The 71,776-nt window shown below is 35.7% G+C and overlaps 3 protein-coding genes across 7 annotated transcripts in view; 2 read left to right on the forward strand and 1 right to left on the reverse strand.

Moving 5' to 3' along the window:
* The first annotated feature begins 5,678 nt into the window (after positions 1-5,678).
* LOC134855326 (polypeptide N-acetylgalactosaminyltransferase 13-like) lies at positions 5,679-30,116 on the forward strand. 3 transcript variants are annotated; one of them, XM_063871832.1, is made up of 5 exons: positions 5,679-5,698; positions 16,942-17,523; positions 20,907-21,071; positions 22,036-22,131; positions 28,403-30,116. In XM_063871832.1, the coding sequence occupies exons 2-5, from the start codon at positions 17,220-17,222 to the stop codon at positions 29,620-29,622; spliced, it is 1,785 nt and encodes a 594-aa protein (XP_063727902.1). In that variant the 5' UTR covers positions 5,679-5,698; positions 16,942-17,219; the 3' UTR covers positions 29,623-30,116. The 3 variants fall into 3 exon arrangements, with proteins under 3 accessions (XP_063727902.1, XP_063727910.1, XP_063727896.1); XM_063871840.1 differs by having other exon boundaries at positions 5,680-5,698; positions 17,129-17,523; XM_063871826.1 differs by lacking the exon at positions 5,679-5,698 and adding an exon at positions 8,571-8,780.
* A 12,642-nt stretch (positions 30,117-42,758) lies between these two features.
* On the reverse strand, positions 42,759-48,046 carry LOC134840175 (short transient receptor potential channel 4-like). Of its 3 annotated transcripts, none has more exons than XM_063855908.1 (3): positions 47,951-48,046; positions 47,152-47,510; positions 42,759-46,660 (listed from the first exon to the last, which is right to left on the reverse strand). In XM_063855908.1, exon 3 carries the CDS (start codon positions 46,622-46,624, stop codon positions 43,025-43,027), a length of 3,600 nt encoding a protein of 1,199 aa, XP_063711978.1. In that variant the 5' UTR covers positions 46,625-46,660; positions 47,152-47,510; positions 47,951-48,046; the 3' UTR covers positions 42,759-43,024. The 3 variants fall into 3 exon arrangements, with proteins under 3 accessions (XP_063711978.1, XP_063711962.1, XP_063711969.1); XM_063855892.1 differs by having other exon boundaries at positions 46,835-47,510; XM_063855899.1 differs by lacking the exon at positions 47,951-48,046 and having other exon boundaries at positions 46,835-47,518.
* Positions 48,047-56,698: 8,652 nt separating this feature from the next.
* The window catches only part of LOC134840228 (uncharacterized), a 98,509-nt gene continuing 83,431 nt past the window's right edge, over positions 56,699-71,776 (forward strand). Inside the window, exons 1-7 of the mRNA XM_063855968.1 lie at positions 56,699-56,940; positions 57,399-57,683; positions 58,259-58,390; positions 59,944-60,090; positions 61,001-61,168; positions 61,961-62,056; positions 62,278-62,440. Coding sequence (XP_063712038.1) covers positions 56,841-56,940; positions 57,399-57,683; positions 58,259-58,390; positions 59,944-60,090; positions 61,001-61,168; positions 61,961-62,056; positions 62,278-62,440 — 1,091 coding nt within the window. The 5' untranslated portion in view covers positions 56,699-56,840. The remainder of the gene's footprint in view (positions 56,941-57,398; positions 57,684-58,258; positions 58,391-59,943; positions 60,091-61,000; positions 61,169-61,960; positions 62,057-62,277; positions 62,441-71,776) is intronic.

Raw genomic sequence — 71,776 nt, forward strand, 5'->3', positions numbered from 1 at the left:
TCTATTGTGGGCTCTGAAAATTAGCGAAGATATGGTTTTCTCAAGCGTTATCTGTGATTGATGCTACTCTTTGCGAAGTGCAACTTCACCTCGGCGTTTAATTTTAGCTTGAAAATATTCATCAGGTCAAATGGATTCAGGTTAACGAACTGTTATCAGTTGATGTCTGCCTGCAAGCAATGTGGGTTGTTAGCCATCGAGAATAGTAAAGGTATTACAGTTGGAATTTTAGTTACGTGAGTTGTCGTCGATTTTTTTGCTACGAGTTGAGAACTTTCAGTGAAATTTAAAATTTATCTACTTATCTATACATTTAACTGGCTTTTCACATGACACATTCTTAAGAAGTCTCTGTTGAAATTTGATCTTGAATTGAATTTAAAAACACTGCGGCGGACCTGTGTAAGAGTTCTCCCAGAGGCTGCAAATTTGGTCACAAATAGCGATGGCTCAAATCCTTTTAGCCTACGACATATGTAAATTTGATATTTCGCGGTTTGACTTGATTTTAAAGTCCAGTTCATTTCCTTTGTTTAAAGGAAGGCAAACTCCCCTATCGAACAGCAAAAGCGTAAAGGTCACGGAAAAAGGTGATCGACTTTTAGTTTCGAAAGTGGGTTTTAAATTTCAGATTTCTAAGCGCAATAAAAACTAACCTATTTGTCCAGTTTTCTCAAACTGGGTCAATTTTATCTAAATTGTTCTTGAAATTCAAAGATCTCATAGTCTATATATTGTTTGCTTGGAAATTATTAAGTTGCTGTTTTAAGAGAAAAACTAGTCAGTTTTTGTTTCCTTGCTTTTTTCCAACTGTCAGTTGGCCGTGTTTTAGCGAAAGCGAGGAATATCCGACCTGACTTTCAATTGTTCTGGTACTGATTATAGGTTGACCACAAAAAACGACCTGTTGTTAAACTTGGAAGAGCAAGAGCCTGGTAATTGGTTAAGAGACTTTTTTATTCGACAACTTTTCTGACAAATGTTTGAGAAAATGACCTTGCTCTGTTATTGCGCTTGCGATTAGCAAGCTTTGTCAAATCGGAATATAGACTATTTCAAGTTATAAACTGTCAGTAAAGTATTATTAAATCACTGAACAGCACGTGCACGCCATTCACGTGCTTACATGCTCAAATTTTTCAAAATTTTATTCAAACTATTGAACTACTGCTATTACAAATATTTTTAGTTATATTAGTACTCGATATTGAATTTTTTTTTTGGAAAAAATCAATTATCGGTCCATCATGTGTCTGCTTTATCGGCTTAGTTTTTATCGGCTTAGTTTTGGATTCTGCGTTTAATTCAGCTTATTCAGATTTGAGTTGTTCTTACTAAAATTGTAATTAGTATTGATTTTTACTTGTGATTTTTAAAATTGTTAGACCTGATTTGGTTTTTTTTCTGCTCAATTTTTTCGCTTAATGTTTGTATTTGTTTCAATTGTTTGCTGCCGATAAATTACCCAGATAGTCGCCCCATATTGCGTCATTTGTACGGTGACACTGGATTTTAATGCGTGTGCTTCAGAGTGGAACGGTGCAAAAATTTTGACAGCAATTTCCTTTTCTGCTCTACGGTAGCGTACTGAAGTATCATCAGCTGGCTTACCGCTTAGTACAATTTGCCTGAAGGCTTTTTAATAATGGCAATTGTGTTGCGAGACATGTTTTCGTTAAATTGATATTCATTCGTCAAGACAACAATAAAGTTTTGTTAGAAGCAGTTTTTAATTGAAATATTTTTTGCTAGCATGATTTTGTTCTCTTTTCTGTCTGCAGCTTGACATAACTCTATTTGCGATGCACTGCTTCACGTCTGTCTAAAACGTTTGGTATTCTCATACAGGTCTCAGTTAGGCGTCAGGAAAAAGCAACTGCTTGAGGTGCCAAAATCCGCTTTGTCTGTACTTGGGACTTTCAAATTTCCTTGGTTTGGCGCAATCGCAATTCTTGTCGGCTTTGTTTTCGTTTTCTTCTTAAAATGATCAATTTAATTATTCTTCAATTTTATATTAAGGTTCGTAATTTTTGTTTAATGTCGTATTCTTGTATAGGTCTTGCTGATTTCTTTGTTTTTTTTTCAGGAAAAAGTCTAAAAATTGTTCACTCTCAATTTTGATTTTTCGCGGTTTGACTGGTGATTTCTTTTTAAGTTCAGTGCATTTCTAATGATAAAAGTAAGGCAAAGTTCCTATCGAAATTGAAAAGGTCACGAAAATTGTGATCGACTTTTAGTTTCGGAAGTAGGTTTTAAATTTCAGATTTCTCTTCGCAATAGAAAATTATCAAAAAGCGTCAATCATAAATTGTTCTTGAATTCAAAGATCTTAGGTCATATAGTTTTTGCTTGGAGTTTAATAAGTTGAAGTTTTAAGAGAGAAACAAGTCAGTTTTTCTGTTTCCTTGCATGCAATACTCTTTTCCAACTGTCAGTTGGCTGTGTTTTAGCAAAAGCGAGGAATATCCGACCTGAATTATTTTTTAAGAGTCGATAAACTAGTTTTTAAGGGTTTGTCTTAAAATTTGTTCATGTTTATTTTTTCGTGGTTTGACTTTTGACTTCTTTTCTAGTTCAGTTCATTTCCTTTGTTACAATGAAATAACTCCAATATCAAACAGCCAAAGTTTGAAAATCACGAACAACGTGATGTTCTTCGAAAAGGATTTCCCAGCGAAATAAAAATTTTACCTATTGTTCCAGTTTTCTCAAATTGGGTTAATTTCAAAAAAAGTTTTCCTCACAAACTGTTCTACAAATTCATAGACCTTCAAGGCCATCTATTTCTTTCTTCAAAATTCAAAAGTTGAAAGCTTTTGAAAAAAAAAACAGTTGTTTTTTAGTTCCCTTGCGTTCAGTACTCTTTTCCAACTGTCAGTTGTTTGTTTTTGAAGATAGTCACTGTATCGATAATCGTAAAGATTTTTTTGGGTTGATTTGGTTTCTGTCTTCTCATTACTTTTCATTTTTTGGCCGAAAGTTTCTCTGTTAGAAACGCCTTGTTCTGGGTATAATTTGCTCTCAGTTTCCAGGAAATTGGAACACCGCAGTAAATATATATTTTTTCATATGTAGTTGTTCCTTATGTGTCACAAGTTTTTTTGCGAAGCTCCGGTGCTAGTGATGAAATTATGTGCATCTGGTAAAATAATTTTAATAGTCTAATTGCAGAAAAAAATTTAAACCTAGCCAACAGACAATTGGAAAAATACAAGGAACTCACTAAATCTGGAAAAAAAGCAGAATATTATACCTTTTAAAAGAAAAATCACTATCTATCTATTTATTATATATTTAAATGCGGGCTTTGCTATCTCGCCGTGTTTAACGTAATTTTTTGCATGTATAACGAAAGAATTTTTCAAGTTTAAGTTATCTCGTATATTGCAATCCTTTTAGTTGCAAATCTTGCGTCGAAATGCGACTGAATTTCACGAAATGAAATTTACCAACCCTATAGCTGGGTGCTTCAGTTTCGAAGATATGACGTTTCTACGGTTTTCTTGTAAATTTGAATGTACAAAATTTTGAAAATTTGAATTTACCTTAGCATGTAATAGAGCGCTGTCAGGGTGCACTCAGAAATCGCAGAGTTATGCCATTTTTGTATGAGTTGTCAAGAATTCCAAGCACCGGAGGTACGCTACACGCTAGTTCTCTTTGACAAAAACAATTTTTATGTCGACCGTGGGGTAAATATAAGTAACCCACTGTTTTTGTTTCGCTGCCAAATCTAAAAGTGAAAACAAAGTCAAAGTTTTTGCACTATTTGTTTGTTCTTTATTAGCTACTTCAAGTAAAGTAAAAATTCAAGTACAAAAATTTCGAAAAAAAAATCACAACTTAGCTTAATAAGTGTCTCCACTTCATTCATTGATTAAAAAACTTTTCAGCGGCGACTTTGGAACCAATTGTAAGATTATTCATTTTTTGGGTGAAGTACATACCGATTTTCATTTCTCGATAGTTCATGAATTACAATCGGCTTCCCCGTAATAAAAACCAGCTCCCTGGACATGAAATTTCAATCTAAAGATTATAAGGCGCTTGTGCTACCGACTGAGATAGCCAGGATATCATGCCCGAAGGAGTCAAGATTTGTTGCTCTAGGAAAAAGAACAAACTTAGTTGGATCGTAATGATAATCAATGCGTTTTGAATTGAAATAATAGTCTGAAATGAGCGAGAAAATAAATCAATAATTTGTCCTTATCGCTAAATGGGTGTCATTGTTTTTTTTTCTATCAAGGCTTGATAGAAGCAACTCGTCTAGCACCCATTGCTTGCAACCGATATTTTTGGCGCAAAGTTGAGTGGTCAACTGCGTGCGTAATAAACCAGACCGCCACGATATTTTATTTTTTTAAATATGATTATATTTTTTTGGCTTTCTTGCTTTTGGTTTAGGTTTTATGAGGATAGTTGTCAATTTTTTCAAAAGCGAGTTGTTATACTGTTTTGATGCATTTTGGTTGACTGATAAGGTTCATTAGAGCCCGCCAATTTTTCCATGATTGATTTTTTTAACTTCTAATTTGCTCAATTGGCTTGAAAACTTTTTTTGAAATGTTCTAATGTACTCAGACTTTGTTGAAATTCTTTTTGCATCCGTGCTCTGCGTAATGTTGAAAAAAGAGACAAATAGTCTGTAAGCAGTTGGCTTACAGAAATTGCTCGAACCTGGAACTATCAAAATCCATTCGATGTCAAAGTTCTTTTTTTTCAGCGAAAACATGTGTTTGAGAATACTGATTTTTTATTAGTTTTATCTGAAAGGCTTACATATAAATTACTGCCTTGAAAGCTTAAAGTTATAATTTGGCTTTTTATACAGTTTTTTAATTTCTTCGATTGATAGAACTTTTTAGCAGCAAACTGGGGTTGAAATTCGTGTGACTGGGATTTAAATCACGATCAGACCTTGTTATTTCGATACGCAATAATTACGCTTGAGATTAGCCTGTGGTTTCGAATCTGGCTAGGGCCTCTTTTTCAAACGTTAAATATTTCGTTTTCAACAAAATTTTAGGCTTTTTATTCGTCGGTTTAGTTGTCACATCTTAGAATTGTTTTTTGATGCATACATTTTTCATTGAATTTTGTCAAGTGTTTTGGTTTGCTCTGCTTTTCTGTATGCCAGCTTGCAACGCTTTTGTATTTTATATAGTAATTGGTGCGAAGCTCCGCTTTGAATCTATGGCGCTCTACGTTAGATTTTTCCTGGGAAGATTTGAATAGACCGGCTATCGTTTGTCTGCTTATTTTGGTCGACTTAATTTCCAATTAAAAAATTTTTTAACATTGAAATTAGTTCTGTTACTTGTAAGTTTACGATCTGACAATTATACTCAGCGGCAATTTAGACGACAATACTTGGGTAGACAACCGTTTGTTTAAATAAAAACCTTCTCAAAAACTGGGAACTTCGTTTTAGTTTTTGTAATTCTCCAAGTAAGAAAAATATATTTAAAAATATAAAAGCTACAAAATCTACAATTTAGGTCGACCAAGCCGGTATAATACAAGAACGAACCATTTAAGTGATATAAATGTATTTCTGTTTCTTGTTTTTTTTTCGGTATCTATGCAATGTCCAATTTGTGAAATTCTTTCTGGTTTAAAATGAGTCGTAGGACTTCCGTTAATCTGCTCAAGTTTTGTCGGCTGAATTGCCGCATCTTGGACTCACTTTGTGCTGGTAAGCAGCTTCCATTGCAAGTGGAAATGTTTTTTTGTTGCTTCAGGGGGGAATCAGAACTTTTTCATCCGTTTTTTCGGCTCAGCTGGTGTCTGCTTAAAGATTGTCGACTCTGTTTCTGCTTCGTTAGTTTTGTTCCGTTGCTAAGTTAAAAGTAAGATATCTTGCTGGGTTTGTTTGTCTGTCTTTGAATCCTGTTTGACAAAAACGGCCATCATGAAAATTTCTGGGATTGGGTTTTTGAGACGATTTGGAAAACTTTTTGACTTTTGCAAAATTTTAAGTTTTTCTGAAAAATCATGCTACCCATTTTCAAAAAGGGATGACAATGGAAAGACCGCCTATACGTTTTTGTGCCTTGCTAATCTCATTTTCCTTTACCCCTCTGTCCACAGACTCCGAATAAGTCTGTGGGGTCGATTATTTGACCCATATTTTTCTTCGTGTTCTCAGAAACTGCCCTTAAAATCTGAGATTTTGGTTGCAATGAATAGATCGATTTTGAAAAGCTACCTTGCATAAGCAGCTAAGTGTAATTTTGTTATATTTACGTTTATCACGCTTGGAATAGTCAAATTTTTGATTTTTTGACCGTTTTTTGAAACTTTTTGACTCAACTCGAAAAACCGAGCGAAATTAAGTGATCAATCGAGAAACCCGGTCCTAGGAATCTTCTTTTCTTTGGCGGCATCGACCTGATTTTTACAGAAAAAAAAGTTGGAAAAACTTGAATTTCTGAAATTCATAACTTTTTTCTGCAAAAAATCAAGGTTGTGGCGGCTAAAGAAAAGAAGGTCCCAAAACCAGATAAGAAATTCAAGTTTTTCTGATTTTTGACCGTTTGTTTGAAACTTATTGAATTTTTTTTATCCAACTTCTGTTTGATTAAAACAAGTATAATGAAAACGTATGGGATTGGGTTTTTTTTAATTATTTATTTTTTTGAGACGCTTTGGAAAGTTTTTTCACTTTTTCAAAAATTTAGTTTTTCTCGAAGACTACTCTACCGATGTTAAGAAAAGTGGTACCAATGGAAGTTCCGCCCACTCCCATGTGTGCCTGCATAATCCCCAGTCTCTCTTTTTTAACCTTACCCCACTTTCTACAGCCTTCGAAAAAGTGTGTGGGGAGAATTTTTGGCCCGACTTTTTACATCTTCTGGAAAACTACTCTCCCAAATTTGAGATTTTGGGTTCAACGGATAGAACAGGTTTTGAGAAGCTCACCTGCATAAGCGGCTACACCCAATTTTTTTTACACAAAGTTATGGCCCTCAGAAAAGTCAAATTTTTGATTTTTTTGGCAGTTTTTAGAAACTTTTTGACTTTTCTCAAAAACTATCCTCCCAAATCTGAGATTTTATTTTCAATCAAAGGGATGGCTTGTGAGAAGCTGCACTGCATAAGCGGTTACGCACATTTTTTTACACAAAAAAATAATGACCCTCGGAAAGGTCGAATTTTCGATCTTTCGCCCTTTTTTGAAACATTATACTTTTCTCGAAAGCTAACCTCCCCAGTCTGCAATTTTCAATAATCACTAAGGTTTTGGGTTAAGTTCTTTTTTTGAATTTACCCATTCCGTACCGCATCATTATAACAAATTTAAAAAGTATCAAACACGTAACTCTAGCTTTTGTTTGAATTCGTCAAAATATTTGGTTCGTCATTTTTCTTTTTTTTTCCGACTTAAGTTTCTTTTATTTGTACTGTAGCTCATGTTTTGCGAAGCTCCGCTTCACCTTTGTGTTAACGTTCAAATTAGAATTATCAACTCCAATCTGATGTAATTTCGTTTTTTTTGTTTGATTGTTTACTCGGTTAAAAGTTCTTTCGGTTGTTACTTAATCGGATTTGTGGTATCATATTGCATCATTGGATGAGCGAATTATGTTTTATTGCGTGTGAATCTTTGAGGTGGTAATTTAATTTGTGTTCAAAGTTGTTTATGGACACATTTTCTTGGCTATTTTTTTGTTGACAACAGGTGGCAATTTTTTTGATTTGCCTTGTTTTTTTAAAATGAAGTGAACTTTATTCTAGACAGAGATGAGATATGAAATTTTTAGAACAACTATCTTTTCTCGACATATTGAAAAAAAAATTGACTCAACGGCTTCCATTTTTTTCTGATGTGGAGGGTCGCGGTGTAAAAACTTTAAAGCTCCAAGTTTTTAGAACTTTTTTTTTTCATTTTCAGCGAATTGGTCGTCTGCCTAAGAAGTGACGTCTTAAATTTTACCACAACTAAAATACTCGGGTTTTCTTCCAGACTCACATTATTTTTAAACAAAAAATACGTTGAAAATGATTTTTTTTTCTGTTACTGCAGCAAATTTTAGTATAAAAACGCGAGTTTTAATTAACTTTTCTTCAACTAAATCGACAGTTTTTAAGGAACTATTTAGTTAACTAATTTTTTTTTTACTTAACTAAAATCCGGGGCCTGCTGATCTAGACAGTGAATTTAATACCGAGCTAAACAAGCAAAATGAAGGCATTTTGGCGGTAAACGAATTATTGTTTCTCAACTTGCTTGCCCTAGCTTGATCTAACTAGAATAAGCTTGATCTAACTAGAATAAGACTAACTGCTGTACAAATTGTGATTCAATATGTTTTTTTAAAGATACGACTGTGTTCCTTAAATTTAACATTAGTCGAAATTAAAAAAAAATGTGAGAAATTATTGACTGAGTTGTCGGCGCGTCTAATCTTCTACTCGCCAGCTTGTGGTATGTGTCACATGTGTTGTGTCGCATGTGCTGTTAAACTCCACTTTATCTCTTCGTTCTTGTTAAACCTATCAAAAATAGTTTTATTTGTTTCAATTGAAAGCTTGTTTGCTTAGAATGCGTCAACATCAAATTATCTTTCGCAATTATTGTAGAATGTTTTCAAATATTGTGGAAAAATTATCAAAAAGCAATGAGTCAGGCCTTGGATCTCTACTTCTGCCATTAGCAAGACTGTTACAGCCGGCTTCTAGGCCCATATTTTCTCTCTAGAACCTTTGTATACAATTTGGTGTTACTACAGTGCAACACCATTCGCGAGGAAGTAAATTTATTTTTCAAAAACCATGTAAGTACATAGCGTTAAGACATGTCAGAAGTTTTTCAATAATAAAATACAATCAAAGTAATATTACTAAAAATTCTTTTCGTTTTATTGTTTTATGCAGTTTTATTGTTTTATCGCTTCATCGGCGTTTTTTTTGAAAATTATTTGAACCAAGTTAATTGAGTGACTCTTTCTTTGCTAGATCGAGCAGTCTTTAATGTAAAGTTTTCTTCTCAAAGTTGCTCATGGAGGTGTTACCTTCCTTGTTTCGGTCAAAAAGCTGTCTGTCCACTTTCTCAAAGTATTCAATTTCGTCATTCGTCTTTTCCGCTGAATAAAAGGTACTGAAAGAATCTTGATTGGTTTTAAAAGTTTCTGGCAAAAAAGCGATTTTGTTTTTGAAGATGTGATAGTCAAATCTGATTTATTGCGCCGGATGGAAAATGAGCTACATATTTTTGTTTTCTGTTGTTGTTTCGCTTTCGCACACTTCACGAAACAACTCTGGCGCAGGGTGTTTTTCTGCCCGATTTTGAAAACTTCAAAGAAAAATCTTAGTGTCATGTGTGGTATCATATTAACCCTCTTCTGCATGTGAAAAGTTTTGGTGGTTGTGATCTCAAGTCGTACTGAAAACTGATGCCTGAAAAGTTTTTCACTAACTGAGTAATTTTTTTTCGGCAGAGCGGTTGAGTTGACTTCTTGGAGTTTGTATGTTCCCAATCCAATTCGTCTGCCCACTTGAAACAAAGGCCAGTTTTTGTTGCTGTCCCTTTCAATTGAAACATTTTGGTCGAAAATTTCGATAAGTTTTCTGTTCGGCTGATAATCATTTTGGTTCGAATTCACATAAATAGTTTTTCGTGAGCCAAAAATCATAATACTGCAGATATTGACCGTTTGGTCGGTCATTCCACAAAACAAGAACATCGGAAAAAGTATAAGTTGCGTTTAAAAGCACAATGTTACTTAAGCGTAAAAAACTCGAGGAAAGAGTTCTAGCCAGTACAATAAATTTTGATATGATTTTGTTTGCATGCTAACTCGCAATTAACCAATTCAAACAACTAAATCGACAGTTTTTAAGGAACTATTTAGTTAACTAAATTGTTTTTTACTTAACTAAAATTCGGGGCCTGCTGATCTAGACAGTGAACTTAATACCGAGCTAAACAAGCAAAATGAAGGCATTTTGGCGGTAAACGAATAATTGTTTCACAACTTGCTTGCCCTAAAATCTAACGAGAATAAGACTAACTGCTGAAACAAATTGTGATTCAATATTCGGCCAAAAAACTTTCTTCTAATTGAGTGCCTTGCTCTTGCTTTATTTGCTTTTCTTTCTCACATAGTTGTCTATTAAACTCATTGTCTGGATCAGAACCGTCAACTTGTCATTCACCCTATTCTCAGGATGGAGGGACCAAATGATGGAAATTTTTTGTACCAATCGGAATAGTTAGTCGCTCCCGTTCGTCAAAATTAGCAGAAACTGAATTAGGGCAAGTTTTGCTGTACAATGCGTGCAGGTATCGAAAAAATGTATTGTTTTGTTTTTCAAATTTTGTTACCAATCAGAATTTTTAGTCGCTCCCGTTAAGTCAACATTAGCAGAAACTGAATAAGGGCAAGTTTTGCTGTATAATTCGTGCAGGTATCGAAAAAATGTATTGTTTTGTTTTTCAAATTTTGTTACCAATCAGAATTATTAGTCGCTCCCGTTAAGTCAACATTAGCAGAAACTGAATAAGGGCAAGTTTTGCTGTACAATTCCTGTTGGTATCGAAAAAATGGGATCTACTTAACAATTGTCCCCCTTTCAAGAAAGATGGGGGGGGGGGTAATTGTTAAGTAGATTAAGTTGTTGAATTTTTGGCTAATCAGATTGCAGCAGAATTCGAATTTTAAATGCAACGCTCTAGTGCTTAATTACTGCTTTTATTTATAGGGGTGGCAATTCTTTAGTAGATACCAAAGGGAGGGCGATTGTTAAATAGATCCAAAAAATGTAATGTTTTGTTTTTCAAATTTTGTTACCAATCAGAATCGTTAGTCGCTCCCGTTAAGTCAAAATTAGGAGAAACTGAATGAGGGCAAGTTTTGCTGTAGAATTCGTGCAAGTATTGAAAAGAATTATTTTGTTTTTCAAATTTTTAAAATGGGTTTTCTTTAATTAATAAGCTTTCCAAGATCTGACACTATTTGAAAATTCATGTTTCTGCTGATTTTTTATTAGTCAATTTGAGTTTTTATGGCCTGATTTTATTTGCTTAAAATAAGATTTTCGCGATTTCTTGAATACCCAATTCTGATTGGCTGAAAATAATTGAAAATGAATTTCCATCATTCGGTCCCTCCATCATGAGGGACGCCACCAAGGGAGTGTACTGCAAATAAATAAAGAGGCAAATCGGTGCAGCTCGATGTTTTTTGTAGTGCTTCGACTAATTTAACTAATCAATAAAAGCCTTTAATCGAAGGATTGTTAATTGCGTCATCCGCGCGTGTTGTTTTTTTTTTGTCTTTCATTTTGTCGCTCAGACGGATTAATAGATCCTGCGGTTTGTTACGTAGTTGTAACAATATGCAAAAGAGGGTTAAAAGGAGTGGAAATATATCCATGTCAAGTTCAACTGTTTTTAATTCACCATTGAAAATTAGAATATTTTTCGGGTCATTTAGAGACCCTGTCCTGATTCAAGATCCATTATTATAGTTAATTCTTACTTTGACGAGCAGTCTTATTTTGATGGGCAGTCTTACTTTAACATATCGCCACCTCTTTCATTCAAAAAGGAAAAACTTTCAGATGCGAAAAGTTCAGTTGAACGGGGAATTTTTTCTTCATATTTTGGGCATCGTTGGTTGAAATTGTTTATATTAGTTTCACGAAATTTCAACTTCTAACTTAGTTTTAATTTAGTATTTTTAAAACCGAGTTCTTTGCAAAAGCCAGCTAGCGAGCGTAGTGTTAGTTATCTTACGAATCCGAGTTCTTTCTAAACCGAATCGTACCAAAAATGCTCACTTTGCTGGCTCTTTCGCTGCATTGTTTTGGCAATTTAATAGCATTTCGATGCGCTTTATTGGTGGCTAGAAATTATTTATTACAATTGCCTTTAGTGGAGAAATAAGGGTGCTAGCCTTGTAACTTCGAGGTCGGCTGTTCAATTCCGGTAGATGGCATTTTTTCCCGACGCTTTTGTTGATGGTTTGGAATCTCGTATGAAAATATAAATCATGCAAATATTTTTGCTTTTCAGACTATTTTACACTGTAAGCTTTTTTTATAGTATATGGTTCGATGTGTTTAGGAAAGTAGCTACGCGTAAGGAAGTGTTTGTATTTTGTAAAGAATAACTGAATTTTTGCAAGGAGGGGTGTGGGTACCTCACCTAATTATAGTTTAAACTTTTTTAAGTAACTTTAGCTTAAATGTCTACTTTTTCGTACTTGAGTTTTTTTTTAGCGCCACTGTGTTCGGAACATTCTGTGCTACTTCAAGCTTTCTCAGTTTTTTTATTTGGAGCATATTTTTTTTACGACGGATAACGTAAAATTGACACTTTTTTACTCTAGCGAACTTTAGTGAGCGTTAGTGTTATACTACTACTATTCTTTTTTCTAACCTAAGTCATGGTTTTGGTGCCACTTTTGGGGCAACTCTACGGCTTTTTGGTACAATTTGCTTTTTTTGCTTTGGCATTTGAATAGTAATAAGTTAAGACAAATAATACATTTAAATTCATCAAATGAGCCGAAGAAAGCTTTTTGTCTCAAAACACATAACAATCATAAAAACTCGATTTCAGAAATTTTCTAACTCAATATATCTTGCAATTTTTGAAAAACATAATTTATACTATTTGTGGCTTTGTGCTTTGCAGTTTGTTACATTACAAAATAAGTGTGGATGTTTGCAGTTTCTTATATTCCAAATTATTACTTGCAAAATTGTGTCTTTTTGTATAAGGTGCTACTTTTGCTGTATCGAATAGGCAATTTGTTAGCATATGTAGCTGCTTTATTTTTGACTAGTGTTTGCAGATTGTTAAGAGTACGTGGCCGAGAAGGAGAGGCATGAGACTCCAATTCTCGAAGTTGCAGGTTCGAAGCGCATACATAGCAAAGTTTTATTAATTCGAGGCTTATTTCACGATATAAAGCTGTTTTTTTTTGTCGTGTGCTTGCTTGTGCTTGCAAAGCGCAGCTTCGCCTCTGTGTGAAACTCTGCATTGGGTATCGAAACTTGTTTTGGTTTCTCTAGGAAAGAAGCTATATGTAAGGAAGTGTTTGTATTTTTATTCAGAGCATAACAACTGTGTTCTTGCTCTTTATACTAATTTGCACCGCAAAGTCGATCAAAGAATGGTGGTTGATATGTTACAATAGTTGGTAATTTTGAGTACAGGGCATGAATTAAATTTGAGAACTTTAATGCATAATATACTCATTGCATTTTCAATCAATTGTACTGCCATTAAGATAGTTTTTGTAAAAACATTATTCTGCAAAATAAAATGCTATTCAAAAATTCAAATTTTACTTTTCTTTCGCCAAAAAATTTGGTTTTTGAATAGCATTTTATTTTGCATAGTATAACAAAAAAAGATCCAGCTATTGAAATTGAACCTACCACCTATTGTAATATATCACCGAATGGTGTGGTATATTTTGAACAATTTTACCTTAAGTTTGAAGCCTTAAATCAATACTCTTTTGTTCGTGTTTTTCTTGATCACCTCTGTGGTCGGAACTTTATGTGCTACTTGCACAGTAGTGTTCTTTTCGGAGCCGAATATTATTTTTGCGTTTTCCCAGTACATTGACTCGTGAGTTATGACATTAAAAAATCGAAATCCGCCGTGAGTTCATTTGTGAAACAGAGAAATAGGAGTTCTCATTTTGTATGTTGGAGTTAACCCAAGAGCAACCAGAATTGATCCAGAATGTTAATCAAAATAAAATTTTTAATAGCACTAAGAAAAACCCCAGCAGGCACAGGAATTTGTAATTTGTTTGTTCTTCAACTATACATCAGATAAATTAGATGTGACTTCTATGATCTCTCTGCTTTTCTTTCGAAACACTCAGCTTTTTCTCGCCAATTGCAATCCTGTCTGAATCATGATTCTCCCAAAGAAGCCATTGCTCGCCTAAAATGATCGCAAGAAATAGTTATCATACACCAATTGGCTAAACGCGAAGCGCCATCGAAGGAGTGGCAGTTAAGTTCTAAATTATATATATTGTACATCAATCAAATCGAAATTGATGAATTCCAAGTCACTTGTTTGTTAGTTTTGTTTTCGACTAGGTAATGCTCTCCCTCAATCAACGGGTGCAGAGAGCCCAAAGAAGGTTGTTGGTGTCCGATGAAAATAAATTTTTGTGCCTTGCTTATAGTTTATAAATTTGAAGCTTGATATCAGTTCATTACTTTTTTTGTAATTGAGTTTTTGGTAAGCGCCACTGGAGTCGGAACATACTGTGTTACTTGATTTTGAGGCCGAAAACCAGTTACTTTTGGAGCCCAATAATAGTTTTCCATTTTTTGCTGTATTTTAACCCGTTATGACATTCAATACTGGAAACTCATCGTGAGCTCATTGATATTAAGATTCAAATTATGGTTAATTTTCGAAACCTACCCAGAGACTGTTGATAAAGAGTCAATGAAGGCAAGGAAACAAAAAAATATGCTGAATTTTTGAGAGAGAGAGAGAGAGAGAGAGAGAGTTAAAAAACTGGTTGTAGATGGAACAAGTGTACATAATTATTAAATACGTGAATAAAAAAAATGTTTCATCGGTCACTGAATACATAGAATTATATAAGACTCCACTTAAGAAGTAAGGGGGAAGTTGGGTGTTAGCAGAGTCTACCCTTTATATTAGAATTTATTCTCTAGTGTGCATTTTTAATTAATTTGTTTGATAGCGTACAGGTTTTTTTTTTCATGGAGATGATTTTTTGAATTACCAAGTTAAAATTTTTTATTGATGTAAATAGAAATGACCTACGAAGAAATTAGGTTTTAAACAATCCTGGCAGGAGAATGAGCCGATGCGATGATTAAAGCGGAAATTAGAATTCGGAAACTGCAGGAAGTTAAATGCTCTAATTCTGTTTTGGCTTAATCTGTATTTAATTATATCTCTAGCAGTGGGAATTCTGTTTTTCCCTCACATATGTGACAGATTCTCTTATGTTTATGTTCATGACAAATTGTATACCCCATTTTATTTGCTTTTCCAGCTTGTCTAGATTTTCTTCAGTACAACCACTCAAAAGCATGCATGGATAGTGTAAATGGCTTAATTCAAGGGTATTGAGTAAAAGGTTTCTGGTTCGTAGAGGAATTTCATCTCTTATGCATTTTATTGTTTAGATTGCACTAGCCATCTTCTGTAACATTTTGTTAATTTCTTTTTTAAAGTTAAGTATGCATCCATGTTAGCACCGAGAAACGACGGATTCAGATAATTTGACTTGGTAAATTCCTACATACAGCTTGCAGTTTCCTGTGAGTTTCTTTTGTGATGGAGCAGAGACTTGTTTGTTAAAAAAGTGAACTTTCGAATAAAATAAATCCTATTGAACGTGGTTCCTGATTCATCGTCTGAGTTTTTCAGTTTTCCACATTTGAAGCGAGTTTTGATTGCCAGTATGATTTATGTTAATGTTGACCAGATTTTATCTCTTTTTAACAATTCTCATTCTCATCTAAGGGTTATGCAATCGGGTACTAGACATTTTATCCGTAAATAACTTTGTTCGGAATAGTCATATTTGTAGGAATGGTGAATTTCAAGACGGGCTCAATTTCTGTTATAAACACTTGGAGTAATTTTTGGACATTCTTGAAAACAATTATCTTCAAAAAATGTTGAATTTCATTCTGATTTGTTTTCGGCCTAGCTTACGTCGGTTAAGCTTCAGTTTTTAAGGGTATTTATATTCTGGTAATAATTTTTGTATTTGTGAAGCATGGATTTAATTTGGTTGTAACTATATTTGTACTATAATTGAAAGTTCTGTAATTTGTCATTTTACCAAGTCTGCTATTGAGATTTTTCTGTACATTGTAATTTTACCAAGTCTGACAGAAATTTCTGGCTTTCGGAGCAATCAATTATTTGAATGTTCGACCGTTTGCTGATTCTTTTTGACTTTTCTCGAAAACTGCCCTCCCTAATCATGAATTTCTGCTGGTGTGAATCTTCTCTTGTGCGTAAGCGTCTACATCAAAAGTTTTACAACATTTTTTGAGTCTCGGGAAAGTCTCATTTTGATTGATTGACCGGAAAACCGACACGACCATCTTTTTTGCAGAAAAAACGTAAGCCAAATGTTTGAATTTTTGACCATTTTTGAAAAACTACTATAAGATCTACGATGAAAATGAAAATTTAAATCGTAAGAACCAGTTGTGAGAATTTTTGCTGCAGAAGCGGCGATTCTTAATTTTTCGTAAGAAAAATCCAATGTCTTAGGGAAGATTTCAGTGTCTCAAAATTTTTAAATTTTTGTTATTTTAGTAAACAATCAACTACGGTTTTTGAAAAATCCATTCTTTGAAATTACTCATTTCATCCCACTTTAGTATAAAAGTTTCCAAAATCATCAAACAGCTATTCCAACTTCAGCTGGTCCGCTAGTTATCTTTTATCGAGACATACGAACATTTTGGTTCATTCAGTTTTTATTTCAACATTTTTTCTGCTTACGTTTTATGTTAGTGTTGTGTGCTCTGCTTTGCCTCTGTGTGAAAAAAAAAATGTTTTTTTTTTTAGTTTTTCAGTTTCCTATTTTAAATTATCTTTGCTTGAATCACAGTGGTCCCAGTATTATGTACTACCTGTCGAGCAACCGGCTATGGGTTATACTTTGGGGTCTGGTTTTTTGAAGCTTACTTTTCAAATTCATTATCCTAGCAGACCTAAAATTACGCTTTCCAGCAACAAGAGGAGATGGGGCGCGAATTGCATGTCTTTTTGCCTTTTCATACCTTAATTTAACGATTGCTTCGTATCAGTAACCACTGGGCATGATTTAGCGTGAATAATATTTTTACTACTCTTGTTTTCCTGGTGAAGAGGAAATTTGCTATACTGTTTTTTATTCCGTGGAAACGATTTCTGAATTATTAATTGAACGGTTTGTGTTATTTTTTTTACAGTGAGCATGTGCTTTGGCTCAGCAGAGGTCTTGGTTCTTCCGACATGTGGAACGCAGTAGATACAACTCGATGACAAATCTAAATCAGTAGCATAACATTGCAAGTTAAACTGCAGTCACTCTACTTGCCAAAATAAAATTTAAATGCAGAAATAATTGGCGGTCAATTATAACGAATATCTTGACAGGGCTTGAAGAAATTGGTTTTCGTCATCATCAAGACCCCTAGGCGCCAAACGCTACTATATACACGTGTTACTGAAGCTATATTACATTTCAATGTCGATAGTTAGAGCTATGAGACGATTGATGCCGCGTAAGTTTGGTAGATGTATGGGACTGGTGGCAATTTGCATGGTGATCGCACTATTTGTGGAAACATTTTTATTCGAAAGTCGTACAAATACCGGCTCAGATCAGATGGGAGATCCAAGACATTTGAATCCGAGGCATGTGGCTAAGTCGTCGCCTGTGGTATCATTTACATTGCAAGGAGAGTCCTCTGAGTTCCCTTCACAGTGGAATTTTGGAAAAAAGGATCTTTTCTTCAACCTAACGCTGGTGGGAGGTGACAACAGTCCAGGTATGGTTACATTCATATTTAGAATGGTCTTATCTACGCAAGCTGGCTAGCGTAGCGCTCTTCTTCTCGTTTTTTTTTCTTATCCAACTCGCATAAAGTAGTGTTTATTTATGAAAACAATTTCGCTGCATCGCCTTGGCAATTTAATAGCATGTGTTTTTTTTGATACCCTTTTTTGTGGTGGCTAGTGTTTAGATATTTAAAGCACACATGTCGGAGATGCGAGAGCATTACACTAGCAAACTCAACATCAGGGATTCGGTTCCGGTAGCTACTATTTCAAAGCTTATTTTGGCTTCTTCTGTATTTTTTTAACCTTTATGCAGCTTCTTATTTTTCGCGAATTTGAGTTTCACCTGTGTGAAATCTGATTTTTTCATGTTTTCTTTCAATAATTTACTTTTGATTTAACAACAGTGATATCGACTAATTTCACATGAAAAAGAAATTTTGGTCCGTTTTGAAAAATTGTGAACAGTTTCAGAAAAAGTTGTTTTCTATTTGTTTTTTTTTTAATGTGTTCATGATATCGCTGCCTTTTTTCAGCTATTCGACAATTTCAAGTGTATGATAACCAAGTTCGCTTATCTGTACACTAGCGATTGGCTTAGTTTTTTATTACGAACCTTTGTTTTCACTTCTTGGGAAATTTAAAGTTGTCACTTCTCGAGAAATTTCATTGTAACAATGGAAATTGCGTAGCACCTGTTATCTGCTTTACTTGTGGCTAGTGTTTGGTATCTATTAGGCTTCCGTGGCTGAGTGGTTAGTTTGTGAGACTCCAGGGCGCATTTTCGCTAATTCGAGGCTTATTTCTACTTCGCTTATTTCAATTTCCAGGTCGCAGGATTGAATCTCAGATGTAGCCGGATTTTCGCTAATTCGAGACTTATTTCTACTTCGCTTATTTCTGCTTTGCTTATGTGTTACATCTGAATCCAACACAATGTTTTCCTAAACTAATCGAAAAAAAAAACGTAAAATATGTTGCAAGTGAATTGTATTTTTTCTGCGTCTTTTGGAGTGACTTCGTCTCCGTATTGGATATCAGTCTGAATAGCAAAAATGTGCAGACCAGTTTTCCGTGACTGAAAGATATTTCTAACATATCCATTTCGAATATGAATCACGACTGTAAAGTTTTGATATTATACCACAATCGAGCACATGATATCTACGATTGTTCTTTACCTTAACCTGATCTTGAGCAAAAAAGACAAAGTTACGCCAAAATTACTTCACATTCTAAGTGCTTGGAAACAAATGTTTTTTTTCAGGTGGTCTTATCATTACTTTAATCTGATTATGCTTGCGAGCGGCAATGGTTTTGCAACGGTGCTTGATTTTTTTTCACTAATATATAGCTTTTTCAGATTAGCAATTTGCATAACAAAATCACTTGAATCATTTGATAGCTTGATTTCAAATTAGTGAGTATCTCCGGCACACTTAGCCTAGAGGTAATGTCCATAATTGGTTTGGCAAAGATCCTGGGCTCGCATCTGGGCAGGACATTTTTTTAAACAGAAAATTTTCCGTTTCTGAAAAAATTGTCGGCCTACTGTCTGATTATCGTATGTCTGTCTATGTTTTGTCGGCTTAATTGGAACCGGCATGTGACGCAAGCAATTTCAATGAAAATGAAAGTGTTTTTGATTAATTTTAGAGGAATATATGGTGTCGGCTTATTTTATAACGGCCTAAGTGACCTTAATTTGCGTGGTTTAAAAGGACAAAAACGTTCATATTTTTGCTTCCAGGGGGGGGGGGGTATAATTTAAAAGTTTAAAAGGTCAAAATTTTTATGACAATAATGTTTTCGGCTCAACGGGTTGCCTTTTAAATGCCGGGGTTGTATCGTTGAACGTGTTTTCATCTAATTGAACATCATTTGAGACAATTCTTTGACTTTGCAATTTTTTGACATTTTTTGTTTGTAGTTTCTTGGTATCACAAGTGGTGCGAAGCTATGCTTCGCCGCTGTGTAAAAGGCATCGGCTTTTGACATTTTTTTTGTGTGCTGCGTACACAGCGGCTTATAAAGTATGAGTAGAGTGGTGTTTTTTGTAAATTAATTGAACCATTCAAAGGTGTGTAACAAGGCGGTTTTAAGCACTTTTTGGAAAATGCTGACCAAAAAAATCACATTTTTTTTGGCGAGCGCTCCCCCCTCAAAATTAGTGTATATTGGCGCCTAAGGCGCCTTCAGAAAAATTTTAGGGTCTATCACCAAAAAAGATATCTCAAAATAGTACAAATGGGGATCCTTTTGGGTCGGCAGGGGGGAATGAGAAATACCAAATATTTAAATCGCAAAAAAAAATTGAGAAAAGTCTGTGTTTTGTTCTATTTATATTTTTTTCAAAAATCACTGTTGCCGAAACCATTTTGTTAAAACCATTTTGCTTCTATTGATGCAGTAATGCAATAAATTTTGCTTCTATTGATGCAATCAAAGATGATGCAATAAATAAAACTTTCTAGAATCAAGACTGATTATAGGAAGTCATTTTCTAAGCCAGCTTTTAAGCGTGACTAATTAGAAAATATTGGAAAAGTTTGAAGGTATACTTTTCTGCTGTATAAAATAACTCCATGATAATCTACCCTATTACAATCTTCCCTTTGCCATTCTACCCTTTTCTACTTTAACCTCTGTTGGGTAAATTTGTACAGGGAGAGTTTGTACCGTTAAATGTCGACAGGGTAAATTTGATAGAATTTAATACAGCAAATCTGAGGGTTCCTCGCCTAGCCAACATCTCGATGTAATTGCAGAGCCTGAATTTTGTCCATTTTCAAAGATTAGCACTCTTTCTTCTTTCTTTCTGAAGACAAAATTCTTCGTGTAGCTTGGTTTGTTTGTCCAAATTTCTGTCGGCAATGGGAAATTAGCTTCAGTCTATTGAGGGCCCTTTTTATGGCCGACCTTAGAGCTAAATAAACATCTTTTGCTATGAGAGCTATCTTTTGAGATCGTCTCCACGTATCGCCGCAACTTTGCATTTATAGAACCCTCGCCACGAACACTTCCAGTGAATATTCCATTCTTTTTTTTCCTGTTTCTTTGTAACTTTCACGGCCGTCGATTAGAAGTGTTTTCCGGTTCTGTTGAGTTTGAAACTAAAAATATTAATCAGTTTGGGAATAGTTTGTCAATATGACCATTGTGACTTAGTTTTTGTTTCGTTTTGGAACGAGATTTTGAAAATTGGGGACTAAAAGCAGTTAATTTTTGTCGTAATTTTCAGATTTTCAGGCCTTATTTACGATCTTTGCGAATCTTTTGAACAATTTTCTTCTGATATATACTGAAGTATTGTAGTTGAATTTGGTTGTGACCACTTGTTTTGTCGTGGTAATACTTTTTCTTCGCGGAATAGGTCAGAACGGGGCAGAAGTTGTTCATGTGGGTGCGGAAGTGGAAGAGGCAAAGAGAAGGTTCAAAGAGAACAACTTCGACACTGTTGCCAGTGAGAAAGTGCCCTTGGACAGAAGGGTGAAGGACCTCAGACACCCCGACTGCCTCAACATCCAATATGACCAGGGTAAGTAAGTCATCGCCGTATTCTACTTATTTATACACCATAATTCTGTCACACAAGAAAATTTATGTGTTCATTACGAGGCCAAACTGTGCACTGAGTAGGCGCTCAATTTTGTGTCTGAATGTTCCTGGATTCAGAGACAAATCTTTGAACAAATTAAAATTTTGTCAGAACAATCAAAAAAAAGGAAAGGACAACTTTTTATGCTCAGCTCTGGATCGCCCAAAATGCTAAAAATCTTAATAATTAATTCCTAATTAATAGTTCACGTTTTTCATGACAACAATTTTTTTGGCTTTTTGTTTTTTTTTCCTATTCTTTCGGCTTGATAGGTTTTGATCTATATTATATCCGTTTAATGACCATGTTGCTTCTTTCGACGAGCAAAAAAATATGTGTTTGCATGTCTGTGTTTTGAGGGTGAAGAGGACTTATTGACTTAAGTCTTGTTGATTGTTTTTCGGCTTTGCTAATGTTTGATAATTTTTTCCGGTGCTTGTTCCACATTCTATTGTCTTGGCTTTTTTTCCATTTGAAAACTAGCTTATTTTTTAAAGATCTATTTTTTTTTGACATTTTCGAGTTTTTTCGATTTTTTTCTGACTTGGCGGGTTTCTTGTTTTGTATTCCAAGTGGTGCGACGCTCAGCTTCGCCTCTGTGTTAATTTTTTTGCCAGAATAAAAACTCTGTTTGGAATATTCTGTGCTACTTGCATAACATCTGGTTACTCTTGTGATTATTATAAATTTCTTGGACCAAAAAGATGCTTTGAAATAACTTTGCGGAAGGAGAATTGAGAATCATTTTTGATTTCCCGGACACCAAAAAGGAACCTTTTCGCTCAGATTTATTAATCGAATTTGAATGCTATTTTGTGCTGTTATGTTTTGAAATAATTTGCTTTAAACAAGTTATTTTAGTATAGTGGAACTTTTGTGAGTATGATAAAAAGTGTTATTTCAGATTTGCCCTCGACGTCAATCATTGTGATATTTTACAACGAGGCACCTTCAGTTCTGCTCAGGACAGTCATCAGTGTGCTTAACAGGACACCGCTCAGTTAGTTTCTCATATTTTTAGGGGAATCCCTCATGTCAATGAACATGCATGTAATGTGAGCAAATCAAGCTGATGATGTACAAGCGTGTATCAGTTATTCTCTCATAACGTGTAATTGTGTAGAAATGAGGACGTATAATTTATATCAAAAAAAGTTTCAGCTCTGCAAAATTTCCCGCGCAGGTCATATTTTAAATGAAAATTGGCGTCTTTAAGCAGTTTTGAAAATCTTCGAACAAAAAATGCGTACTGACCATTAAAAACATTTTTACGCTCCGGAGCAGTTTTTAGAAAAAAAATAGTTGGACTCAGGACACAAAATTTTCGGATTCATAGAAACGAATAGCTTCTAACTAGATTAACTGCAGTTTGCGCATAACGCATGTATTAAATGAGTTGTGGTCTAGTCGTATACTGAGTATGCAAAAAGGGTTTTTTCAAGTAATCTGTCCTAAAAAGTGTAATGTGTACAATACGCTGATATTGACACATGAATCAAGATAACCCAAGCTATTTTTTGCACTTGAATTATTATTTGTATGCTTTTTGATTTTGTTTTGAGTGTGGCCCTACAGTTCGAAAACTCTTCTTTACCTGAGTTGTCATTTCTTTTTTTAAAAATCTAACCAACATCGTAATAATAACGCAAGCGATCTTGCGAGCATTGTGTTGTAGTACAATTTCACTCTTTTGCCAATCCAACTCTCAAATAAAAGTGTTAATTTTGGTAGCACCTTTGATAAACTCCACTATCGAACAGCGAAAGTCAAAAGGCCACGAAAAACGTGATGAACTTCTAGTTTCGTAAATGGTATTTAATTTTAAGATATAATCAGCGAAATAAAATTTAATCTATTGAAACTGTTTTCTCAATTTGGGTTTAATTTTATCGAAAAAGTGCAAATCGTAAATTGTTTATAAAATCAAAGAGCTTTAAATGCATCTAATTTTTTGTGAAGTTCGAAAGTTGAGATTTTTTCAAACAACAAGTCAGTTTTTTTCTTCTTTTTAATTGCGTTCATTGACTCTTTTCCAACTGTCTGTTGGCTATGTTTTTAAGAGTCGATCAACTTAGTTTTTTAAGATTTAGTCTTAAAATTTGTTTAGGCTCAAGTTTACTTTTTTGTGGTTTGACTTTTGACTTCTTTTCAAGTTCAGTTCATTTCCTTTGTTACAATGAAATAAATCCAGTACCAAACAGCCAAAGTGTTAAAGTCACGAATAACGTGATAGTCTTCCAATTTCGAAAATGGATATAGTAATTTGATTTCCCAGCGAAATAAAAATAATTGACCTATCGATCCAGTGTTTTCAAATGTGTGTGCTTTTTTGCTATAATCACGATCTATAGCAGTGAAACATTCGTAGCATCTGTTCTCGGCTTTATTTGTGTCTAGTTTTCGTTATCGGCTAAGCGTCCGTGGCTGAGTGGCAAGTGCGTGAGAGTCATAACTTCTAGGTCGCAGTAGGTCTTGAGTTCGAGTCCGAGACGTCGCAGAATTTTTACTAATCGAGGCTTATTTTTACTTTTTCTTATTGCACTTTTTAGAAATCTAGAGCTGCTTTTTGTCGTGCCTTCGCTAGTGTTTGCGAACACAGCTTCGGCTGTGTCTAGACATTCACAGAGCTTTGAGTTAATCTATTTTTTTTTCAGTTCGATAGTCCACAAAAAACAAGTCCGATTTTTTTTCTGTTTACTTGCGTTTATTGACTCTTTTTTTTAAGTATTTGCTCTCAAGGGTGTTTATGTTCACGTCAGTTTTCTTTTCTACTCAAAAGATGGACTTATTCGGCTGTAGATGGCTGAGCAGGCAGCTCCAATTAGAAAAAGGTTTGGCAAGTGCCGAAAAAGGCATAAACCGCCGATAAAAATTGCAAAATCAAGCCCCGTGTGAGCGGAAGTTAGAAGTTGGTTTAATTGTACAGCTGTTTTTTATCTGTTAACACAGTGAAATACATAAGATAATTTATTGAAACCGCTGTTGGTTTGCGTTGAGAGAAACAAATGAGAATTTCGAAATTGGCATTTGGTGCATTGTCAACAAAAATTAAATTTGTTTTCTCAAAAAGGTAGTAGACTTTTGTTCTTTTTTCTTAAAATTGCTCTGAATAACAATAAAAACTGTTTGGCGAAAATTATGTTTTGTGAGCCGAAAACCAGTTATGCAAGGTGAATTTAGGCGCCGATTGAACGTTTTATGAGCCAATAGTTTTTTGTTTCTTATACTGGGACTTAGTACAAAGAAAAGAGCGTGGGCTATGAGAACTGTTGATTTGAGGATCTAACAATCCAAGTTTCTGACGAAAACATTTTCTCCAAAATAACACTGGAAAAATTGTTATAAAAAAGCTTATTTGAAAATTTTGATGATTGTTATATATTTCGATGATTGGTATAAATTATTTACCGTTGCGATAAGCAAGGATAATGCAATCGGGTACCATACTTTTTCCTCTTAAAGATCTTTGTTCACAGGATCTGCAAATTTGAGAAGATCTCTATTGTTAGCACAGGGCAGTTTTAACAGCTGTAGTCTTCTAGGATACTGAGTCTTCAGCTGAAAATATATTAAAGTATAAGAAGATTTTTTGTCGGCTCTTATGATTTCGTACCAATTTTTATGTTAGTAAAGCCAAAATTTTCTGTTAGTAAAGAAAATTGTTAGAAATTTTCTGCCAGAAGTTTTTAGTTGCATTAAACTTTCAGTTTTTTTCGGATGCAAGGTTTCTGATTTATTTTTTTTGTTCTAAAAAAGTGTGGAATTACTTATAGTTTTAATTGGCTCAGTGTGTTTTAGGTTAGAACAATTTAACTTGAAATCGATTCAAGTTGATGGCATAGCGTATTGTTTTCATGTGTTAATTTTTTTAAGTTCATATTTTTTCGAAAATGTTTTTTTTTCTATCTGGATTTGACTATTTTGTCTACGAAAAATTATTGCACGAAATTCAGGTGTTTGGTTTTTTCTGGCTGAAATCTTTGAAGAAAAGCTTTTTCACATGTTTTCTCAGATTTTGTGCAAGTTTTTGCATTTACTCGTTTTTTTTCCATTTTGATCCTACTTCATAGCAAATAACAGATAAGGCCTTTTCATGTCCCCAGTTTTTCTTCTAGGATATGCACGTTGTCTGGTTGCAACGTTTTAATGAACGTTTTTGAGTAAATTTGGGAATTTTTGTATCTCGATTTCTCTTTCAAGTATTTTTTTCTTATCATTTTATCCATTGTTTATGAGAAAAAAAAATGAAGTTCTTTTGGTCAGAATCTTTCTTATGTCTTAGGTTAATGTTTTCTATAACATTTGCAAAAAGATTTTTGTTCTTGGTTTTTCTACGATTTCTTCAACAGAATTCATTCAAGGTTTTCACTTTTCGTTAGAGAAAAAATCTATGATTTGTGGCATTTTATATCTATGCAAATGGTGCGATGCTTAGCTTCGCCTCGATGTACAATTTTTTTTGAGCAGACCGTAAAATTAGCGATCAAAGTTTAAAACAGGGATTAAATAGATGGAAGGCAAACTGAGTACTCACTGGGTCTTGCCGTTTCTATTAAATTAAACAGAATGCATTAAACACAACAAAGTCAGTTTTGTTTTCAAATTCTAGTATTAATATTCCAAAGTTTTTAAATTACTTCGAAAATTTTGGTCAGAAAAATTAGTTGTATTGTCTCCTCAGTTTACTTGCGCTCCATTTTTCTGTAGAATTTGAACCACTTCCAAGTTGGTTTTTCTAAAACAAAACAATTAAGTTTTTTCACGTGTAAAAAAATTTAGACTTCTCGAAGGTCATTTTTTAACCTAGACTTAGCATTCGACCCGTTGGTCATAAAAAAGGTATGTGTTAATGAAATAAGCTTTGTAATAAATCATATTGCCTGGTATGAAATTTCCTAAAATTTATATTCAATAATAAATTCTTCATTTTTCAGCTTTTTGCAATAGCAGTCAATACGAACAGTACAGTTTAGAATAACAGTTCTTGGAATAAAGTAGCATCTAAGTAGTTTTTTCCGCTCATCAGATTCAGCAGGTTTTCGACTCTACTTGGCAGTAAATATGATTCAGTGTTATTAAAGGAAGGCCAAATGAAGGTCATTTTTGTTTCCTTTTACTATACGTTCAACTTTTTAATGAAAATAATTAATTGTGTGAAGTGTGTTGCAGTAATCTATTTGCGTAAAATCAGGGTCTTACCTTGTAACTTTCTATGGTAATTGCAATGAATAAATTTCGTAGATCACAGTATGAGGAAAAGGATATTAAACGGGATATTTAAATTTTGATAGACTTTGCCATTTGCTGTATTCAAGAGCTTTTGCTGTCAAAGGCCAATGGCGGCATGATCAGCTTACTAAAGGGTATTTCAAAACGTGTTTTGTTTTGATAAATCCACTCTCATTTCACAAAAATTTGGGATATTGAAGTGGTTTTTTTGCAGTAGGCAGCAAAAGTTCGCCGAATTTCGATGATACAATTCATTGAATTGGATTGTTTTTTTTTGTTCATACATGTTATTGCGATTTCACTACATTTTGTGCTGAACAAGCGACAGTTCTGATTTAAATTAAGTTATCCGGGCAAATTGAATAAAACTTAGAGTTTAAAACGGGTTTTGGATCAACCGTACAATCCCCCCTCCCCATTTGATTTATGAGGGAGAAAATATGGATTTTTCAGGAAATAACTAAGTATACCTAAGATTTATAGAAAGTAAGTATATTTAGAGAAAATCTGTTAAAAATACGTTAGTTTAGGTTGTTAGCAGCATTCAAATGCAATCCCACATAAAAATCGTGACAACCAATTTTATGTGCGCGTTTTTCGAAATGCAAACATTATACAAAATTAGTTTTCAAATTTATCACGCGGCTAGGGAGGAAATTCTACGGTTGGTCACTTAGGGGGGAGATTGTACGGTTGATCCCGTGTTTTTCTCAAATTGGGTTGAATTTAGACAAACAAATGATAAAGACAAACTTTTTTACCCCAAAATTTTACCCAATAAACGACATTGTTTGCTGTTTTTAGTCAATCAAAAATTATGTCAAAACTATTGGTTCAATTGCTGACAAAAATATATCAATGTGAGCATCTTATATAGCCCAATAAAATTTACGAAAAGTATGATTTCCAAAAAGTTGTTAAAAAATTGTTTACATGTTAAAATTGGTAATTTATAAAGAAAAGTTAGCGTTTTTATTTTTAACAATATATCAAAGCGAGCATCTTATAGAGCCCAATAAAATACAGGGAAGGTTTAGTGATCTCAATTTTGTATAATTAAATTCATTTTCACCTAATAGCCAAAAATGTCAATTTACTATATTAGGTATCATTTTTTTTTATTTAAAAACACATTTTAAACGTTTGCGCCAATTGTTGGAGTTTACCAATACTTAAAGCGTAATTTTTGATTGGCCAAAAAAGCCGAAAATGGTCGTTCATGGGGTAAAATTTTGAATCCGAAAAATTTTGGACCCGTAAAGTTTTGTATCCGTCAATTGTTGTATAAAATCACACCATTTTGAGAAAAACGCGTTTTAATTTTTAAGTTTAATTAGTTTTGTCCGGGTAATTTAAATCAGCACTATCTACTAAAACAGAACTAAAACAAAATTTTTTAACTCGTTTTTTTTCCAAATTCGTGTCATTATCCAGATTTTTAAACGGGTAATTATCTGGAACCTTAAAACGGGTCATTATCCGGAACCATAAAAGGGTCATTTAATTTGGTTCCAGATCAAGGAGGTAAAGATAGTCAATTGTTGTTATGCTTACATCAATTGACCTTGTTTACCTCCTCAAATTTGAACCAAATGAGACAATCCATTGTAATTTTGTTCGAAGTTTCGCACAACAAAATTGCACCAAAAACAAGTTGGTGAAATTCTAAGCAATTTTAGTCCACATCATTTTTTGGCCAAATATACGCAAATTTGAAAAAAAAAAAACGATTTTAAAAATTCTCCATAAGTTCATTTTATCCGGTTCGTTTAATTCAGCTCTATACTAGCTCAACCAGCACAAAATTCAGTGAAAACTCTTCAAATTGCATAAACATGTGTGAGCAAAAATTAATCTAAATATAGTCTATAATATCACCTGAAACTACTGCAAAAAGAATCACTTAAACAACCCAAAAATTTAAGAACCGAGAGAGGAGTTATGAAAAGCACCCTGTCGTTGATCAAAGAAATCTTCATTGATTAGATAACAGGTACGACAGAAGTAATACATGTAAACTCGAGAATCATGTATTTGTTCAGAATTCGTGAAGGAGGTTATTCTCGTGGACGACCACAGCGACATTAAATCCAACGTTGATGTGCTCCCAAATGCAATTAGAACCTTTTTCCCGCCGATGGTTAAGTTAGTGAGGAACGAGAAACGCCTCGGCCTGATCAAAGCCAGGATGGCGGGCAGCGACAAGGCCAGTGGTGACATCATTCTCTTCTTGGACTCCCACTGCGAGGTTGGACCAGGATGGCTAGAACCTTTGCTACAGAGAATCAAAGAAGACTATCGTAATGTAGTGATGCCTTCGCACGACATCATCAAAGCCGAAGGGTTTGAATTTGTAGGAGCCAGTACTATAGATAATCAGGGTGTGTTCAACTGGGGTCTATTGCATATTTGGCAGGGTCTTCCAGATTTTGACAAGGAAAAAATCAAACTGAAATCAGACCCTGTAAGGTCTCCCACTATGGCAGGCGGACTTTTTGCTATTTCAAAGAAATGGTGGGAATATCTGGGGAAGTACGATCCTGGTTTTGAAGTTTGGGGAGGCGAAAATGTGGAATTATCATTTAAAACGTGGATGTGTGGCGGTAGGTTGGACATCATGCCTTGTTCGCATGTCGGTCACGTGTTCCGAGGTGGATCCCCTTATCCCGCCCACGTGAAGAACTCCATGTCCATTAACCAGAAGCGTCTTGCCGATGTTTGGCTCGATGAGTACAAAGAAATCGTGTATTTAAGGCATCCAGAGCTGAAAACGTTGGACGCCGGTAACATATCGTCACGTGTCGCGCTTAGGAAAAGTCTCAATTGCAAGTCGTTTAAGTGGTACATGGAAAACGTAGTACCAGATAAGTATGTACCTTCGCTGAAATTAAAAGCAGGAGGTGGTATAAAGACATCTGAAAAATGTGTAGACACAATGCAAAAAGAAACGGGCGAAGTGGCACTTTATCCGGCATGTCACTACACCGGATCACAGAACTTCCAGATGACTGCAAAGGATGAGATTCGTCATGGGGTGGACGCGTGCCTGGAAGCAGATCTAGTGTACCAGAAGATCGTACTGGCTCCATGCAGTGGTAAAGTAATGCAGAGTTGGAGCCATAGTGGTGCAGGTACTCCTATTCAGTCCAAGGCCAATAGTGAATACTGTGCGGCGGGTGTAGGGGACTCTCTGTTGCTGTATAGATGTGATGCACATGATAGCAATCAGGCATTCACATTTAAAGAGTACTACAATGCTTAATAACAACCAGGGACTCACTTTACCAATTGTCATGAGCAGATCAACTCAACACAGCCTAGGTCTCCAAAACTTGAATGATTTTGGGCGGAGTTGTTAATTTTCAATTTAAATACAAGAAAGGTGCTCTTAGCAAGATTCCCATAATTATAGCTATTTAACTTGATACCTCTTTCCAAAAAAAGGAAGCTCAAGCAATCAAATTTCGTAGCAATCAAAATTTTACAGACTAGCAGGTATCGCAATCGTGGTGTGCAGATAACGGAAACTTTGAACAGCTTTTTTATTAGTCATTTCGACCTATGATTTCTCACTGATGTTGACCGAAGAAATATTCACTGGCGCTTTAAGTACTCATGCCGAATAAATTATCTTTATTACATATCTCGGTAAAAATAGAATAAAACGGTTTGTTTCAGATGCAGAGCAATGTATATTCGCAGTTTGAATTATTTTCACTTATATTTGATTCTTTTTTCTTTATAAAATGTTCATGTTATCCGATGATCAATAAATTCTGTTTTCTCTTTGTTTGATAAGATAAAGAACCTAAATAAACCTGGATAAAAATCATAGTAATGGCTCAGGTTTACGATGTCCGATTTTTGTTTCAACTGTCGAGGAAAGTGACGGAGCATTCATGCTTCGGGTGTTTATTATTCAGGCCAATTTCGAATCTTTTTTGCTTGTGATTAGCTAGCGTTATCAAATCGGAGCATTTGGTTTTTTCCCCGTAAACATTTTGTACAACAGAATCACTGAATCAGTTTCCTGAAATCTTTACTTTCCTCAACCAAAAGTCTGCATTTTAAACGTCTGCTTTTTAAACATTGTGTTGGAATTTTGTAAAATTTATGGTAAAATACCAACTCCGAGTTGGTAGATTTTTATTGGCGTTATATTGTATCGGCTTAGTGGCATCAAATTGCGTTGTTTAAAGTGCGAACTAGCCCAATTGGGGGACTTGTTTACTTGAAGTTAAATGAAAAAAATTTTCGGTTCAACTGTTGTATGCTCAAGTTGTGTTGGCTTTTTTGTTGCTTCGTAAGTTTTTTTTGTGTTCTTTTTCTGAAAATGATTTTTTTTCAAGACAATTTGAGATGAACCTATGAAAACTTTGGTAGATATAGTTTTTTTTTCAAATTTGTTTTTCATTTTGGCGTCTTGATTTTCAGTTTGTCTCGGATAGTTTACCGGGCTATATATTTTTTGTATCATAAGTGGTGCTAGGCTTTGCTGCACCTCTGTAATAAGTGAAATACTTAACCCTTTTTATCGGATTTTTTCAAAATATTCTATCTGAAAGATACCGATGAATTTAGATTTCAAAAAGTATTTCATGTGAAGCAATGGAAAATTGAACAAGACTGATCGTATATCAGGGCAAAGCCCTGAATGTTCCGACTGCCCCTTAATCTATATCGAAAAAATTTTCGGAAAATAAATTATTGAAAAACTATAAATTTTGGACAATATCAAAGATCTAGTGTACAAATTTGAGTCATAAGAAATCAGTACGACCAAATAACTTGTCTCAATTCAATTTGGAACGATTTTGTTGTTCGGGATAATTCGCCACGCATAATTAACTCGCGTTACGCCTTCAGCAATATGAATAAAATCTTCAAAATGAACATAAATTAGTGCAAAGCATGGCCAAATTGGCCAAGTTTCAAACACCCGAAACTTTGCGAAAAAAATCGGAGGTCAAATATATATTTTTTAAATTTGGTTTCAGGGAGTCTGTAGCTTCAATGGGACTTTAAAAATTTTCTGTTAAAAACAATTATTTCGATCGCCGAAAAATGACTGAATAAAAAAAACACCGAGCGTAAATATTCCGTTTTCTTCGAAAGTCGAAACAAAAAGCCAATTTGGGGATTTAGGGGCAGTTTACCCGCACAAAATGACTACTGTTTTCCATGGAAAGCATAGAAAATGTGGCAAGTAATCCGGCTCGGAAATCATTTCAAGTTCAATAGAGGCCAGCTAGTTAAATTGGAAGTATAGTAAATGCTCAAAAATATGGTAAATTATAAATCACGCGTGCTTCTAAATGCGTGATAAATCGTTTTGTCGTTAAAATTGGATACAAGGGATATGAATTTTGTTTTCAGTTTTCATCTGTTATGAAATTGTAGCAATATGTTTGAATAAATTTTATCTAAGACATTTTTAAATAACGGTTGCATCACTCATAGATTTGACCTGATACGCGCATTCTCTTTGTTAGAATGTTATCAAAGCTTCAAAAATAGACGTCGAATCCTTATGCATACCAGGGGCGGATCTAGGATTTTCTCGAGGGGTGCGGATCTTCAAAAATTTTGACCTTTTTTTTAGGTCGACCAAATTGATTTTCTGAGCTCTCCTAAATCACTAAAAAGGCCCCATTTCGACCAAATTTTCTGCTTCGCAGGCAAAATTTTGAAAAAACATGCCAAAAAAGGCGTTTTTAGGCAATTTTTGGAAAATTTTGACCAAAATCCCGTTTTTTTGGCGCGCGCTCCCCACTCAAAATTAGTAAATAATGGCGCCAAAGGCGCCTTTAGAAAGTTTTTAGGGTCCGTCACCAAAAATGGATATCTCAAAATAGTACAAAGGGGCGATCCTTTGGGTCGGCAGGTGGTCGAATTCTTGAGGGGGGTGTCCTCCATCTGTTTTTTAGCATCGCAATAACGAGTGCTTTCCGCATTGTGTGCCTCGATCAACCCCATCCCTAGAGCCTGATCATCTTTTCATACGTTTTGAACTACACCTGGACGATAATTTTTTTTTCTACTAAAAGGACATCGATAAAATTCTTCAAAGCAGGTTGGTAAGGTTTTACCGAGTCGAGTGAGTCGCGGCTATCCGCAGCGGTGACACCTAAAACTCTCGGGATCTGGTCTTCGGGGAAGCCCGCCACAAGGGAAGCATGCCGCTGCTCTCTTCTGCCATAATCCGCCCATATTTGCTTCGGATAAAAGTTTCAGCACAGATTGTTTCCCTTCACTCAACACAACTTTTCAACTGTCCGAAAAACTTTTTCGCGTTATTTGGACCAATCAGCTTGCCCTAAATGAATATGTAATAATTTTTGAGCCAAATCTTATTGTCGTTTATGCTTCGCGTTAGCACTAAACTGGAAAATACCGAGCAAAATTATCCTAACTTGGTCAAAGTGGTCCAACATACAAAAATCCAAAACTGCATGAATAATTACGACAACAAAGTATATTTTTACTTTGAGAGCACATATTATCAATGTTTTAGAGAGAAATTCTGTCAATATTTCCCAGTTATAAAGTCGGAGTTTGCCAGACGAGAAAAAAACTAGTCCGAGCACAATTTTTCCATCATTTTCTTCGAACGCCGTTACAATAAGATCTAATTGCGCCAGTAGTTCAGTCGACGTACATGGTGCTAATAGCTAATAGTCTCGAAGATTAAATAGTGGGCTACTTCCCCAGATTGCGCAAATTCTTTTGCAGTTTAGTTTTTTTTTCCTTTTTTTTTAAAGTTTTAAATCTGTTTTTGTTATTTTTCTGGTAGCTTGGTTTTTATTCTGTCATAAAAAAATCAGGTCCCGTTAATGTTATTTTAATATTAAAAACTTAGGTGCTCATTTAAACCTGAATATTTTCCAGGTGATAGCAATTGTCAGGTACAAGAAGGATAGTTGGGTCACTGGAAAAAGAAAGTATGAAAGCTGGGTCCTATCCTTTTAATAAAGATCTTACAACGCAATTATACGAAAGTCAAAGCTGTTTCCAAAAGATCCAGAGCGCTTAAACTTTTCTTCAAGAACATCTATATTTTTGTGACCCAATTATCACTACAGGTTCCTTTCGTCTCATTATAAGTACCGATATCCATTGTACAGTCATGTGAAGAAAGATTGAGACAGTTGACTTTTTACTATATTTGAAAACAAAAACAGTTCGCAGAACTAAAACAAAGTTTCAACAAAATCAAGTTTTCAATATTTGATTGGGTATCCAAGCTTCCTTATGACTGCATTAATGAGTCATACAGTGAATCATGCAGGCGATGAATATAGTTTCTGCGGAATCGCTTAAAATTCATGTTAAATAAAGCCCCAAAGAAAATCTAAATTTTCGAACCGTACGTATGTTTCCGGATACTTTTACACAAAATCTCACAATCTTTTACCCGCTTAACATTTATTCCGGTCTCTATCAACCTTTTTTTTAACATTTTGCCAAATTGTAAAAAATGATGAAAGTTTTCAAAAGTCTAACTTAATGAAATTAAATTGAATACATATAATGAAAGTCAAAATGCGATAATGACGCATTTTTCAACTGAAAGCAAGATTGTAGTGAAGTCGAGCGCCATGTTTTACAAAGTTTTTTGAGCTGCAGCTTTAAAAGGTCTCGAAAATTCTGTATTCTCGAGCATTCTAAAGTCTGGATGATTCATGAATTTTTATTTGAAGTAGTCAATTCTTTTTTAAAGTGAACTCGATTCAACCTCAAGGTTAGATGGTTTTTGTCCAATTTTTTCCGAATTTCGCCGATTCGCGCTATGAATTATCTTTAAATATTTCAAAAACTCATCGCAAAAACAGCTTGCTTAGAAAAACTTAAACTTTTCACGAATCGATTTGGTGGATGAATAAACTTGAATTGTTTCAAAGTTTCGTCTCTTAAACAGCTTGCACAGACAAATAAACTTTTCGCGAACCGATTTGGTCTACGAAACAATTACAATTTTGTAAAGATTTGTCGCTGGAATAGCTATATGACAACGCTTAGGTTTATCGCTTAAATAGCTTACATTGAAAAATTGAAACGTTTCGCTAACTAATTCACGCTATGAAATAATTTGAAGAACTATAAATTTTTATCACCTATAACTACCATCCCAAAATTTCTCAATGCAAATATTAAACGACGCATAATTAGTTGTCTTTATATTCGCGGCAAAATGGAATCACCACGCAATATCAAATCAGTCCAAAATCTTCGTGTTACTGTCAAATTACCTACCTACTGCGTTTGAACAGCGCTGTAAAAAAATGTACTTTGTGCAATGCGCTGATGTTGGTGGACCTCTAACAAGACAAGTTAATGTTGTTTTTCACCAGTGATGAGCCCGTTAGAGCTCGACAATACACTTAACACCTTAAGAGGCTCGAATCAAGCGATAAGCTCGCTAAAGCTCAGGAAAAGCTACAATCCCAGAGAGACTCCAAGCCAGGGTTCGCAAAATGTAAGTTAAAAACAAAAATAACAAACTAACTGTTATTTATCGAAAAAAAACATGTTATTTTTGTTAAATTGTTAATTAAATTAACATATCAACAAGAGTTGAGTTTCTTGAACAGAAATGCCAACTTTCCGGCTTTTTCAACGCTGAGTTGAGCACGAAGCTTCGCATACGTCAGTCCCAGGGTGGAAAAGCACTTCTCAAGCCCTGAAGCTGCAGGGCATGTGCTGACCAGACTTGCTGCGAAGTCCACACACTTTTTATCGAAGCCTTAACGAGCACCAGATGCCCACCAAGCTTCCGGCGACAAGCATGCAGTATAGTTGCGTTGTATTTCTAAGAATTAGCTAACATCACTGTTAGAAATAATTAATAACACTAAGTTAAATTCAATGTTAAATAACATGCCAACCCTGCTCCAAGCAAGTGGTGTGTTCATTAAAGTTCGACAACCCCAGAGTGACTCCAAGCAAGCGGTGTGTTCATTAAATTTGGAGAAAATTCTAGAATCCAGAGGCTCGAAGCAAGCGATGATTTCCATTGAGCTTGACAAAAGCCAAAAACCCAGAGATGCTCGACATAACCAAAGCGTTTAGAAGGACTCAAAGAAAAGAGGTAAACTCAAAAGAGACTAGCAGGAAGGACGGCAAGATCGACCGGAAAAAAAACTGGCTCATATTTCGAAAATCCAAGCAAGGGCGATGCATGTAACGCTTTCAGTCGTGATTCTAACCACATTAAAAATTCTCAAATATTTTTCTCTTGTCGAGAAAAACCGGTTGGAATGTTTTGATTCTGCGTCTAAATTCGACCAAGTAATGCGAGCAAGCATGCTTAGTTATGCTCATTTCAGGTCGTTTAGCGTAATTTAATGCACAATTTTAATCGGGGAAAATGAGTTTTCGGAGATTTTTAAAGCCATTTTGGCACTCAAAAATTCAAAAAAAATTTAAAAATATATTTTTTTTCAAGATTGTTTTTTTGTTTTTCTACTGTTTTTTGCCATTGATCTATTTGAATTTTTATTTGAAGTAGTCAATTCTTTTTTAAAGTGAACTCGATTCAACCTCAAGGTTAGATGGTTTTTGTCCAATTTTTTCCGAATTTCGCCGATTCGCGCTATGAATTATCTTTAAATATTTCAAAAACTCATCGCTTGAACAGCTTGCTTAGAACAACTTAAACTTTTCACGAATCGATTTGGTGGATGAATAAACTTGAATTGTTTCAAAGTTTCATCTCTTAAACAGCTTGCACAGACAAATTAAACTTTTCGCGAACCGATTTGGTCTACGAAACAATTACAATTTTGTAAAGATTTGTCGCTGGAATAGCTATATGACAACGCTTAGGTTTATCGCTTAAATAGCTTACATTGAAAAATTGAAACGTTTCGCTAACTAATTCACGCTATGAAATAATTTGAAGAACTATAAGTTTTTATTACCTATAACTACCATCCCAAAATTTTTCAATGCAAATATTAAACGACGCATAATTAGTTGTCTTTATATTCGCGGCAAAATGGAATCACCACGCAATATCAAATCAGTCCAAAATCTTCGTGTTACTGTCAAATTACCTACCTAATGCGTTTGAACAGCGCTGTGACAAAATGTACTTTGTGCAATGCGCTGATGTTGGTGGACCTCCAACAAGACAAGTTAATGTTGTTTTTCTCCAGTGAAGAGCCGGTTAGAGCTCGACAATACACTTAACACCTTAAGAGGCTCGAATCAAGCGATAAGCTCGCTAAAGCTCAGGAAAAGCTACAATCCCAGAGAGACTCCAAGCCAGGGTTGGCAAAATTCGCCGATTCACGAATCGATTTGGTGGATGAATAAACTTGAATTGTTTCAAAGTTTCATCTCTTAAACAGCTTCCACAGACAAATTAAACTTTTCGCAAACCGATTTGGTCTACGAAACAATTACAATTTTGTAAAGATTTGTCGCTGGAATAGCTATATGACAACGCTTAGGTTTATCGCTTAAATAATTTACATTGAAAAATTGAAACGTTTTGCTAACTAATTCACGCTATGAAATAATTTGAAGAACTATAAGTTTTTATCACCTATAACTACCATCCCAAAATTTTTCAATGCAAATATTAAACGACGCATAATTAGTTGTCTTTATATTCGCGGCAAAATGGAATCACCACGCAATATCAAATCAGTCCAAAATCTTCGTGTTACTGTCAAATTACCTACCTAATGCGTTTGAACAGCGCTGTGAAAAAATGTACTTTGTGCAATGCGCTGATGTTGGTGGACCTCTAACAAGACAAGTTAATGTTGTTTTTCTCCAGTGAAGAGCCGGTTAGAGCTCGACAATACACTTAACACCTTAAGAGGCTCGATTCAAGCGATAAGCTCGCTAAAGCTCAGGAAAAGCTACAATCCCAGAGAGACTCCAAGCCAGGGTTGGCAAAATGTAAGTTAAAAACAAAAATAACAAACTAACTGTTATTTATCGAAAAAAAAACATGTTATTTTTGTTAAATTGTTAATTAAATTAACATATCAACAAGAGTTGAGTTTCTTGAACAGAAATGCCAACTTTCCGGCTTTTTCAACGCTGAGTTGAGCATGAAGCTTCGCATACGTCAGTCCCAGGGTGGAAAAGCACCTCTCAAGCCCTGAAGCTGCAGGGCATGTGCTGACCAGACTTGCTGCGAAGTCCACACACTTTTTATCGAAGCCTTAACGAACACCAGATGCCTACCAAGCTTTCGGCGACAAGCATGCAGTATAGTTGCGTTGTGTTTTTCTAAGAATTACTCATATTTCTAAGAAATAGCTAACATCACTGTTAGAAATAATTAATAACACTAAGTTAAATTCAATGTTAAATAACATGCCAAGCCTGCTCCAAGCAAGTGATGTGTTCATTAAAGTTCGACAATCCCAGAGTGACTCCAAGCAAGCGGTGTGTTCATTAAAGTTGGAGAAAATTCTAGAATCCAGAGGCTCGAAGCAAGCGATGATTTCCATTGAGCTTGACAAAAGCCAAAAACCCAGAGATGCTCGACATAACCAAAGCGTTTAGAAGGACTCAAAGAAAAGAGGTAAACTCAAAAGAGACTAGCAGGAAGGACGGCAAGAACGACCGGAAAAAAAACCTGGCTCATCTTTCGAAAAACCAAGCAAGGGGGATGCATGTAACGCTACGAAAGCATGATTATTTAAGGTTTTCAAAATGGGGAAGAACTTTGTATTCGGGTGTGTTTTAGTTTTTTTCTATGTTTTCCTCGCAAAATCAGGTATTACAAATTATCATCGGACTTGGTGGAGGGAGATATCATATTGAAGCCATTTCAGTCGTGATTCTAACCACATTAAAAATTCTCAAATATTTTTCTCTTGTCGAGAAAAACCGGTTGGAATGTTTTGATTCTGCGTCTAAATTCGACCAAGTAATGCGAGCAAGCATGCTTAGTTATGCTCATTTCAGGTCGTTTAGCATAATTTATGCATAATTTTAATCGGGGAAAATGAGTTTTCGGAGATTTTTAAAGCCATTTTGGCACTCAAAAATTCAAAAAAAATTTTGAAATATATTTTTTTCAAGATTGTTTTTTGTTTTTCTACTGTTTTTTGCCATTGATCTATTTGAATTTTTATTTGAAGTAGTCAATTCTTTTTTAAAGTGAACTCGATTCAACCTCAAGGTTAGATGGTTTTTGTCCAATTTTTTCCGAATTTCGCCGATTCGCGCTATGAATTATCTTTAAATATTTCAAAAACTCATCGCAAAAACAGCTTGCTTAGAACAACTTAAACTTTTCACGAATCGATTTGGTGGATGAATAAACTTGAATTGTTTCAAAGTTTCGTCTCTTAAACAGCTTGCACAGACAAATAAACTTTTCGCGAACCGATTTGCTCTACGAAACAATTACAATTTTGTAAAGATTTGTCGCTGGAATAGCTATATGACAACGCTTAGGTTTATCGCTTAATTAGCTTACATTGAAAAATTGAAACGTTTCGCTAACTAATTCACGCTATGAAATAATTTGAAGAACTATAAGTTTTTATCACCTATAACTACCATCCCAAAATTTTTTAATGCAAATATTAAACGACGCATAATTAGTTGTCTTTATATTCGCGGCAAAATGGAATCACCACGCAATATCAAATCAGTCCAAAATCTTCGTGTTACTGTCAAATTACCTACCTAATGCGTTTGAACAGCGCTGTGAAAAAATGTACTTTGTGCAATGCGCTGATGTTGGTGGACCTCTAACAAGACAAGTTAATGTTTTTTTTCTCCAGTGAAGAGCCGGTTAGAGCTCGACAATACACTTAACACCTAAAGAGGCTCGAATCAAGCGATAAGCTCGCTAAAGCTCAGGAAAAGCTACAATCCCAGAGAGACTCCAAGCCTTTTATGCTCATATGCTCATTTCAGGTTGTTTAGAATAATTTATGCATAGTTTTAATCGGGGAAAATGAGTTTTCGGAGATTTTTAAAGCCATTTTGGCACTCAAAAATTCAAAAAAATTTTAAAAAATATATTTTTTTCAAGATTATTTTTTGTTTTTCTACTCTTTTTTTCTAAATCTGTTGTCTTATTTGTCTATTTTACTATGAGTGTCGAATATGCCTGAGTTATAGTTTTACATCAGATTATTTTATCACACCACGCAGGAAAAACTATTTTGAAAAAAAAACTTTGTAGTTTTTGAAGATAATAGTTGAAACATTCTGAGCTACTTGCACAGTAACGGGCTATACTTGTTTTGATTGCGTATTTGGTGTAATTTTTTCTGTTGACTAGCAAATAATCATTATTTTTGTGCGAGATTTCATATTTGTGTACAAAATGATATCCAGTAAGTGTACAAAAGTTATTTTGACGCTTAATAGTATGTTTGTTCCATTTGAATGAACTGCAGGGGGACACAAAATTGCCCAAACAGTGTCAATCAGTGCTAGAAATGAAGTTTGTTCAGATGAAAGTACAGCGATTAGCGGAACCGTTAATATTCAAAGGGACGAAACTATAATATTCATGGATTCAAGTGAGTTTTCTCAGAAGCAAAACGTTTTGTCACAGTTATAAGCTTTTATATCGTTTGTAACTACTCTGCGTATAACTCTGTGTATCCTGGTACAAAGGTGTATATTCTGATATTCTGGTAACACTCCTATTCCAAAGGTCAGAGGTTTGATGCGCATTATGCTTTTTTATGAAGTTTTTTCTCCATAGCCTTGCCACTTTATAACCATCCGTGGCTGCTTTATTAGTGGCTAGTATTACAAGTTTTCAATGAACCTTGGAGTAGTTGCCAGAACGTGAGACTCCAAATCTAGAGGACATAGTTTCGAATCCGGCACATATCAGAAGTTTTAGTTATTCGAGGTTTATTTCTACCTTTTCTTTTTTAGAGCTGTTTTCTTTTGTTCTCTTATTTTTGTTTTAAAAACATAGCTTCTCCTCTGTGTTGACGACTTGTTTGTGTGAGAAAAATGGCGATAAAGGAATTCTTGGTAAAAGCAATTCAATATACTGAAAAGCAATTTATGGAATTGATGAAAAGCATATTCTGAAATTCATTTCTTTACAAAACCTACGGGACGGAAGTCGGGATAGTTTTTGAAACAATATACTCCGAGCGGTTTTCTAGTTTTGTATGTACAATCAGCCGAGAACGGGTCTTACATTTGTTCGGTATGTTTTGGAAAATTTTGTGGATGAACTATCATTAATCAAAACGCGTATTTTTTTTTTTATTTTTTTTTACTTATTTTGTTTCACTTATACATTTTGTTTAACTTTTTTTACTCTATCGAGCTTGCGAGCGTATTTTATTAGTACGACGATTTTTTTCTAACTGAATTCGCAAACAACATTGTTCGCTTATTTGGCTGAACTTTTGCTATTATCACGATCTGTAGTATTGGAAATTTCACAGCATCTGTTTTCTGCTTTCTTTGTTTTCTGCTTTCTTTGTGATTGTGATCCGTGGCGGAGTTGTTTGTGCGTGAGACTCGAAATCTTTAGGTCGCAGATCGTATCCGATACCTGGCCGAAGTTATACTAATTCGAGGCTTGTTTCATTTTTTCTTATTGCACTTCATCTTTTTACACTAAAGAACTTTATAGTGTTTTTGCTAGTTTTTACGAAGCGCGCTTGTGAGCTATCTTACAGTTAAAACTACCGTTTTTTGAAAATTCAGCTTGTAGTTTTTGCATTCAGAAATAATATGCTCATCCAAACTAAACTGTCAAAAATATAATTTGGTTTTGAAGAAAAATTGATTTTAACTTGAAACAGATTGTATGTTGATTGTGCGAACAAGCAAACTGTTAACAGCATAAAAGCCATCTTTTTTGCTGGTCTGTAAGACTTTGGAGAACAGCGAAAGAATTCGAAGTCAGTTAGAGTCTGAATACTTTAGAGTCTGAATACTTGCATTTTCCGATCATTATATGGCCAGACTACATTCTGTTTCTTTCTTGGAAAGTATTTGAGCTTGTTTTTTTTATTCAAGAGGCCACAAGAACTGAGCCTGGATAAAATGAGATAAAAATACAGCAGAAGCAGCTTTTAATAATTTTAGTTCTTTTTTACTTTGTTTTATCAATAAGCGCTGAGATTTTATCGACTGTGCTTTATGTTTAGCAATTAAAACTGATCATCCTTCTTATAGTCCGTTATTTTTTGAAGATCTGTTTGCTGAATAATTTGTTAGATGGTGGGGTTGCGGAGGGCAGAATATTGAATGCGAAAAAAATAAATGATTAAAAACCATTCATTGACCGTTTTGAACTATAAATCAAATTGCCCTCGGCCAAGTTTGTTTTATATAATGTGTTTTGTTCCGGTATCATTATTGCTTTTCTGAGAATCGAAATTCGCTCCAAGTTCTCTAAAATAAAGTACATATGAGCCAAAAAAGTGAAGTTACTACTGTATTCCTCTGGTAACCATAAAATTCTACAGAAGAGCTTTGATGAGAAAAATTGCTTAGAACTAATTAAATGTAAGCTTTGTGCATCTTAGAAGTCTTACTTTCCGCTTGTATTTCAAGTTAATCATGTTTTTCCATGTTGATCAAAAGAGCGAAAAACACTTATATTCTCTACAACTTTTTTTTCTACTTCAGTTCATTTCGTTCAGATAATTAAACTCAGCATTCTATTGAAATCTTATGAAAATAATATAAAACTTCGTGAAAAAAACGCGGTAAACCATTGAGCCAAATTTTGAAAATAAACAAATGGTCCGAAATGGCAACCTGATTTTTTTGTGTTGCTTAGCGATCTGTCTAGAACTTCAGAAACGCGATCGGGGTTTTCTCGTCAAGTGAACTTTCTTCTCGAAAACTTATTTTTCTGCTCAATCATTTTGAGTGAGTCAGATTTTGAGGCTAGTTTTTGGCACCTTATTCGACTTAATTCAGTCTGCTTAATTCAGTACTTAGGAAGAATACCGGATTGTTTTTGATTTTTTTAATCAGCAAATTATTCGTTAAATCAGTTTCGATAAATTATATACGTTACAAAAAAATGGGATAGCTGTATAGCTTTAGTGGACTCTTTTAACGAAGCATCGAAAGGTGTAATTATAGATTAACTTTTGCTATTGAAATTAGAGTCCATTCAAAGAAAAGGGAATTAAACGATGAGACACATTTCTGAACGATGAGCATGCATAGCGCTTTGAAAATTAACTCTACTATAGCAAAAATAGGAAATTCAGAGGGATCGATCTACGGGATCATTTGAAACAGCACTAAAAGTAAATCTATAACCAAGGTGCAGCTAACTTTTTGGTGCATGGATGGGTTATTGATACTATACTTAATCTGGTTAAACGCAGAATGTTTTCAATCGGTTTCATATGTAAATCAGGGTTCTGATATCGTACTTCGTTTCGTACATAAGGAATTGAGCGGCTGTAAGAAAAGATTGTATGTTCTCCTGTTTTTGGAGAAAAAAAATCGTATGTGGAATATTTTTTACAGACACGGTAGCAAGAACTCTGCAATTTCATTTGCTTGTGTTGGTATAATATTATTTTTCATCAAATAATTTCAAACAACCGTATTAGCAGCTTAACGAGAGGAGGTTTTTATTAGATATGTTAGAAGTCTGATGAAATAGCCATGATTTGGTTCGTTAGGCGAGATAAATGAAATAAGTTTACTGAGAATTTGCGCTTCGCAGTGGTCTATTTGGTTGTTGATGCAGAAGTGGCATTATCCTGAAGCGGCTTGGTCAGTTTTGGAATACCTACCCCATTAGTGGTTCCATTTAGCGTAATGGGGGTGAATTTAGGAGTCTTAGGGGGCAGAAACTTGATGCCCTGGTACTCTGTGTACCCCTGGGGATACTTTTCAGTCACGTGCGGAGTCAAAGGGGCTGTCTTTTTCTTCATCTCAAATGAATCGGTTCTATTTTTGGTCCCAAGTTTGGTTTTTTGATTTGTTTCTGTCAGCGATTTGACATCCTCGGTTCTCATTATTATCTCATCTGACTTGAGAGATTCACCCGTGCTCAACAGGGTTTCCTTTGTATCCGATTTGCGCACTTCCTTCTCGTTCTTATGTTCAGAATCAATTCCGACGTTTGAGTCCAAAATAGAAACGTCTGCTGCTTGTGACTCCTTCTCCTCTTTCAATTTACCTAGAGAGTCATTTTCGTGTTGGCTTTTAGGAGTAACCGACTCAAATTCTATTTCGTTGATATTTTTGCCATCCGTTTCTAGACTCTCACTTGGGTTTTGTTCTTTATTTGGGAACCCACTCATGCCACCGCTCTGAAATGTTGCAAACTTTTGTGACCCGGTTGATCTATTCGAAGCAATGCTTGGTCTCCGAGGACTACTGAACCCCGAGTGACCTTCAATGTCACATGGATGGGTACTCATCTGGTCCATAAACTCAGGCTTCGGCTCCTCTCGTTCAACAGGCGGATCTATTCGGCGAACTCGGAATTCATTTGGGTTCTCTTGACTCTGAACAAGAACAAATGGCTGTCGAAACACCTCATGTGAATTGTCGTAATATGCCGGCATCATAGTGTAACCCACGCCTTCATTCTGATTGTCCGTTTTGAACAGCATCGTGTTGTTGATTAAATTGGTGTTAATTGTATTGCTGATGTTTCCTTGCATATACTGTGATGTCAAATTGTGCATGTTAACAAGCTCGTCGCTGGTTTCGAAATTGAACAGAGTTTCTTTTTTGTATGCTGTTGGTCCCGTGTTAATCTCGTCTTTTTCTTTCTCTGCTGGCTTCAGTTTTACTACTTTTTGACCTTGACCTGTCGCACTGACTCCATTAACAATGACGTCTGATGTTGCCATGCTGTCGACACTGGCGCCGCTATGCATGTTAGCAGCAACCACAGACTTTCTTCCTTTGCTCGACGCCTTAGTCTTGTTTCCGCCTGTTTTTGTACCTGAAGTGCGCATCCCGTTTGCTTTTCGAGTGGTTGTCCCGGCTTCGTCTTCGCCGTCGCTTCGTCGTAGGAGTTCGATAACCTCATATCTAAACGCAGAAATGTCCTGTTTAATCTCGTTCAAGTCATCTTCAGTTACCGGCGCGTAGTCTTGAGACTTTTTCAAGTTCGCAATGTATCGCTGTGTCAAATTAGTCATCACATCTTGATATTTTCGTTCTAATTCTCTCATCTTTGATTGTACTTTGGTGGCTTTCTGGCGTTGCTTCAGCTCCTGAAGATCCGAAACGCATAGCGTGCGGATTCGCAGGACGAACTTGTATACTGATTTTGGAGATATGATGATGTTGAAGGGAGGTGGAACTGTCTTTCCTTCCTCGAAGTAACTCATCCAAAGCCGAGAGCGTGAAAACTTCCATTCGTTATCACTTTTCGTCTCTATTTGCTCATAAGACAAATTCATCATCGCAATGAGCATGTTCAGCAGCACAACAATCGCGATTATGTGGTATACGAGGTACATAAACATTGCCATCTGTTCAGTAAAGGCATGCTTAGTGTTTACTGATATAGCGCTCAAGTTGACGATTCCCATTACAGTCCAAAAGAGTGAAATCATCGAATGATAGATCGAGGAGAATTCATTGTTCTGTTGGTCACATGTCACGCCTTTGCACCCATCTATGGCTTCTCCGGCATCAGTGTAGCGGTATTCGAGGTACAACAACTGGTTCATACCACTGGCGAAAGACACTAGAACCAGGACGAAGATGAAGAGGAACTTCATGATGTCGATGATCATGCGCCCGAGAGATATTTGCAGGGGTCCGAGCTGTGAGTTAGCCGTGAAGAGAAACAGAAGGCGAAGAGTGCTGCTGATATTGGCCACTGCGAACAATCCTTCGGCTACTAGCATCGGGTCACTGGAAATCATCTGGTCTCGCTTGATTTCACGGGTGTCTCCGAAATAGACGACCAGTCGGAGTGATATAGTTGCTAAGTAAAGTGAGTTTTGAATGAAGTCCATGATGTTCCACAAGTCAGTTGAATAAGCAAGGAATCCACTGTCGTAAATCTCCTTCATTTCGTTCCAAATGAACGCCATTACGTATGTCACGATAATCCACTCGGGGATGTTCGGTGGACGGGATCGGGTTTCGTTCTCGTCCAAGTCGTTGAAAGTATCAGTAGAAGCCAACACGAGAAGAACGAGAAACATAATGTAAGATGCGCTGTGGTTTATGAACTTGACGAACGGATTCTTCAGAACAGCCGCGGATTTGAGGAACGGAAAGCAGACGTACAAAATTGAAGTGAAAGGGAAAGTGAACGAGATCAGAAGAGTGAAGGCCAGTTTGTAAATCCAGTTTCCTTGCTTCCAGCCTGGGATACCTTGGTACCACATGTGACTCAGCAACTGCTGGCAGTTTGGGTGAGCTACGAACTCTTTTTGTCTGTAATCTATAGCCAGTTTGAACCGGGACAAGTTCATGTTCTCTTTTTCACTGTCTGCGTTATCTTCCAAGTCTAGAATTTCAATTGGATCGGTAGTTCGGTTCAGAATAGTTTTAAGCTCCTGACTGCCTCTCGTTTGGTCCAGAAGATCCACCGCAAATTTGCTGCACTGGTGTGCCAGGCGTTGGTATTCTTCTTTAAATTCGACTTCTCCAAAGCTCAAATGATACAGCTCCCAGCTGATCTCAAAAGCAGTCAGAAAGGGATCATCGCTACATAGAATCATTAAACAGGGGCTAGCCAGTGCCCTGTAGGCGTTCATTCGAGTCTGAGAGTGTCTCAAACTGTCAAAAGTTGCACTGTGCACGCACTCGTAGCAGCTGCATTTCACGCCGTGTGGTTTCACAATAGTTGCACCCCGTGCAATCAATGTCTTCAGAATCTCGTAATTGTTGGTGTGTGCAGCCAAGATCACGGGCGTGATATCGGGGGTGAAGTTACTTTCCTGCTTCTTGCCTCCGTTCATGAGTGCCATCTGATCCTTCTTGGAGGCCTTGGGAACCCTGTAGTTGAGCAACACCTCGACTGCCTGAGGCACTTCCTCTTCAATTGCAAATAGCAAAGCGTCTCCGAGCTCAACATTGTAAGACAGCAGAAGTTCAATGATGTCCATGTTTTCATTCTCGATTGCAATGATGAGTCCGGTTCTGCCAAGAGCGTCCACGCAATTGATGTTAATGTTGAAGTAGATGGCGGACTCTTCTAGAAAGTTCTGGACACTAGAGAAGTCGCCCTTTTCGACGGACTTGAGGAAGTGCCGCTCATCAGGGGAGGTGTCGGTGTCTCCTCGCACGATGTGCAGATGGATCCGGTCCTTATCCTCGCCATTGGTACTGTAGAAGTTTGTAGGCATCCTCTTCTTGCTCTGATTTTCGTTGCTCTCACATTCCTATAAAATATGGCAAATATTGAGCATTGATGATGTTTTGAAATTATTATTATTATTATTATTATTATTATTATTATTATTATTATTATTATTATTATTATTATTCAAGATAACCTGAAGTTTTTTTTATAACTTGGGTGTATAACATGGGGAGAAATTTCAAGTTTGACTTACCCTAATCTCGTGTTGTTGTTGATATACAGTGTTTAGCAGATCGAAAAACCGATTAAGTAATTTTTGAATAAAATTATGGGTGCATTTTATGATTGGAAGTATTTTGGTCAGTAGATTTGGGTAAAAAAAGCAATTAACAAATTGTATTGCATAACTGTCTGAGTGCAGGAAAAAGCTTAAAAAACTGGTAAATGGTTTGGTTGTCCAATTAAAATTGAAGGATCAGCAAAAATCCTTTCGTGTGTTTTCTTATCTTTTTGCGTTTCCTAAGTAACAAAATCAGCAAATGTATTGGCTGAAGTGAAAAGATGGTTTACGTTTGCGGATTAAGTCCGTTTTGAGGGTACATTTATCAAAATGCATTTGTGTTCACATTCTCGTGTTTTATCCTTGCCCTCCAATGAATTGGTTTGAAAATTTGTGAAAAGAAGACCCATTTCCTGTAGATCTACTAACGCCAAACGCAAACACGTTTTTTAATCACAATTTCCCCTCTCGGGGATTAGAGCCCGCAGCAACCTCAATTCGCATACACATATTAGAGTGGTTTTAGTCACGGCCACGAGTAATCTATTGGTAGCCATCATATACGTCGATGAAAGGTAGAAGCCGCACAGCAGAAGAACATCGAAGCAGAAATATGCAGAAACCAGACGAACAATTTTCTCAGATCAGCCTGTGATACGGAATGTAAATGCGGACTACCACTCAAATAAATGCTAGTACGTTTTTTTGTTTTTTATTTGAAAGAGAAAGGAATCGAAATTGAAAAATATCATTATTTTGAAATTAATATTCTCTGATCTCTTTTACCAAATCAATTTAAAAAGTCGACGACATTTAAAATATAGATAAAGTTTCAACAAAAACAAATTTGATAAGCAGATCAAGCTTAACGAATTTCAAAATCCTGCTTTTTTCGGCTTTTTAAGCAACGAGCACAAGTTGGTATTAAAAAGACGTTGACTGTACGGGTATACAGAATCCCTACTTTAATTTCGATGCTTTTTTAAACCTTAGCTCCTCAACAACTTTCATATCTGTTTACTTCCTGCCCATTTTTCCCCATTCCATATTGCTACTGCAATGCACAAACTGTGATTAAATTCCTCTTACTTGAGTAGCACCAACAAAATGGTGAAAATGGAAGAAGAGAAAATATAGAAAAATGTAAGGAAAATTCTCGATGGGTTTTTTGCAGCAGGCTCCCGGGGCATCTATCCATCAATGGTGCTTGAAAGCTTTTAAATCATCATCACTGATTTATTATCAAATGTCGATTTTCAAACCACGAAAGATAAAATGCCAAGTACATACGTGTTTTGTGCTTATTGGTACAATAAATTGATTTAGAGTTTTTTTCAGTTTGTTGTAAAACTGCCACTTTTTGCCAATTTCAGCCCAATTTTTATTATAATTTTCTATTCTATTTCAAACGTGGACCTCGAGTAAAATGGAATTCTGCGGGAAACCTTTGGGTTCCTATGTAACTGATTTCTGAAATGCAAGTTCAAGTAGGCCGAGTCCTGAAGTAATTTTGAAAAATTTTGTTTCAAATTAATCTTAAGTCCTTAACTGAACAAAAGCGTCATACCATATATTTTCACCACAAATCAAAGCTTGTTCAAGATTAAAGCTTTTACTTTGATTTTAAAAAAGCATCATTCTCATCAATCACAGAAAGTGCTTTTAACAACACTCAACCCGTCAAAATGTCGCTGAATGAAAATCTTGATGTTTCTCAGTGTTCTGCATTAATAAGATACGTTTCTGTCACTGTGCAAATAGCACAGAATGTTCCGACCCTTAGTTTTAAATAAGACATTTTTTTTTCAAATTAGTGACGTTTTTTTTTCTGTGTCGTGTGATAGTAAGATCTGAGCGAAAAAGTAGAAATTTAGTATACTCCGCAGTCAGAGTCAAATAGGCAAATTGAAAAACAGTTTCTGTAGAAAACTGGCTAGGAAAACGAAAAAGTAATTGTAAATTAGAATTAAGTTTTTGTTTATGGCGCTAAAAATTCAAGAGCTTAATTTACTCGAGTAAAACAACATTCGCACGGCTTCAATTAGGCCTAAATAAGCTATTGTGAGCCTGCATTTTTTTTACCAACGTCATTAGCTCGAAGTTAGAGCAAAAGTCAAAAGTTTTCTTAGCGGCTTTTCTAGACACTGAGAAAACTTGTTCAAAATTCTTAAAAGTCGATCGAATGACGACTGAAAGGGCTTTAATTTGATATAAAATCCGCCCCATTCCGATGATTATTCGTGGTACTTCATTTTGCGTGGAAATTAAGACATAACTAAAATACACGAATACAAAGTTCCTCCATATGTTTCAAATGATCGGAACAATAATACGGAAGGACTATAGATTCTGTGTAATGTTTTAAAATAAAACAAATATCAAAACTGAGGCACAAAGAAATCATTTTTGAGTCACTAAGTTAGAAGATCATCTAAAAAATAGTGGAAGCTTCTATTCGATCTTTGGAAAATTAAACTATGCTTTAAACTGTCGTGAAATTATGGCCACACTTGCTAAACGTCGTTTTAGGGTATTAATATGATTAATTAGATTAAATAGTTAATTTCATTTGGAACGTATATGAGTACCGGATAAATCGTCGCGCATAGATAATTTGCAGCTAAAGTTTTTAGCACCATAAATAAATTATTCGAAGCGCCTATAAACTAGTCCAGAATTTGGCCATTTGAAGTTTTGATATTTTTAACACCATTTTTAGCACCAATTTGAAGTTTTTAGCACCATAAATTAAATATTCGAAGTGCCTACAAACTAGTACAGAACTTGGCCGGATTGGCAGTTTTCAAACCATTGACAAAAAAGATCGCAGGTAAAATAAATTTTCCTCAAATTATTTTGATTGCCGAAATTGGCCTGAATAATGAAAACACAATCTATATAATCCTTAAGTTCTTGGTCAGTCGGAACAATGAATAACCTACATAGCTCCTACAACTTTCAAACAAAAAGGAAATATTTGTGTTCAAACGCCGTGGTTTTTTTTTCAGACAATTTTCGTTTTTTTTGTGGACTAGCCAATCTTGACAGAATTTGTTATATTTGGTCATATGGCTCCGAGTTTTGAAGAAAATGAGAAACATATATGCTTGGAGTGGTTTTTGTTTTATCCAGACCAATTACCCAAAAGTTGACTGCGTATGAGTGTTACTCCGGATATCTTCGGGTATCTAAGCGAGTATGCTTGCCACTAATCTGAATGTGGTTGAAAACCATTGATCATCAATTATTAGTTTCAACGGGCGAATTAATAAAGCAAATAATCCGCACTCCTAATCAATCCAAGCTGAATTGAGGCAAACTAATTGGTCATTTTAATTCGACTGAAGTTTTAGCCGTCCAAAGTTTGTCCATTTTCGACTGTCCAAAGTTTGTAATTCATCAAAATTTTATCAAATAAATGTATTTGAGACCAGCTAAGGGGCAGTCGGAACATTCAGTGCTTTGCCTTATGCAGTCGTCTTGTTAAAGCTTAAACGTTGAATTAAAGTGCTACCAGTCGCATTTATTCTTTTATACGTAGAAATTTTGTATTTTATTGAGCTTTTTTCCTGATACGAGCAATCCGGTTTGTGTCGAGTTAGCTCTTCTAAGCACGTAAAAAATTTCTTTGTCCTTTTGTCTGAAATACACTGTTTCATTTCGCCGAAAACAATGCTGTGTGTAATATTGATTTCAATCGAAGACAATTGGTTAATATGTTTTTGACCAAAAATTTCTCGGTTAACTTTCTTGAAATTTGTGCTCAAAGCAAATGAAGCAATTACAGGGGTGAATCTAGGAGTTTCTCGGGGGATGGAGAGGAGGCGGATTTAAAAAAAAAATGTTTAAAATTTTGCCCACCTTTTTCTTAGATTGAGCGTATTGATTTTTTGAGATCTGAACTGTGTAAGTTAATAAAAGACTGTTCCCAGGTTTTATCAGAAAAAAACATAATATCTGCAAACTTATGTTTTTTTTTCATCTTGGTTCGATCATCAAATATCGGCTCCTTCTCCTTATTTTTTTAGTTACTTTATTCAGTTACCCCTAGATTTTTCTCTACTTCTGTCCAATTTATTTCTGGTAGTTAACCCTATTTTAATCCCGTCAAATAAAACTTTCTAAGTGCTTGAGTTGCCTTTTGATAGTTTCCGAGAACTAAATTGATGTCAAATCTAAATTGCTTGAAAAATACCATTACACTTCTGCTTGATTGAGCTCTAAATTGATGAGTCTCAATTGTCATTGGAATATCAATCAATTCAATCAGGCCACTCCCTTAAAAACTTTGAACTCCTTTTTTCGAATGCAATTTTCACTGAAAAGCACTCACTGATTTGGCAAACAAAAGTATAAACAAGACTCCAAACACGCCATATATTTTGCATTTAGCCAAGTCTTAGATAGACCAGAGAGCATGCCTTAATTCAATTTGAATTGATTTCTAAGACGGAGTAACTCTCCACTTACGCGTTAATTCAATTTGAATTGATCTCTAAGACGGAGTAACTTTCCACGTACGAATTATATCAAGACTTAATTGTCCCAAATTGGCCATATTGGCAATCTCTAAAACCCACAACTTCTAAAAAGTGATCTCAGGTGAAATATACTTTTTTTTAGTTTGACCTCAAGAAAACAGTACCTCTCGAACGATATAAAAAAATCGTCAAAAATGCTATTGAAAATATCGAAAACTGTCTGGAGAAAAAAAATCAACCTGAGCACAAGCCGGAACAAAAATAACATGACGTCAAAATCGCCGGAACAATAATAACAAGACGTTCGTGTTCAAGACACACCCCCGAATGATCCAAATGTAGCTGGCTTCGAATTGTTTTTCGTCAACTAAATTCTGATAGTGCTTAAACATTGGTTTGCTGTCAAAATTAAACATTGAACTTCGAGTCGGTATAGTCGGTATAGGTTAAAATTATGACGATTTTGTTTGCCTCATTTTAAGTTGGATCAGTTTTGAGTTCGGGATAAATCGCCAGGCGAAAGTGATTTGCGTTACGCTTTCAACGTTCTATATAATATATTCAATGCGCGCATATGTTAGTCTGGAAAATCAAAACTTGATAAAAACGTAAGTCTAAATTTGATCTCAAAGAGTTTATAACTTCAGTAGGGTATCAAAATTGTGAAAAAAAGTTTTGGTCGGCAGTAAAAGACTTTACCAAACATACATATTTCTTGCTTTTATTTCGAATTTAATTAAAAAATTTATAAAAAGTCTTGTGAAATGCCTAAAGCCGCCACCATAAAATCAGTGAAGTTAGGTTGAGACGATTTATCCACAAGGGAAAAGACCAACATACGAGCTGTTCAGCTCTTCACGGAGAACAGCTATTGAGCCCCTGGTTAAGCACTACATGCAAATTTTTTGGCTATTTTTCTGTGTTGAGTAATGTTGCCTCACGCTCATGCAACGATTACGGATCATGGTGAGCCTCAAACATCCGACCTTTCTATTGAGAGGCCGAGACGTAACCACTTCACCACCGCTCTGCTCGCAAATTAATGCCAAACTTGCAAAATTTAGAATTGGTTTTTATATGACCAATTTGATTAAATACCTCATATCATTTGGAACGTAATTGTGTGCCAAATAATTCAGCGCTTATAGATGTTTCGTGTAACGTTTTCAGCTTCTTAAAATAAACCAAAACTCGCATAAAATAGTCCAGAACATGTTCGAACTGGCAAAGTTAAATATTTCTTTCCTAAAAATTTTGATTTTAGGATGTCAAAATTTTCATTGGTGCCTGATAGTTAATACTGAAAACTGTTATTTCGATCGCCGCACCTGGTCTGGAAGAAAAACACAGCCATTTCATTCCTTAGAAAGTCGGATCACAAGAATTATTCTACAAAATTGCTTTGATTTTCGAAAAAAAAGTGGAATATTTCATCTTTTATCAACGAGAATTTCTTGTACCATCTGAAAAATAGATCAAACATAATACACGTAACTTACCTGCGACGTACGGTTGCAAGGGTTTGAAATTTGTCAGTTTGGAATAATGAACGCTCGATATATTTCTCTCTTTTTACGTTAGCAGTCGCAAATTTGTATCAGTTTGTACTTAATAACGAACAAAAGATGTCGCGGAGTGCTTGCTATTGGGCAACCTGTTGGTGATTTTTTGAGTTGTTTTTGGTGTCAAGTCGGTACAGGTTAGAATTATGACTAATGAGTTTTGCTTTATTTCAATTTCGACAATTTTGATTTCGAGCTAAATTGCCATGCAAAATTAAATTGCCTTGCGTTTCCAAGGCCCTCTTAAAATGACCCAAAACGAACAATGTCAAATCTTCGATTTATATGACAAAAATTTGGGCTCAAAGGGTTAATAACTTCATCTGGATACAAATATCTGTCTTAAGAATCATTGTTTTAGTCACCAAAATTGACCTGACTACGAAACTACCCCGAACATTCGTATTGCTTAATTTCGTTTGAAACTCGGAACAACGAACAGTACAAATGATCAAAAAATTTTGTAGTCAGCGTCATTTACTTACTTTGCGCTTACTTTACAGCTTACTCACATTTATTAAGCTTATTCGTTACTGATTTCCTTCCTTTTGATATAGGTTTTTCCGCAAAGCTTCTTTCGTCAAAACATTTTGTGCAAAGAAGGTTTTGACAGTGTTGATCCAATTATTAATGAAGAAGCCAAAAATCGGCTTGTAAATAGCCTAGCTCCACCACGCCTAAAAAATTTGGAGTAAGAGGTATATTGAGCGTGAATCAGGATTTGCCGGTGATTAGTTTTTTGTTCCGACTTTCGTAGAAATGGACAAAATATTTGTCCTCGCTATTTTCTTAGACAATTTTGGACTGGTTTACCAGCCTTTTCTAAAGAATTTTTTGTACCTTGTGGACATTTTCGAAGGCTTAAGTTAAAAAAAACTAAAAAAATTGTACATAATTTTCAATTGCGACAAGTTTTTGGAAGTTATGATGGCGGTGTGAAAAATTGTCGGTTTAGCCAAGGGCGGTCCTGGGATTTGTCGAATAGGGCGGATTTCAAACTTTTTTGAAAAACAGGTCAGAAATGCCGTTTTTGGGCTTTTTTTGGAAAAATTTGACTTAAATAATTGGGTTTTTCCGTTCCCTTCCCTAGCTGTGGAAAAAAATTAGTGTTGGTCGGCTTAAAATGGATGTCGTGAAAAAATACCAAAAAAGACACCCTTTGGTTGGTGAGGTGGTAGAATAAATTGATCTCGAGGAAAATGAGTTGTTCAAGCTCAATAGTGATTTTTCGCGGTTTGACTGTCGGCGAATTCTGCTCTGGAATAGGTGCAAAAAAGGTTATTATTTCTTTTTGTAATGCTCAGCGCAATTTTCATAATTGCCATTGAAAAAAACTATCTTTTGATCCATTTCCTCAGATGGATTAGTTTCATGGAAAAAAACTGATGAAATAAATGTTGTAGAGTTTCCAGAAGCTTGAAGGTATGAATTTTTTTCGTTGAAACTTAATTTTCTTTAATTGAAGTCACTGAACGTAGTGAAGACTCCTATACTAGAGGGTGGTAGAAAAAAGGCGTCCACCCCCCCCCCCCCCCCACCGCACCCCTCTGAATCAGACCATGATTTTGGCTAATTTCGGATAATTAAGTGCATGCGAACTTTCCTAATTTTCTGCTAATTTATAGCGTAGTCGGCGAACTAGCCGGGCAACAAAACATTTCGAAATTGAATGAAGGCTTTCTTTTTAAATATACTTGCGAGAGCAAAGGTCTTGTGCTCGGATACTAGACTTTTTCTTCTTGTGAACTACTTTCTTTTAAATATGCAACAAACGTAAGGCTATTTAAGGCTTTCAAAATATTATTTTACAAGAAAAATGAAATATAAAGAATTAGAATTTAGTTATTTTGCATGAAAACACAGTAAAAATCGGTAAGAAGTAAGAAATCAGCAAACCAGGGGCGGATATGAGATTTTTTCGAAGGGTGGAAGCGGATTTTCAAAAAAATTCCAAAAATTTTATCGACCTTTTTTTAAGTCGATCAAACTGATTTTCCGAGCTCTCCCAAAGCACTTAAAAACCCTGTTTTAGCCAAATTTTGTGCGCCCCAGGCAAACTCTTGAAGAAACAGGCCAAAAACGGCTTTTGTTAGACATTTTTTGGGTAGGCAGGGGGTGGAATCCTTGAAAAAAGGGCGTCCACCCCTCCCCCCAGTCCCCCTAAATCCGTCCTTGCAGTAAGTAAACAGTAAGAAAAGAAACCAACTGAAAAGCACACAAAAACAACAAAAAAAACGAAATGAAGCGATAACGTTTTTTTGAATAAAAATGCATTATAATCGATTAAAATGGATTATAATTCAATAAAACTTCAGAAATAATTTTTTCAAAAAATAATCGATTATAATCGATTATAATCGGTTATAATGGGTTTTTTGTTTTGCAAAATAATAACCTTATAATCCAATTTTAATCGATTATAATCTATTATTTTTCGAAATTTATGGAAACTGACAAAAAAAAATCCATTATAATCTATTACTTTCTCTTTTTACTGAGTGCGGGATAGTCTCAATTGCCTGAATACTCAATTCGAGTTACCAGTCTCAATCATATCAAGAATCTATTTTCTTTTGGTAACCTATTTGATTTGCTTCTCTCGCAAAATCATGTGAATCCAGCTTATTGGTATTTTTGACTCTTTTTTTAAATCGTTTTTGCCAAAAGACATTTCCGGCCGGTGAAAGTGTGTTTTATGTTTTTTCATCTTAAAATAGGGTATCACAAACAATCATAAGATATAGGATACTCAGCCTTTTTAGTCCTGAATCATTTAAAAAATATATTTTGAGAAAAATTAGTTCAGTCTCGAGAAAAACTGTTTTTAAATTTTTTTGCTTTTTGTCTAATATGCATGGGATTTCATGTCTCTCTTTTTGGCTAATATTATGCAATTTAGTCAACTTTGGCTGAATTTGTCTGAAATTGAAGGAGCGTCTAAGGATTTGACCGGGGAGTTAATTGGGAGTCAATGCAAGTTTTTGTATGGAAATGGATTGTATTGATTTATTCAGATCGTACTTAGTTATTCAGTCAAAAAAATTTTTTTTTGTCTTCGGGTAAATTCCAATTATTTTTCCGACCACTGAAGGTCGATAAAAACTTGTGTGTATCATTTTTTACCAAGGAAAATCAGGTATTACAAACAATCTGCAGATATATCATACCAAAGCGCTTTTAGTCCTGAATCGTTTTTTAAAAAATTCGAGAAATGTTGCTTCAGTGTCGAGAAAAACCCGTTTGAAATTTTTTGCTTTTTATTTATGCTAAAATTGGCGTTATACTAGCACAAAAAGCTTTTGTTTAGGCCGTCTGAAAAAGTTGTTTTCAAAGGTGCTTTAAGCGCTTGTTTGGCAATAAAACTTTTTTGAAAATAAAAAAAGGTGCAAATTGTTAAAAACAAATAAAAGTTTTGTTGTTCAATTTTTCAGAAGACAACTATGGTCGATTATGATTGAATTAATATTTTTCTTATTTATCGTTTTTCCTCTGAGCACTCCACTCTCAAAAATGAAAAAATTACGGTTTTATGAATGTGGTTGAAACTTTCTTGTTTTCTTCTGACGTCAAAATATGATTTTTTTGGTTCCATTGCTTTTCAAGATGTATTGTCTTTTTATATAATCTTCAGTACAAAAGAGATAGAGCAAAGTTTGTATCGCAGTTTAATAGTTTAAAGTAGAAAACAAGCGCTTTTGGTCAAACTGGCTAATTACAGCGTTGTTTAATGATAACTTTTGGCATCCAACTCGTAATTTCTTTTTTGATGATGCTGTAATTCTTCATATATGAGCTCTTCTTTCTTATCAAACTTGGTCACAATTTATCAACCAAATAGCATATTGATAGTTTCGAAGTCTGTGCATTAGTAACGATGATGCGTTAGAAACAGCAAATTACAAGTAATTGAGAATTTTGTGTGATAAATATTTAAAAATGCGAAGAGATAGCTCGCCTTCTGGGCTAGTACCTTGTTTACTTTTGCTGGGCATGTTTGCTGCGCCTCAGTCATCTGCATCTTGTCCTGAGGCATTCGGTAAGAAATCAAATAATTTTCCTTTTCGTGTGCTTCTAGCTTCCAGAAACTTTCCGGCTTTTTTGCCACCATAGTTCTCTGGTTCAGACTCAATCGAAGCTCGGATAATTTAACCCGTTTCGTGCCAATTATGGACTTCCGGATGTTTTCTAGTTGGAATGTTGATTCCAACAGTTGCAGGCAATTTTTGGATCTCTTTAACTATATCCCCCCTCGGGTACCTAGTGACGAAAATCCCCCCTTTTGCAAAAGAGGGATATAGTTAAACAGATCCCAATTTTTTAATTCCACCTGTTCAGATAAGACCTATTAAATTGATATATGATTACTTAGTTTTAAAAAATTTAGTTGAGTCAAATGTTTATATTTCAATTACTCGGTTAACTAGAAAAAAAATGTACGAGTTGAAAGATTTATAGAACTTACACAAAATTGAACATTTGCATGTTTTTATTAAGCTATCGACCAGATAAGTGCGACCAGCTCTTCGATGGAACTCCAGATATGGCACAACTGTTCTGTGGTTCCCAAGAACAACGGTATATCGGTCTACCGACTGTGGCGCGATGACAACGTGCTAGTGCGAGAGTGGGAGTATAATCCGGTTCGGTCGCCGTGGACCTACACGGACGACGGGGGTTCCATTTTTGGCAAGCGAGACGGTCTGGAACCAGGTGCCAGTTACAAGTACTCTTTACACTTGGACTCCGGTTCCTCTGTATCAGAATCTTATTTCTGCCTCGGTTAGTTTTGATAGCTGCGTCTTACTTTCTGAGAACGAGCTGTGTTGTTTGTGGATCTAACTTCTCATTTTGTTCCTCTCTCTTCTCGTTATTAAATCGAAAGCAAGGGTTAAATTAATTAATGATGTTGATATTTTTTGTACTCAAATCAAACTTCTTTTCTGAATTGTGCACAAATTCGATGTTTTTCTGTACATGGGATCCAGATATTGGGCTATAGCGTATTTTACAATTTTCAAGTTGACGTATTTGCCAATTTCAACTCAGATAAAAAGGATTGGAGCATAGTGGTATCATTTTTTTTGCTATTAGTGCACTAGGAGCTAAGTTGATGCAGTGGAATGGCATAGAATGTTTTATAATTGAAATTAACCTATGAACTTTGTTTTCAATTGCGGTTTTTTTTGGAGCTCAGATTCGTTTTTCGGCCATATCCATATCCATGTTCCAAAGACATTTCCATCATTTTTTTATCGCTGCTAAGCCGGCATGTTTTGACATAAAAATTGGCCTAAACAATATTTTATTTTTAATGAAGCTCTAATTGTTGTGGTTTTCTAGATCTTTGATTTCAGTGCCCGCCAATCCTTTCTACGTCACCTCGTATGCCGAAGGAGATCAACTGGTAGTTTCTGTCGTGCCAGATCCCCTTTATCCCGAGCACTCCTCGGATTTCAAGGTTGAAATTACCGGCTTAAGTCTAATCTGTAAGTAGTTTCAGTACCCCCATTACTTAAATTATGTTTTACCTATGAGCTATGTTTCTCTCTCTTCTCGTTGCCACCGCCTACTAAGCCACCGCCTACTCATGGCGGTGGCTTAGTCTTGACTCTTTCGCGGTTTAAAGGTCCCCAACAAGTATACAAGTCGTTGAATGAGGTGGGGGGTTTGAATAAAATTTTTAAATGGTGCTTTCTGTGAATTTTTTTTGACAATTAGAGAAATTATCTTTTTTCTCAAACTAAAATATAAAACGGGGGGAGAAGACAACTTAAGTCAGTTTAGTTTTTCTGTACTTGAATTAACTCAAATTCTTGGGAAAAACTGCCTGAGCACTTTATGCCATAATATGGGAGTTTTGAAACCATGTTTTCGATGACTTCGCAGTTATAAATTTTTGAATAAAGAACCAATTTTGGTACAAACTGATTGGATTAATAATAGGTTTAATTGCGTTATTAAGAGCCAATGAAGAGGCTCGAGACTCTGACTTAAGTCGTGATATTTTTTTCAGGAAAAAAGATTTCTTGCTCGATTTTACGGTTTGACTTTGCTTCCTTTTGAAGTTCAGTTCATTTCCTTTGTTGAAAGGAAGGCAAACTCCACTATGGAACAGCAAGTTGCGCCAAACGTTTACAGCTTGTGTTAAATCAAATTTCGGCATTTTATGTTGTAAAAATGGCTTTTTTGAATATGAAGCAAAACTATTTCATTTGTACACAAATTTGAGAAATTATACCCTTCTAGAATTTTTGGCTCACATTGGAGTCTGATTTTGATATAATTTTTAAATTAAGTCACTTGTACTTTCGGCTTTGTTTTTGTTGGCCCCTTTTTGTTGAATTTTGGGCCCAAGTTTCGCAAACTAAATTGCACTTATTGATTCGGCTGAAATTTCAAGCAAGATTTGTCTTCATCTTTTGTTGCCTAATGTCAACCCAATTTAATGTCGCTGTTGAAAAGAAAACACTTAATTAATTTTTTTTTCGAAAAAGCCGTTATAGTTATTCACGCTCAATTGTCTTTTTTGCTCTTTTATTTTGTTTTCAATTTCAATTTCAATTAAATTGCTTCACCGATGGCAAATTATGCTCTGCAAAAACAAAAATGATAGCATGATGCGAAAAAAAAACTTGAATGATTTTTAGTTTCGAAACTGGATTATTTTTTTTAAATTACCCAGCGGATTAAAAACTTTGTTGCAATTCAAACAAGAGGATTTTGAAATTCAAACTGTTTTATTGTGATGTTTTTCATTCGAAATTAGAGAATTTTGAATTCAAAAAATAAAGGCGTTTTTGTTTTTCTTGGACATTTTTTTTGCAACTGTTGGCTATATTTTTAGTACCAATTAATCAGCAATTTTTGAATAAAATTGAGACAAAAATTTTTCTGTCAAATTAAGGAATCATCAAGAAATTTCTCTGTGTCAATTTTCAGTTTTGTCAAAGGCCATAGTACTTGCACTTAGATTGGATTGTAACTTCCGCTGGGATTGTAATTTCATGAGGCAGTTAGTTATAAAAGACTTTTTTTTCAGATATAAACGCACCTGACACAACGGCCTTGATAAACGTGGGAGCATACATGACAGAATACAGTGTGACGGTTAAATCAGTGAGGGGTGCCTGTAGTGGCTTCGCACTTGAACTTCTCAGTGATCCTTACGTAATTACCGCGTATACTGGTGAGAAGTGTTTTTTTTTGTTTCTGGCTTGATAAAAACTAAAAGTATCCGCAGGTATATTTGTTTGTTGAATTTTGAGCTAATTGACCATATATTAACGAGTTACTCATCTAGCTGTTGATTATTAATTTACACTAAAATTTTTCCAATGGTAGCTCCATTTGTCCTTTTCACGCTTTTTAATTTTTCACGCTTTTTATATTAACATTGATTTATCCTTCTTATAAAAGTTGTAAATTGTATATTTTCTTGTCAATTTAATTTTTAATTTTTAACGTAAATGACAATTTCATCAAGTAGCAGCATGTATTCTCAACCTTGTGCTTATGTAGAAATTACTTGTTTATGATAAAAAAAATTATACGGGAGACTAGAATCGTACAATAATTTATACGAAAAATTGCAATTTTCTAGGCTGTGATTGAGATTTTTTGTGAGTAGCAAGTTTCATTGCTATTATGGGGCAGCTCAGGTGCTTTGGAAAGTTTGATTAATTTCTTGTTGAGGCTTGATGTTCCTTCTGTTTTCAGGGTGCTTGAAAAAGTGTATTGTCGTGTATACTCGATCATGTACGATGTACCTAATATTGTACCTATTATTGGTTTATACTTACACGGCCAGAGTTTGAAACACCGACAATAACACCTATAATTGTGTCTGCGACCAATCAAAACCAATCAAAGCACGAAAGTTTAAAACTCAAGCTTTTTTGATTCTAGCGTGAGGTGTGTGAATTGTCAAAACAAAATCAAACCAGAAAACTTTATTTTTCATTAGAAAGTCACTTCTCTGGCCGATCATCAATGAAAAACATGTGATATCATCGTAGAAACGAATGATTCCCATGTTGTTGTCCTTTTCGTACTTTTTCTCCGTATTTTCATTCTTTCGTATCTTATAGTTTTTTTAGGCCTCGAAACCCCTCTAGTGGATGTGACAGGGTTGAACAGGAGCTGTATCGAGTACAATGTGACTGCTCAGCACGTGAGCAACTCAAAAGTAGTCTACCAACTCTTCAGAAACGACATAATCATTGACGACCAACTCACTACAAATGAGCTGATAAACGCCGACTGCAGTTAGTATCAAATGATTTCGTTATCTTGGGGGGGGGGGGGGGGGGGATGGGTTAATATTTGAAACCTCCTCGTGCGATAACTCGCACTCACTCCAGCTTCGTCTTATCTTCTATGATGTGAATATTATCAAAAAAGTTTTTTTTTTCCAAGAAAAAAAGAGAAAATCGGAATCTCTTTAAACAACGCTGCAAGTTTTCTTTTCAGTTGCTCATTACATATGTACTGCATGGGTAAGTTGCTTGGCATGTATGCAACTTGCGATTATTTGGCATATATGTAATGCTGACATCAAAATCGGAATCAAATATGAGGAAGAATGAAACCAAGAGATTGCTAGCAAAAAAGTTTTCATTTTTGCAAAAAAAGTTCTAGAAAGCGATTTGTAAAAACGTGAGCAAAACCATCTGTCGAAATAGCTTCAAAGCAAAAGTGAGCCTAGGACTTTTAAAAGAGGAGAGAGCAGAGTGGGGTAGATTTTTAAAAAAATTTCATCGAACAATTGCGTTTTGTGCGGTGGTTTATTCACTCTTAAAATTATTGTAATGGCGCCAACAGTGCTTTTAGAACACTTTACGTTTTGTCGTTCAAAAGCGGATGTCGCATAATAGTCCCAAAGGGTGACATTTATTTGGTGCTGGTCTAATTACTGCGAGGAACTCCCCTTAAATCTGCTCCGTGTTCATAGTGTTGACGTTTAGGAGGTACAGACAACTCACAAAAAGATAACTTCGAAAATGGGTAACGCGAAAGGTAGAGATCTGTTGCTGTTTTGAGAACGTGTTTTTTTTCAGGTCTGACTCCAGGTACTGCTTATGACTACAAAGTGACGGCCTTCTCCACTCCCAACGACTACTGGGTGACTAGTGATCCAGCTTCAGAATGCACTCGTGAGTAAAAAGAAAGAAAGAGACTAATAATTCTCCTGTCAGAGAAAGTTAAAACGAACAAAGTCACTTGTTGCGGATTTAGGTCTTCTTTTTTATTTTCTTATTTTATGTTTGTATTCGTTTGCCCTCGATTTTTTCAATGGATGCCTTGGCTTTTGAAACCTGGCTGTGAAACATGAATTTCCTAGCGGAGTTCAAATTTTATTCCGTTTCTTATACAGACCCGAGTTCGGCGACTGATTTGACTGCTCTGAACTCGACCAACGACAGCGTCAGTCTGAGCTGGGTTCCTGGCAGAGGCGGAGTGCACCTGTACTTCGTGAGCGACGACGTTGGAAACACTAACTTCACTTATCGCAGCGACGGAAACCTAAGTCACACACTGTGAGTCAAATGGGGTTGTTTGCGACATAGCCATACGCGCCATAACATTTGAACATTTATCTCGTCCCAAACACTTTTTTAGGGAGAGCGAGTGCATAATGGGATAAATAGGATAAATGTTTTCACGAAATACTGGTCCAAATGCGGAAAATTTTAAAAGAACTGAACTGTTTTATCAGCATGCAAAAATCTGAACATGCAAACGGACGCAACATTTTCAAGTTATTGCAAATTTTCAATCCTTCATCTTCTAATTCTTTTTTTGAAAACCTTATTATGAAGAATTGCTGAATTTAACGTTTTTTTCGAACAACAGGAGCATGCTATGATTGAAAACTATATTTTTATTTAACTTGAAAAAACTTGCCTGGAACAGGTCAATTTTTGTGGAATTATTTGATAACTTTATAAAATTTTTTGATATATTTCTCGAATTTCTAAACAGGGTTGGATCTAAGATTTTCTTGCCGTGTTTCGGGAATTTTTGGAAAAATTAGAGTTTAAAACCGAGTTTTTTGTCGCGCGCTCCCCTTCAAAATTAGTATATATATGTGGCGCCAAAAGTCCGCCTCCACCTAAGTCCGCCCCTTTTTCTTGTAAGAGCGTGCTAAATCAGTTCAGGTAAGTTTCTCAGTATGTAGCCATCAAGCATCTGTCATCCATTCGAGCTTATTTGATTACGGCAGGTACCGGCCTTCGGCGCTTTCTGTCACCCTCTGTTGACCTCTGTAAACACAGCCTTGATAAATTTTGCAAAATTAAGTTGATAGTTGTTTGAATTTACTGCAATGCAAATCTACGTTTTCAACATGGCGCAGCCAGCAGTCCCAAGTGGGGGGGGATCCACTGCGAATAACTGAGTTGTAGCCCCCGAAATGCAACGAACCATCGATGCTATGGGAGTTTCAGTTCAACAGACTCCAATGGGGCATGGTCGCGAAACACGGGTTGAACCCTAAGAATTTTTATTTCGACGCCGCGCTCACGCCAGTGCAAGTCAGCCGACGTAGACAAAGACGGCAAAACCAAGCCGGAAAGCGAGCGAGCCGTGATCTCAACCTATACTTGTTCCTGGAGGAAAAGGGAGAAGACAAACTCCATAAGAGGCGGCCGCATCTCGACCTGTCAACGACACGTTACCCTTGGAGTCTAGACGCGTTCGAAACCGAATTTCAGAAAAAGAGAAACGAAACGTACGAAACATTTCAGCTTCTTTCAAGAAAGCAGCTTATTAATGAATGGCTGGAGCAGTTTCACTCGGTGATGAGTGGGCGCGCAGCTAGATGTAACTTCGGGAAATTAGAAGGGGACAATTTTGAAGGACGTGTTTATCGTAAACATGAATAACCTCGAAGCAGCACAAAACGAACTATGCAGATCAACCGATAAAAAAAGACGTGGGGCAGTTGGGTGATTTAAGGATTTCATAATCCAGGAGCAGGAGAGTCAAGGATTTGATAATCCACGGGAATTGAAGCACCTCGTCTCCCAACACGGAAGTTCGATAATGTGAGTCAACCCCAGCGATCCAGTGGATTTTTCATGGGACTCTGATAGCGACGCGCGACTATATGGTAATGGCGATTCGACATAAAAGAAGTAGGAACCATAACGCCTTCCGGGATTATGCGAACAACCGCCTTCCGGGATTATGCGAACAACCCTTTGAAGTTGATCGGGACGATGCAGGTGATATTGGAAAACAATGGGTGTAAGGCTGACGCAAGAAAAAAATCATCGGGGGAAATTGACCGTTCATCATCGGACGTGACTTGATGGCGCACCTGGGGCTCAAACTGATCCAACAAACACTAGGGGCTCAAGTCATGACCATCAAGGAGGAGCTGCACGGGGATTCGAGGCAAGAGATAGCACTTGAAATATGGCAGGAACACTTCAGTAAGCAGTTTTCAAATCTAATTTGTAGGATAGAGGAAAGATCAGGAACTGTTACGTGCAGGCGGAACTTTGAGCGAATCTTACCCCAGTACAACAAAAAAATCGACGAGTACCAATTACATTGCAAGACAAGTTAAATAACGAAACTAAAAAAAAAACTGCTAAAGCAGGGCCAGAAAAGTTAGAAGATTGTTCCGACAGTTATTTTGTATCGCCAGCTGTGAAAACAGTAAAAAAAGACGGATTCGTAGAACCAGCGCTTGAATCAAGAAAACTTAATACAGCTTCACAAAAACAAGTAGCAAACGCCGAATATAGAAGAATTGATATACACCGTCTAGCAAAAGATCAGCGAGAACGAACTGGGGGATATATATTTTTTCAACCATGGATCTTTTTTACGCATACGGCCAATTACAATCAGCGAGGATACAAATTAGCAGTGTATTTTTTCACTAGTAGGGGTGAAGTCAACGGGTACGTAATGTTTAATAACGGGGTTTTACGGGCTTACAACAAGACCAGCCGAGTTCCGGCGAGCAATGGACTGGTTTCTCTCCAAATTTCCGCACACGCATGCGTTCATAGACAATATTTTTGTGATCACTAAGGGCACAGAAAAAGATTATTTAGGAACAGTCGAGAAAATCTTGAAAAAACTGGATAAAGGAAACATGTCGCTGAAACTTACAAAATGCAAATTTGCACGAAAACAATGCGAATGGCTGGAGCACAAAATCGCCACCACGGGAGTAACACCCCTTGTGCTGAAAACAGAACCAGTTGAATCGCTAAAACCGCCCGGCTCGTTATCACAGTTGAAGTTTTTCATGCCTTCTACCCATAGCCTATATAAAGGTTTGCCACCCTCACTGAGTCTTCCGCACCTCTGCGACCATTTTGAGCAAAAATAATGATTATCTTTGGACAGCGGAATGTCAAGCATCATTTGATAAATTGAAAAAGCAAATCACGAATCTCGTAGAACTCAGACAATTTGATACCCACAAGAACATCAGAACAGTGTGCGACTCAAGCCACCACGGCCTAGGGGCAGTCCTGGAGCAACTAGGACCCGAGGAGTGGAGGGCAATTTCTTTCACCTCAAGGAGTATAATCAAGGCGAAAAAAATTTCTCTACGATCGAGTTAGAAATGCTAGACGTTGTATGGAGGGGCAGCTTTTTTTTGCAATTAAAAACTACTCCGAAAAACTCATGTAAACATAGACCATAAAGCGCTTTGTTCACTCTTAAACGGCAAAATTAAGAAGAACAAAAACATGTTCAGTCGCCTAACACGATAGTTGGGTCGGCTAATTCTGTTCGATTATCAATTTGAGCATAAGTCCGGGGTCAAGATTGGCCTGGCGTACTGTTTACCGCTAAATCCTAACATTGAAATTACACCAACCAGCACATGTGATAGTATTTTTACAGTTGTAAAGATCAATTTAATACGAAACGCCTTCGGTTTCCTTATTCTAACTCCAGCAATGGACTAAAAATCGAATTTTATAAGCAGTCATCCAATCAGCTTGAAGTATGCAAATTTTAGCCAATTAAAACGCCAGTAGAGGGCGTCGCATCTTGCACGCAAATTTTTACCAATCACAGGCCAGAGGTTTGCATATACCGAAGTTTACGCAAAACGAACGCGAATGTAGTCGGTGCTATTAATCATTTAGAAGAACATTGGTCGGAGCCGGAAAACTTGAACTTTCATAATTATAGAAAAATTGATCAAATTTTTCAGAAAACTGGAAAAGTTTTTGAAATAAATATCCGATTCCAAACAGTAGTGATGAGAGAAATTGGGAAAGTGAAGAAAGTTCAACATTAGAGGCGGTTAAAAATGGTTAGAACAACCAAGACTAATGCTATTCTATCCTCATCCTCGGCGTATAAAGGGGAGACAATTCCACCGGTGAACCCTAATTTTTTACGCATGTCTTTTGTTCCACATGGATACAAAATTGTTAGCAAAATAACTTCCCTTCCAGAGTTATTTTATTTACAATTCGTCGAATCCCAACCCCCGAATGACATCAGAGAGATAATTGATCAACAAGATCCCCAATTAAAGGATACAGGTTATGCAAGAAACCGTTACAATACTTAATTACCTAATGATTCTTACGTTAAAGAAAACGTCCCCTGGATGGACGAAAAATTAACACTACCCCTGCCATTATGGCAAGACAATTATGTTTGCGGCTGCAAGAGACATCTGATACCCATGCGTGAACGCTCGATCGCCTTCAATGCCGAAAACTTACCGAATGCAGAGCCGCCGGTAAGAATTTGAATCACTAGTAAGTAAAAATGATATCGGGAGAAAAACTGAACCAAAAGAGTCGAATGAATCTGTACAAGTAGATTTTTAGTCGCGGATAAGCTACCTGAAGAAAACAAAGACATGCGTACTTTAAGCAAATAATCGTTTTTCGCGCTGGCTTTCCGCAATGGTATTTGGTAACAACCTGTCGGACAACTTTCTAGAACTCTTGAAAACTCTCAACGCCACCCACGGCGTGCCCGAAAAAATCAATTAGACCAGAGAATTAATTTTGTGTCGCACGATGAAAAAATTTTTGAACCGGAGAAGGCATAGTAGTCATAAAAACGCCTGTAAATGATCACCGAGCGGCATGTTGCATAGAACGTATCATCGGTAGTCTTAAACGCTTAATCTTAACTTGCGCAAAAGAGCAAAACCCTGAACCCTTGGAGAAATTGATGGAAAGTGCCCTCGGCAATTTACGTTTCTCAAACATGCAACATTGAAACTTTCGCCAATCGAAGCTTACCATGGGCGCGAAATCAAAACAGTGCTACGTAATCTAACAAAAACCCTCTCTCCAAAATTAAAATTGGTCATGAAAGATAAAAAGAAAAAACGCTTGTTTAATGACATTGACCAAACGGTGCAAGATTTGCCGCATCCAGCGTGCGTTCGAATTTAGTCTATGACATAAAGCCAAGAGGCCACTCAAGGACACTAACGGAACAGCAAATCCTCAACCAGGAGAACGAACCAGTTGTACGCAAACCAGGGGTGAGCGCTGACAACCAGGCACCAGTGCCCTCAGGCAAGCTGTACCAGCAGACCGGGTACCGAAACTTGAATGTATATAGATTGATGGAATCAAAAGTCAAAGCAAAAAATGCTCATGCGATAACATTAAAAAGTAGCTATTTCATTAGGAAGACGGGAGTTGCGGTAACAACACGGAAAGCGGGCAAAAAAGCCCGGAAAAGTACCCAAAAACCACCGACTCCACAGGAAGTGAGAAGAAAGTTTGTGAAAAAGGCGACAAAACACGACATACCGTCAAGGTCTAAATCAAGGAAACGCGCGGGGCAACGACACGATCCTGACAGCGAGTCAGAAAGCGAACAGGACAGTGATAATCTACCATTTATCTCCGCGAAACGGGCGGCGCAACAAAGACTAGCGGCGGATCCGAAACACTACCAGAAGGAACAACGTTCAGGGGAGCAATAGGATGAAACGAGAAGGGCAGCAGAACACAAAACCGGCGGCGCAAAGAAGACGGCCCGGGAAGCGGAAAACGACCAGATACGGAGAGGGACGCAAATACGATTCCGGTGGAAGAGACAGCTCCACGGAAGCAAGAAGCAAGGTTACCCAGAGAAAGGCAAAGCGAGGCAAAGAGAAAGGGGCGAAAGCCACGCCTTGTGTCGCTCTGTAGCCTAGACGTCAGTTGCCAGGATGAGACGGCTTTGCGTCGCAGCGGACGAAAGCGGAAGGCCGTCTCAAAAACTGCCAAGTAATGATCGACCACTTCTCTAAAAAAGGGAAAAGGAGAAGAGTAGAGCGAGAGCCAACCTTGTTGAAAACTTAAATTTCAAACTGGGCCCAGGGAGAGGACTGACCGGCATCTTGTCATAAAACCCATTCTTTATCCCTGAATTAGGTAATCCTTCAAGTATTGAAAACTATTAGTTCGAATGATACTTGTTCAACGGTATCTCACCAATCTGTAATTTTATCTAATTTCTTTGTCAACATTCCAGCATTTAACAATTGAAGCAGTATATTTTTCTTTTCAAATTCAGTCCGTAAAGTTTTCATTTTTCCTATCAGAGTGCGTGTTTCATATGGTGCCAAGCCAATTTATGTAAAATTCTCAGTCTTTAGCCATCAATCATCTGTCATCCATTGGTGCTAATGTGATTCCGGCAAGTACCGATCTTCGGCACTCTCTGTCACCCTCGGTTGATCTCTGTAAACACTCTCTCGATAAACTTTGCAAGATAAAATTGATTATTGATTGAATTTACTGCCTTGCAAGGCTACATTTTCAACATTCTAAATATCTATCAGTTCAATAACATTACAAATCAAAAGTTAGCATTCTGCAAATAGGCATGTAATATCATTATGGGTCAAAGCCAAGATTGAATGTGAAAATTTCAAAAAAATGGTTACGAAATATCAGAACACTTAAGAAGGAGCGTCGTATCAAATAAGAAAAAGTCTTCAAAAACTAGTATACTCAAATCAATATAGTTGAGGATTTTTTCGACACTGATTTCACTCTGAATGAAATTCAGAGTGAAAAGACTTTTGTACCCATATTTTGCCAGGCCTCAAAACGATAAATCGATTAAATTATTTAAAGTATAGTTAGATTCAAAAATGAAGGGCTTAAAACGAACAAATTTTTGCTAAAAAACGGCGAAATGATTATCTTTAACCAGACTAAACGGTATGGCTACATCTAACCGTCAACTTGGTTTATAAAATCATGTAAATGTCCTACAGTTGAATTTTTTGATGTGGTGAAAGGTTGGTCTGTTAAAACGCAGTCCCACTAGTGGATTATTACGGATTGGGTATAAACTTTTAGAACAGAAAGAAGAAAAGAAAGACTTCAATTGACCTTTTAACGTTTTTAAAAAACTAGAGTTTATAGATTACACTATTTTTCAGAAATTAATGAAGTTTGTTTAATTTTTATTAATTATGGCGCAATTAGCAGTCAGGCATCGACATTTCAATACTTAAGGTCTGATGATATAAAAGACTAATTTGGTGACTCTGTTATGCTGACAAGGAACCTTCTAATAGCTGCATTGTCTATTAGCAGCTCAACTATCCGTAGGCTTAAGGCATTGAATGATGTATTAGTTCCTTATCTCATTTTTTTTGATAAACAAGTTGAAATCGGGGAAACCCCTATTATACTGACTGGCTCAAACTAACGTAAATGGTTCTCATCTACTGATGTAAAGGTAAAAAATCAGTTTAATAATTTTTGGTATTCCTTGTAAGTTATAAGATTTTGATTTAGGTAAAAAACGGGCCTCAGAAAGATTGGAGTTCAACAATTGGTCTTGTCATGAGTATTCAAACAAATTCTGAGTCTAGTAGACAAATTAAAATTGGGTTTTTGATCAATCCGATGAGTGTGATTTAGTTTCTCACAAGTTAATTTTGGAGGTTCCCAGCACAAAATAGTTGAATTATATCTGTAACAAAAAAAGTTGAAGTTCAAAAATCAATACTATGGGACATAAGTGGGTGCTAATTTAAACAAAGTTAAACTCAACCTTCTTGCAAATGTGCTGCACAAAAAGGGGCAAAAATACCAAACTTTTAAACAAGTTGAATGAGGTTAGTATCGCTTCAAATTAAATGATCTCACAAGAAATGGGAGCTAGACAAAAACAATATTCATCAGTAAGACTAAAATATGTGATTTAAATGACAAAAAAAACGATTCAGTGTTTTGATACTGTTGTTGGAACCAGTCTTGTAGGTCTAAAAAGGAAAATGAATTAAAATACAAGAGTCAGGTTGACTATGGTGAAGAAAAATCATCAAAAAAAATATACTCTCCAATTATTCGGAAGAAATGGCAATATTTGAAGTAGAAGTCAAAAGCAAATAAAAACAGTGAAACTGTTTTAATGACCATTACACCCATACTGAATTTTTAAAAATTGTCAACGAAAAAGATCACACAGTGTAGAAAATGTCTGGAGTGAAAATCTACCAAAATTGACTTAAGCTAAAAGTTAAGCTGGCCAAAAGTTTGCTTATAATATTCGTTCGAAAGTAATAAATAAGGGTTAAAATAAATTGAAGAATACGTGAATTTATTCACCGAATCAACAAAAAAGGTAGCATTAGTTGTGAAAAAAATTCAATATTTATATTAAGCCTGCATTGAAATCATACTAGCATTCGTAGCTATCATTGTATTTTGTTCCTTTGTTTTTTCTACCTTCCTTTGAAAGTTGAAAAAGGTTGATTATTCACTTGATTAAGAATGTTTTCACAATTCATTCAATTTTTTTATGTAATAATTAATAGCCTGAAACGTAATTGCTCTCTCTCTCTCTCTCTTCTCTCTCTCTCTCTCTCTCTCTCTCTGCCTCTACCTATCTCCCTAAGAAGTCGCATGAGCTTGTTAACCGTCGCTTTGATTATACGTTGCAGTAGCGCACAACTTTTCAACTTCAAAACCACTGCTATCTCATCAAAAATTTCGCTCATATTAAGTTGAAACACTTTTTTTAAAGTTTGGTCATTTGAATGGTAGCGTCAACTGAGGTTTTCATAAACGCTTCATAGGAAAATGAAACTTTTGCGTTTTCCGATACGAATAGTATTCTTCATTGTTTGATTTCTATTTTGGCTTGTTATAACACAGTAGTTATATTAATTTGATTACCCTTGCGATAAGCAAGATTTTTGCAATTGGGTTACTAGACTTTTTTCCCGCAAACTACTTTATTCACAGGATCAGATCTCCAATTTCACGATCTCTATTTCTATCTATCGAATATGTACGTCTAATAGTTATACTTTAACAGCTATAGTTGAACAGCTTATCTAGATCTACTGAAGTGGTATTGGGTATACACCTTGAAAAGTTTCATATATATATATATATATATATATATAGACTTTTTTGTCGGCTGTATTGGTTTCGTCCCAATTGTTGTCTGTTTACTTGCAAGGTGTTTTTTTTCTCAATTGTTTTATAGACGTGTTAAGTGTTTTTATCATTTTCTAGTAGATAAAAATGGTTTATGGTTTCCTGGTTTTTAAGCACGCCAAAGTTTCTCTTTGCTTTATTTTTTCAGTTTTTTGTATGCATGGTTTCTGATTAAGTATTTTACATCTAAAAATGGGTGGATAAATTGTGTTTTAGGAATGAGCAATTTTTAGGATTGGTCAGTTCAAGTTTATGGCTTAGCCTATTTAGAAGCATTGAAAACTTTCGGATTTTTTTCAAGTTCATTTTGTTGCAAACTTTTGCATTCAGTTTTTTTGTTATTTTTTCAACTTTTGTTTCCATTTTTTTCATAGTTTTTATCAAATAACGGAAAGCAAAATTTTTGATAATTGATTGCTCCTGTAGGATATGCGGGTTATTTGGGTTTAAATTTCCAAGCAATGT

The sequence above is a fragment of the Symsagittifera roscoffensis genome, chromosome 1 (genome assembly GCF_963678635.1).
Source record: "Symsagittifera roscoffensis chromosome 1, txSymRosc1.1, whole genome shotgun sequence".
NCBI lineage: Eukaryota > Metazoa > Xenacoelomorpha > Acoela > Convolutidae > Symsagittifera > Symsagittifera roscoffensis.

Excerpts from the sequence above, each read along its gene's own strand:
- LOC134840175 (XM_063855908.1), bottom strand. The coding sequence starts at position 46,624 with ATGCCTACAAACTTCTACAGTACCAATGGCGAGGATAAGGACCGGATC.
- LOC134855326 (XM_063871832.1), top strand. The coding sequence starts at position 17,220 with ATGTCGATAGTTAGAGCTATGAGACGATTGATGCCGCGTAAGTTTGGT. Across the intron at positions 21,072-22,035 it reads CAACATCCAATATGACCAGG|ATTTGCCCTCGACGTCAATC; the intron begins GTAAGTAAGTCA and ends GTGTTATTTCAG. Across the intron at positions 22,132-28,402 it reads GCTTAACAGGACACCGCTCA|AATTCGTGAAGGAGGTTATT; the intron begins GTTAGTTTCTCA and ends GTATTTGTTCAG.